The 71857-nt window shown below is 47.8% G+C and overlaps 2 protein-coding genes across 2 annotated transcripts; both read right to left on the bottom strand.

Moving 5' to 3' along the window:
• Window positions 1–23573: 23573 nt before the first annotated feature.
• On the bottom strand, window positions 23574–32864 carry LOC144480441 (small ribosomal subunit protein eS17). The gene is made up of 5 exons (XM_078199872.1): window positions 32798–32864; window positions 30698–30849; window positions 28898–29003; window positions 26584–26649; window positions 23574–23694 (listed from the first exon to the last, which is right to left on the bottom strand). The coding sequence occupies exons 1-5, from the start codon at window positions 32798–32800 to the stop codon at window positions 23620–23622; spliced, it is 402 nt and encodes a 133-aa protein (XP_078055998.1). The 5' UTR covers window positions 32801–32864; the 3' UTR covers window positions 23574–23619.
• Window positions 32865–41925: 9061 nt separating this feature from the next.
• Window positions 41926–69097, bottom strand: LOC144480585 (uncharacterized protein CFAP97D2-like). Its single transcript, XM_078200203.1, has 5 exons — window positions 68974–69097; window positions 60660–60740; window positions 54624–54742; window positions 49768–49951; window positions 41926–43411 (listed from the first exon to the last, which is right to left on the bottom strand). Exons 1-5 carry the CDS (start codon window positions 69064–69066, stop codon window positions 43355–43357), a joined length of 534 nt encoding a protein of 177 aa, XP_078056329.1. The 5' UTR covers window positions 69067–69097; the 3' UTR covers window positions 41926–43354.
• Window positions 69098–71857: the final 2760 nt, after the last annotated feature.

Raw genomic sequence — 71857 nt, 5'->3', positions numbered from 1 at the left:
CAGAAGACAGAGGGTGGTGGTGGAAGGGTCTTTTCCCGGCTGGATGCCTGTGACTAGTGGTGTTCCGCAGGGCTCTGTATTGGGACCTCTGCTGTTTGTGATTTATATAAACGATCTGGAAGAAGGTGTAACTGGGGTGATCAGTAAGTTTGCGGACGACACGAAAATGGCTGGACTTGCAGATAGTGAGGAACATTGTCAGAGGCTACAGAAGGATATAGATAGGTTGGAAATTTGGGCAAAGAAATGGCAGATGGAGTTCAATCCAGATAAATGCGAAGTGATGCATTTTGGTAGAACTAACGTAGGGGGGAGCTATACGACAAATGGCAGAACCATAAAAGGTGTAGATACGCAGAGGGACCTGGGTGTGCAAGTCCACAGATCCTTGAAAGTGACGTTACAGGTGGAGAAGGTAGTGAATAAGGCACATGGCATGCTTGCCTTTATAGGACGGGGCATAGAGTATAAAAGCTGGGGTCTGATGTTGCAGTTGTATAGATCGTTGGTTCGGCCGCATTTGGAATACTGCGCCCAGTTTTGGTCGCCACACTACCAGAAGGACATGGAGGCTTTAGAGAGAGTGCAGAGGAGGTTTACCAGGATGTTGCCTGGTATGGAGGGGCTTAGTTATGAGGAGAGATTGGGTAAACTGAGGTTGTTCTCACTGGAAAGACGGAGGATGAGGGGTGACCTAATAGAAGTGTATAAAATTATGAAAGACATAGATAGGGTGAACGGTGGGAAGCTTTTTCCCAGGTCGGTGGTGACGTTCACGAGGGGTCATAGGTTCAAGGTGAGGGGGGGGAGGTTTAACACAGATATCAGAAGGACATATTTTACACAGAGGGTGGTGGGGGCCTGGAATGCGCTGCCGGGCAAGGTGGTGGAGGCAGACACACTGGGAACGTTTAAGACTTATCTAGATAGCCACATGAACGGAGTGGGAATGGAGGGATACAAAAGAATGGTCTCGTTTGGACCAGGGAGCGGCGCGGGCTTGGAGGGCCGAAGGGCCTGTTCCTGTGCTGTATTGTTCTTTGTTCTTTGTTGTTCTTTGTTCTGTGCAGCTCAGCTAATATCCTTCAAGTTTTTTAAAATTAATTATTATTAATTAATTATTGCTTATTCAGTGCTCCAAATCTTTTTCCCTTCTGTGGCCAAATGACACTCAATAGGACAGAATCCCTGTCCAATGCTGACTCACGCAACATAGGAAGACAGATTATTATTTGAATTGCTGTAAATTGAGAGCGTTGGATACTCAGTGAGATCGTGGTGTCCACGGTCGGCACAGTGGGTTAGCACTGCAGCCTCACAGCGCCAGGGACCCAGGTTCGATTCCCGGCTTGGGTCACTGTCTGTGCGGAGTCTGCACATTCTCCCCGTGTCTGCGTGGGTTTCCTCCGGGTGCTCCGGTTTCCTCCCACAGTTCGAAAGACGTGCTGCTTAAGTGCATTGGCCGTGCTAAATCTTCCCTCAGTGTACCCGAACAGGCGCTGGAGTGTGGCGACTCGGGGATTTTCACAGTAACTTCATTGCAGTGTTAATGTAAGCTGTACTTGAGTCGGTTGGTACGTGACCTCAGACTTTTGTATCTTTTTGATAGTTATTAGGCAAAGGAGATTTATTTATAAATTTGATTTGATTTATTATTGTCACATGTATTAGTAAACAGTGAACTTCGACACGCTGGACTTGGTTCGCAACTCCAAATCATCGATGTAAATTCTAAATAATTGCGGTCTCAACACTGATCCCTGTGACATCCACCAGTCGCTGATCACAAACCAGAGAAACATCCATTTACCCCCACTCTTTGCTTTCTGTTTGTTAACCAATCCTCTATCCATGCTAATACATTACCCGTAACACCGTGCACCTTTATCTTATGCAGCAGCCTTTTGTGTGGCACCTTGTCAAATACCTTCTGGGTGCAGCACCTTGTCGAATGCCTATCCTTCTGTTCGGAAGGACCCATTCTCCCAACCCAGGAGCAGAGTTCAATTCCTCATTTGATCATAATAAGGATTATTTGCGGAACAGAAAGCTATTAATGTTGGAGTGTTAGTTCCAATATAGCGTTTTACCCAATTTTATTTATTCATTTGTCAGCATTAGTGAAAGGAATCAGGTTAGATTAAATTCTGAAGTTGTTCCCCACCTACGCTTTCTAATACCGGCAATCACGAACTGGAATATTATGTTCACTTTACGTTCGAAAGAGGCAAAAGCCTTTTACAGATCTGCTTAAAGTGTACACCTGAATCACGACTGACTAATTTCTGGTAGGCAGTGCAATGTGTGTCAGTGTTGTGATGCAACCTCTGAAAACAACAGCCAGAGGTATCAAATAAAAACTGCAATCATTGACAAGTCCAAGATGATTCTTCAGTCTTTCACATTAAACCCAACCTACATGCTAACACAAACCCACGCAGAATCGTACTTCTTCTGCCAATATAACATCCCTCATTCCTGAAGCACCACATGCTGATACAAGAAACGCAAAAAGAAAAATGTGCAGAACAGCAACTTCTTTCCACATTGGCCCGATTTTTGCCCGAGTAGATTCACACTCATCGTTATCGTGAGGTGCTTCAGGCAGCAGAGGGGGTCCACCTGCGTATAGTTGAACACAGAGATCAGGAAGTTTCTGCCTGCTACTCCACAAACTTGGTTTTTATTCATTCATGGGACACGGGCGTCACTGGCTGGGCCAGCAATTTATTGCCCATCCCTAGTTGCCCGAGGGCAGTTGAGAGTCAACCACACTGTTGTGGCTCTGGGGTCGCGCGTAGGCCAGACCGGGTAAGGACAGAGGAAGGACAGAAACCGGGTGCTCCGGTTTCCTCCCACAGTCCAAAGATGTGCAGGTTAGGTGGATTGACCATGCTAAATCGCCCCTTAGTGTCAGGGGGACCAGCTAGGGTAAATGTATGGGGTTATGGGGATAGGGCCTGGGTGGGATTGTGGTCGGTGTAGACTCAATGGGCCGAATGGCCTCCTTCTGCACTTTAGGATTCTATGATTTCCTTCCCTAAAGGACATCAGTGAACCAGATGGGTTTTTCCAACAATCGACAATGGTTTCAGGGTCATCCGTAGATTCTTAATTCCAGATTTTTAAAAATTGAATTCAAATTCCACGATCTGCCGTGGCGGGATTCGAACCTGGTTAACTTTGCCAAGTTAAAGTTAAATTTATTTATTAGTGTCACAAGTCGGCTTACATTAACACTGCAATGAAGTTACTGTGAAAATCCCCTAGTCGCCACACTCCAGCGCCTGTTCGGGTACACTGAGGGAGAATTTAGCACGGCCAATGCATCCTAACCAGCACATCTTTGGACTGTGGGAGGAAACCGGAGCACCCAGAGGAAACCCACGCAGACACGGGGAGAATGTGCAGACTCCGCACAGACAGTGACTCAAGCCGGGAATCGACCCCGGGTCCCTGGTACTACACCTCCCTCCAAGTCTTCGTCCAATGTATGGTGACTTGATTTATTATTGTCACATGTATTAGTATACAGTGAAAAATATTGTTTCTTGAGCGCTATACAGACAAAGCATACCGTTCATAGAGAAGGAAACGAGAGAGTGCAGAATGTAGTGTTACAGTCATAGCTGGGGTGTAAAGAAAGGTCAACTTAATGTGAGGCAGGTCCATTCAAAGGTCTGATGGCAACAGAGAAGAAGCTGTTCTTGAGTCGGTTGGTACGTGCTCTCAGACTTTTGTATCTTTTTCCCGACAGAAGAAGGTGGAAGAGAGAATGTCCGGGGTGCGTGGGGTCTTTAATTACGCTGGCTGCTTTTCTGAGGCAGCGGGAAGTGTAGACAAAGTCAATGGGTGGGAGGCTGGTTTGCGTGATGGACTGGGCTTTGTTCACGACCTTTTGTAGTTCCTTGCGGTCTTGGGCAGAGCAGGAGCCACACCGAGCTGTGACACAACCAGAGAGAATGCTTTCTATGGTGCATCTGTAAAAGTTGGTGAGAGTCGTAATAACATAAACCAATCACTGACCGCCCTTGTCAACAATTAGTCAATCATGAGGCTGCACACACTTCCCAGCTTGGTCAGTGCCCAATTCCTTTGTTCATTCAAACTGCTTTCTTCCAACTGGCTGCCGCGGAATGGAGAGGGGAGCTTCGAGTGGAGCAAGAACTCCAGCATGAATTGGTTGGGCTGAATGGCCTCTTTCTATGCTGTATCTCCTTTCTGTAACCATTTGTACGAAAGCTAATTTGCCAATTATACATCTACCCGCAAGTTTTAAATGTCTTTCTGTCTCCTATCGCAGTCCACCCCCAGATTTGGTGTCCGCAAATTTCAGAATTGTACCCCCACATCCACTTTTCCAGTCTGACTAATCATATCCATCAGGCTCCCATGATCCTTAGCAAGAGTCAGTGGACAATTCTTCAACAGAACGGAGCCCTCGTGTTTCCCAGCCCTCCATTGTAAGTAACTTTCTCCCATTCTCAGCACCCTGATTAAAGTTAATAAATCCCATTAGTGTTTTTTCCCCTTTCATTTCCCCTGCTTGCACATAGTCCCGATTTCCTTGTACAGGATCTGAAAATTACCTCCAATAGCTGTACACTGACAGTGAAAAGTGCACAAAAAGTCTGTGGGTAGCTGTCTGCAAAGTCTAAGCCATCACAAAATATCCTTAATCCAGTTCATAACACATTAATGAGAATGGAAATGCAAATCCCCTTTGGAGGTCGTGTGGATTCTTCTGCCTCCTGGTCAGTTACTCTTTCTGCTCCTTGTCGCCCAATTTCATGTGTTCTGACATGTGACCTCCCCCAGAGTAAAGGTCGGGGCGAGCCTGTCTCCACTTGGTCACGCAATCCCTCAGCCATTTAACACCAGCTCTCTGGTCAGCAGTGCCACCAGGAGTGGTGGCCACTGTTGGAATTGCAGGGAGAAGAGATGCCACAGACCGAAACTTTAAGTTACGTTCAGGATTCCCCCAGGGCAAGGCAGGACCCAGCGAGGAGGATGGGGGGTTGGGGGGAGGGGGGGGTGGGCAGGCAAACTCTGCCGGGGAGTGGCACAGTAGGAAGGGGGGAACACCCAGGATGAAGGGGGAAGAAAGTTGGAGTTGGGGACCTTTGTTTGGCACAGGGTGCATGAATTGGAGTAATTGACCATGCAGCTGGTAACACGATTCACCCATTATTACAACCCTCACTCCACCCACAACTCCACCTGCCAACCCCTCTTGGGGACGGGGGGGGGGGAGAGGCGAGCAGGGGGGATGGCAGGCAGGGGGGACTTAAAATCCTGACAAGGGACTAAGGTTTAAAGGCAGTTAGTCAGACTGGAAAAGTGGATGTGGGGGTACAATTCTGAAATTTGCGGACACCAAGTCTGGGGGTGTCGTTAATACGGGGGTGGACTGCGATAGGAGACAGAAAGACATCTCAAACTTACGGGTGGGTGTGTAATTGGCAAATTAGCTTTCGTACAAATGGTTACAGAAAGGAGATACAACATAGAAAGAGGCCATTCAGCCCAACCAATTCATGCTGGTGTGCTTGCTCCAGTCGAAGCTCCCCTCTCTTTTCCTTTCCTCATCTAAATCTACCATCGTAACCCTCTATTCCTTTCTCGAGCATCTATATCGCTCACTCCAAGCACATTCTCACCACCCTCTGGGTGAAGAGGTTTCTTCCTAACTCCCTACTGGGTTTCTGGGGACTTTTTTATATTGACAACCTCTTCCCCACAAGAGGAAACATCTTGTCTGTACAGGTAGGATGGGAGACGGTACATATTGGGAGGAAGAATGTGGAGGTCACATACTGTTTGGAAAATAAATGGCTAAATGGGCTTCCCCCAATAGTAAACCAACTGAACATCTGTGACGCTACTGTACCTTTAAGAAATGATTTTTTAAAATCATGTTCTCTGCGGTTTGTAAGCCAGCCTTTTGTTTTTGTTGCGGCACTTGCTGCCTGATTGGACATCCTTTTATTACTGCTTAAATAGTTTCAATGGGGGTTTATTTATTTTTACTCTGGGCCTGATGCAGTGTCCTGGATTTTTATGACCATGAATTGTTGGAGAGAGAATGATGGATAGGTCAGGTGCCTTTGGACAGTTTTTTCTTTCTCCCAAGAGTTCTTTATCATTTTCAGTTTGGGCTGTTGTTTTAGTCAGAAGGTGTTTTACTTCAGGCTGGATGCAATGTTCTGTCTCTCTCTCCCTGGTGTTTTGGGAACCTGTTCTGACTTTAAGCTTGCCTGGATGTGTGTGTGTGTCAAGAAAGCTGCAGAATCCAACAGCAACACGTGAGCATCCTTGTTTTCTGTGTTAAATCTGTGGCAGGGGTATATTTATATGGTAGTTTGTTTGGTTGGAACATTTCAGTTAGCTGTTAAGGTTGAGACAATATCATGATTGGTTTTTTTTCTTGTTTGCAATGAGTAAAGGTTATTGCTAATTTTCTTTCTATACATGTTAACTGTATTCTTTGTTTGATAAAAGCTCCCTAGTGGGTCATTTGAATCATACCTGAAGTGAAACATCTCATGCTCACCCTCACCAAATTCAAATAGCAAAACTTATGATCCAGGTGGGCTCCATAAAACCCTTTGGAGTTTCTGACCTGGATTATAAACACATCATGTGACTGGAAATATGGCCCCCTCGGAGATTGTGTGGACACTTCTGTCTCCTGTTTTGAATTACTCTCCCCGGTGTCCTGGCCAACATTCATCCCTTAACGTCAGAAAGGGACAGATTATCCAGTCATTATCCCGTCGCTGTTTTTGGCATCTTGCTGTGTGCAGATTGGCTGCAGCATTTCCCACACTATGACTGGGATTACACTTCAGTAGAACCTCATTGGCTGTTAAGCACTTTGAGACATCCTGCCGGTCTTGAGAGGTGCTGCAGCCAATTTGCACACAGCAAGATCTCAAAAACAGTGACATGATAATGGCTAGTAATCTGTTCCTTTGTGACGTTGATTGAGGGATGAATATTGGCCAGGGCATCGAGAGAGTAATTGAGAACAGGAGACAGAAGTATCCACATGATCTCCGAGGGGCCTAAATCAACGCAAGTCTTTCTTTCTCCTTCAAAAGTTGAAAAATGTCATGCCCTTAGGCCTCATTGCTGACGGGCACGCACTTTGCAAAAGATTCTCCTCCATCTACAACTCGCTCTGAGTTAAAATTGAGAAGGGGCTTGGAGCTCCGAAAGCTTGTGTGGCTTTTGCTACCAAATAAACCTGTTGGACTTTAACCTGGTGTTGTTAAACTTCTTACTGCATTAAAATTCATCCCCATACCTGCCCCCCGCACCCAGCTCCCGATCCCAGAGTTCAGCCTTCCATTGCTGAGGGAAAAACTATTTCCATTTTCAGTCTGGCTACCTGGATTAACCTAAAGTAAAGAGAGAAATCACACGAGTTGTTACAAGCGGAGTTCAAGTGTAGAAATTTCCAGATATTTTGGAGTTGGCAGCCAGAATTTAATATTCAGAAATGTTAAATGTTGCATATATGGTGCTAAAAATATAGAATGAATAAGGCGGCATGGTGGCACAGTGGTTAGCACTGCTGGCTCACAGCGCCAGGGATCTGGGTTCAATTCCCGGCCTCGGGTCACTGTCTGTGTGGAGTTTGCACATTCTCCTCGTGTCTGCGTGGGTTTCCTCCGGGTGCTCCGGTTTCCTCCCACAGTCCAAAGATGTGCGGGTTAGGGTGGATTGGCCGTGCTAAATTGCCCCTTAGTGTCAGGGGGACTAGCAGGGTAAATACGTGGGGTTACGGGAATAGGGCCTGGGTGGGATTGTGGTTAGTGCAGACTTGATGGACCGAATGGCCTCTTTCTGCACTGTAGGGATTCTATTCTATGAACATGCTGGGCCTTACCGTTGACCAGAACTGAGCTCGACCAGTCATATAAAAACTGTGGCTACAAGAGCAGGTCAGAGGCTGGGAATCCTGCAGTGAGTAACTCACCTCCTGACTCCCTAAAGCCTGTCCACCATCTACAAGGCACAAGTCAGGAGTGTGATGGAATATTCTCCATTTGCCTGAGAGAATGCTGCTCCTAATGACTCAAAAAACTCAACACAACCGATGCACAGTGGCAGCCGTGTGTATCATCTACAAGATACACTGCAGCAACTCACTAAGGCTCCTTAGACAGCACCTTCCAATCCCGCGACCTCTCGCCACACTACCAGAAGGATGTGGATGCTTTGGGGAGGATACAGAAGAGGTTTACCAGGATGTTGCCTGGTCTGGAGGGTATTAGCTATGGGGAGAGGTTGGATAAACTCGGTTTGTTCTCACTGGAATGACGGAGGTTGAGGGGCGACCTGATAGAGGTTTACAAGATTATGAGTGGCATGGACAGAGTGGATAGTCAGATGTTCTTTCCTAGGGTAGAAAAGTCAAGTACTAGAGGACATAGGTTTAAGGTGCGTGGGGAAAAGTTTAGAGGAGATGTGTGAGGCAAGTTTTATACACAGAGGGTGGTGAATGTTTGGAACGCGCTGCCTGGGGAGGTGGTGGGAGCAGGTACGATAGCGACATTTAAGATGAATGCATGAACAGGATGGGAATGGGAGGATACGGACTCTAAGTGCATACGGTTTTAGTTTGGGCAGACAGCATAATCAGCGCAGGCTTGGAGGGGCCGAAGGGCCTGTTCCTGTGCTGTACCGTTCTTTGTTCTTTGTTCTCTGCAACCTAGAAGAACAAAGGGTCGCAAATGCATTGGAACCTGCAAGTTCCCATCTTAGTCACTCACCGTCGAGAAAATAAATCACCCAGTCCTTCTTTGTTCATCATTTTACATCTGGAAAGAATACTTGTCGTATTACTGATGACTGTACAGGCTGCGGGATGTGGGGGGGAGGTAGGGGGGGTGGTTTGCAAGAGGGAGACTGGGGGTGGGGGGATGTGAGGAGAGGCTGCTGAGGGAGAGAGAGGCTGTGGTGAGGGGGGAGGCTGTGGTGAGGGGGAAGGCTGCCGGGATGGGGGAGGCAATTTGGCCACGGGACCGAGATGGGGAGAAACCCTCTTGGTTGCTTGTTTTTTTCCCCCTCTGTTTAAACGTATTTCCGTCATTAAAAATAGCAACAAAAAAAAAGGGTTTGTTGCTGGAACTCACAACCTGAATTTCCGGTCAGGGGAGTTCTGAGTCGGAAGAACATTTAGGAACATAAGGAATAGAAGCAGGAGTGGCCACCAGGCCCATCAAGCCTGCCCCGCCATTCAATACCACCGTGGCTGATCCATACCGCCATCAACTCCTTCTCTGTGCCATTTCACCATTCCTCGATCGATCAAATATTTATCCACCTCCACTTTAAATACTTCTAATTCTTTATTAATACTTCTTGGGTGGCACGGTGGCACAGTGGTTAGCACTGCTGCCTCACAGCGCCAGGGACCCAGGTTCAATTCCCGGCCTCGGGTCACTGTCTGTGTGGAGTTTGCACATTCTCCCCGTGTCTGCGTGGGTTTGCTCCGGTTTCCTCCCAGACTCCAAAGAAGTGCAGGTCAACTTGATTAGCCGTGCTCATTGTCCCTTAATAGCGGGGGATTAGCAGGGTAAATATGTGGGGTTGCGGGAATAGGGCCTGGGTGGGATTGTGGTCACTGCAGACTCGATGGGCCAAATGGCCTCCTTCTGCACTATAGGATTCTATGATTCCCGTCTTTACCTTCCCTTTTGTGAGAGGGTGGACCAGAGCAGGAAAATGCCGGAATGTTCCTCCACTCACGTCAGTGTGCTGGTCGACAACGATGCCAAGTTGGATCCCCCTCACTCGCCCCTCCCACAATGCTCAGAGCGCCAGCCCCTGACATTGCAGCAACACTGAGCTAGCTCCCTGAGGAATAAACCCACCACGTCAATGGAGTTTGGGAGAAGAAACTTTTTTTTAAAACTTGTGGCTTGGAAGGAGGCACGGTAGCACAGTGGTTAGGGGCGGCACGGTAGCACAGTGGTTAGGGGCGGCACGGTAGCACAGTGGTTAGGGGCGGCACGGTAGCACAGTGGTTAGGGGCGGCACGGTAGCACAGTGGTTAGGGGCGGCACGGTAGCACAGTGGTTAGGGGCGGCACGGTAGCACAGTGGTTAGGGGCGGCACGGTAGCACAGTGGTTAGGGGCGGCACGGTAGCACAGTGGTTAGGGGCGGCACGGTAGCACAGTGGTTAGGGGCGGCACGGTAGCACAGTGGTTAGCACTGCTGCTTCACAGTTCCAGGGTCCTGGGTTCGATTCCCGGCTTGGGTCACTGTCTGTGTGGAGTTTGCACATTCTCCTCGTGTCTGCGTGGGTTTCCTCCGGGTGCTCCAGTTTCCTCCCACAGTCCAAAGATGTGCGGGTTAGGTTGATTGGCCATGCTAAAATTGCCCCTTAGTGTCCTGAGATGCGTAGGTTAGAGGGATTAGTGGGTAAAATATGTAGGGATATGGGGGTAGGGCCTGGGTGGGATTGTGGTCGGTGCAGACTCGATGGGCCGAATGGCCTCTTTCTGTACTGTAGGGTTTCTATGATTCTATGAGGCCATTCAGCCCATTTTGTCAGTGCTGGCTGGGAAAGGTCTATCCATCCCAATCTCACTTATGGTCTGTGGTCCTGTCGTTTGCCACAAGTCAAGGGTTTATCCAAAGGTTTTTAAAATATGATGAGTGTTTCAGTCAGAGAGTGACAGACCCACTCCCCCATTGCCTTCTGGATGAAAACATTCTCCTCAACTCCCCTCTAATTGCTCTCAATCTATGGCCGCTTCTTACTGAGTTCCCTGCTAAGGGAATAAGACCTTCCTATTGACTATCTGGGTTCCTCAGAATTTTACCCACCATGGTTAAACCACCCGTCAAACCCCTCTGGAAACAACCCGAACCTGTCCAAATCTTAAGTTCATGATATATAGGAGCAGAATTAGGCCATTCGGCCCATCAAGTCTGCTCCGCCATTCGATCATGGCTGATATGCTCCTCATCCCCATTTTCCTGCCTTCTCCCCGTCACCCTTCAACCCCATTACCAATTAAAAATCTGTCTAACTCCTCCTTAAATTTACTCACTGTCCCAGCATCCACCGCACTTTGGGGCAGCGAATTCCCCAGATTCACAACCCTTTGGAAGAAGTAGTTTCTCCTCAACTCTGTTTTAAATTTGCTGCCCCTTATCCTAAGATTATGACCTCTTGTCCCAGAATGTCCCACAAGAGGAAACATCCGCTCCACATCTCATCGTTAACATCCTCCAGTCCTTCTTACAGTCCCGCTGAGGACACCCCCACCCCCACTCCCCCACCACGGTTTTCCCGGCGGAGAGGGGTGCGGCCAACAGGAAACCCTGTTCCCGTCTCCAGCGAGCAGAGCACCACCTCCCGCCACGGTGCGGGGAGGTAAATCCCACCCACTGGCTAATTCTCCGCACTGTCCCTAATACTGGGTTAATCCACAGTCCGTTTAGCTTCAGTGCGTCGGAGGGATAAAGGGTTACAAATATGAGGCCGCAGGATGGATCTCAGGACCACAAGCAGATTGGCCATGATCTTATTAAACGGTGGAGCATGCTTGAAGGGTTGAATGGCCTCCTCCTGCCCCTAAGTCTGATGTACCCATGTCCCTGTGTTTCGAATCCCCCGGTCCCCTCTGTGAAATGCCACTCAACAAAAATAATAGCATCACCTACAGTGCAAAAGGAGGCCATTCGGCCCATCGAGTCTGCACCGACCACAATCCCACCCAGGCCCTATTCCCGTAACCCCGTGTATTTACCCTGCTAATCCCCCTGACACAATTTAGCACGGCCAATGCACACCCGCACATCTTTGGACTGTGGGAGGAAACCCACGCAGACACGGGGAGAATGTGCAAACTCCACACAGACAGTGACCCGAGCCGGGAATCGAACCCGGGTCCCTGGCCCTGTGAGGCAGCAGTGCTGACCACTGTGCTACCGTGCAGCCCCAGGGTGCAAAAATGCACATTGTAAGCAGGCTGATTGACTCTCCGAGGTCCAGGCTCAGGGAAAGGGTTTGCTGGATGCTGAACGGTCTGTCCAGTTTTATTTCCATTAACTTTTTTGGTAGCAGTCCAAGGCAACAAATGTCTTGCTGAACCATTTCAGAGGGCAATTGAGAGGCAACCACATTGCTGTGGCTCTGGAGTCACATGTAGGCCAGACCAGGTAAGGACGGCAGATTTAACATAGAAACCCTACGGTGTAGAAAGAGGCCATTTGGCCCATCGAGTCTGCACCGACCACAATCCCACCCAAGCCCTACCCCCTTATCCCTACATATTTACCCGCTAATCCCTCTAACCTACGCATCTAAGGGGCAATTTTTTTAGCATGGCCAATCAACCTAACCTGCACATCTTTGGACTGTGGGAGGAAACCGGAGCACCCGGAGGAAACCCACGCAGACACGAGGAGAATGTGCAAACTCCACACAGACAGTGACCCAAGCTGAGAGTCGAACTCAGGTCCCTGGAGCTGTGAAGCAGCAGTGCTAACCACTGTGCCCCCGTGCCACCCTTCCTTCACTAAAGGACATTAGTGAAACAGATGGGTTTTTACAGGAATCCATGTTGGTTTCATGATCACCATTACTGAGACCAGTTTTCAATTCCAGATTTATTAGTTGAATTTAAGTTCCATCAGTTGCCGTGATGGGATTTGAACCCAAACCTGCAGAGGACTAGCCTGGTCCTCTGGTTGACTAGTCTGCTGATAATGCCATCACACCACCCTCTCCTCCTAAGAGGGCAGAATTGGAGGAACGCAAAGATCTCAGAAGGTTCCAGAGCCAGCGGTGGGTACCCTGCAGCCTGGGGGCCACATGCAGCCCGCCTGGGTTCTGTGTGCGGCCCCACCAGACATTTTGTTAACTGTTGCCCACGCACAGGGGAGAGTGTATTATCTACAAGATACACAGCAGGAATTCACCAAGGCTCCTTAGGCAGCACCTTCCAAACCCACGACTGCTTACTACCCAGAAGGGCAAAATCAGCAGATACCTGGGAACAGCACCACCTGCAAGTTCCCCTCTAAGTCACTCACCATCCTGACTTGGAAACATATCAGCCGTTCCTTCACTGTTGCTGGGTCAAAATCCTGGAGCTCCCTCTCTAACAGCACTGTGGGTGTACCTACACCTTAGGGACTGCAGCGGTTCAAGAAGGCAGCTCACCACCACCTTCTCAAGGGCAATTAGAGATGGGCAATAAATGCTGGCCCAGCCAGCGACACTACGTCCCATTAATTAATGTTAAAAAGTCCCTCATCCTTGGTCCCATTCTAGTAAATCTATTGTGTATACACTCCAAAAACATTGACATCTTTTCTAAAGTACAGCGTCTTCAATCATTCACAGAATCCCTACAATGCAGAGAGGGGCCATTCGGCCCATCGAGTCTGCACCAACCACAATCCTACCCAGGCCCTATCCCCGTAACCCCACATATTTACCCTAGCTAGTCCCCCTGACACTCAAGGGCAATTTAGCATGGCCAATCAACCTAACCCGCACATCATTCGGGCTGTGGGAGGAAACCGGAGCACCCGGAGGAAACCCACGCAGACACGGGGAGAATGTGCAGACTCCGCACAGACAGTGACCCGAGCCGGGAATCGAACTCAGGTCCCTGGCACTATGAGGCAGCAGTGCTAACCACTGTACCACAGTGCCACCCATTGGTTTGGGACTCTATGCCTATTTGTAAAGACGAAATGCTGTTTGCCTTTTCCTCGTCTCCCGCCACCTTTGAAGATTTGTAAAAAAAACACAGCCTCTCTGTTACTTTTTAATAATGGTAGTTTTCAATAAATATTGGACCTCTGGCCCCACCTGCTGGAGTCACTGAGTATTACTCCTGTCACGCTCTCCAAAGTGCGAACATTGCGAAACACTGCAACTCATGAACAAGGGTCAGATTACTGATTCCACAATCTCAATCAGCCAACTCCAGGTAATTACAGGCCGGTGAGCCTTACATCAGTGGTAGGGAAATTATTGGAGAGGATTCTTCGAGACAGGATTTATTCCTACTTGGAAATAAGTGGACATATTAGTGAGAGGCAACACGGTTTTGTGAAGGGGAGGTCGTGTCTCACGAACTTGATCAAGTTTTTCGAGGAAGTGGCGAGGATGATTGATGAGGGTAGGGCAGTGGATGTTGTCTACATGGACTTCAGTAAGGCCTTTGACAAGGTCCCTCATGGCAGACCGGTGGAGAAGGTGAAGTCGCATGGGATCAGAGGTGAGCTGGCAAGGTGGATACAAAACTGGCTCAGTCAATAAACCTGTTGGACTTTAACCTGGTGTTGTTAAAACTCTTACTCAGTCAAAGAAGACAGAGGGTAGCAGTGGAAGGGTGCATTTCTGAATGGAGGGCTGTGACAAGTGGCGTTCCTCAGGGATCAGTTCTGGGACCTTTGCTGTTTGTAATATATATAAATGATTTGGAGGAAAATGTAACTGGATTGATTAGTAAGTTTGCAGACGACACAAAGGTTGGTGGATTTGCGGATAGCGATGAGGACCATCAGAGGATACAGCTGGATATAGATCAGTTGGAGACTTGGGCGGAGAGACGACAGATGGAGCTTAATCCGGACAAATGTGAGGTAATGCATTTTGGAAGGTCCAATACAGATAGGAAATATACAGTAAATGGCAGAACCCTTAAAAGTACTGATAGGCAGAGGGATCTGGGTGTACAGGTACACAGGTCACTGAAAGTGGCAACGCAGGTGGAGAAGGTAGTCAAGAAGGCATACGGCATGCTTGCCTTCATCGGCCGGGGCATTGAGTTTAAAAATTGGCAAGCCATGTTGCAGTTTTATAGAACCTTAGTGAGGCCGCACTTGGAATATAGTGTTCAATTCTGGTCGCCACACTACCAGAAGGATGTGGAGGCTTTGGAGAGGGTACAGAAAAGATTTACCAGGGTGTTGCCTGGTATGGAGGGCATCAGCTCTGAGGAGAGGTTGGAGTAACTTGGTTTGTTCTCACTGGAACGATGGAGGATGAGGGGAGACCTGATAGAAGTCTACAAGATTATGAGAGGCATGGACAGAGTGGATAGTCAGAAGCTTTTCCCAGGGTGGAAGAGTCAATTACTAGGGGGCATAGGTTTAAGGTGTGAGGGGCAAGTTTTAAAAGAGATGTACGAGGCAAATTTTTTACACAGAGGTGGGTGCCTGGAACTCGTTGCCGGGGGAGATAGTGAAAGCGGATACGGTAGTGACTTTTAAGGGGCGTCTTGACAAGTACACGAATGAGATGGGAATAGAGGGATACGGTCCCCGGAAGCGTAGGGGGTTTTAGTTAAGTCGGGCAGCATGGTCGGTGCAGGCTTGGAGGGCCGAAGGGCCTGTTCCTGTGCTGTAATTTTCTTTGTTCTTTGTTCCACACTAACCACGGAGAGCTGAAGACAATGAAGACAAACCAAATCACAGAGAGAAGCAGAAAATCCACTTTGACACAGTCAAGGCCATCAGGACTTTTCTGATGCGCCTTGCTGTGCACGGTGGCACAGTGGTTGGCACTGCTGCCTCACAGCACCAGGGACCCGGGTTCAATTCCCAGCTTGGGTCACTGTCTGTGTGGAGTCTGCACATTTCCCCGTGTCTGTGTGGGTTTCCTCCGGGTGCTCCGGTTTCCTCCCACAGTCTGAAAGACGTGCTGGTTAGGGTGCATTGGCCGTGCTAAATTCTCCCTCCGTGTACCCGAACAGGCGTGTGGCGACTAGGGGATTTTCACAGTAAGTTCATTGCAGTGTTAATGTAAGCCTACTTGTGGCACTAATAAATAAACTTAAACTTCTGACGTACCTCTCTGTGCCTTACTGTGAACTACTGTGGACTGCTCTGCCCAAGACCACAAGAAACTAAACGGGTAAGCGTTCTCCAAGGCGGCCTTCAAGACACACAACGCAGAATCGCTGAGCAGAAACTGATAGACAAGTTCATGTCACACTGCCTGTAACACCCACCATTTGGCCTGGGCTTGCAAAATCCTACTAACTGTCCTGGCTTCACACCTCTTTAACCTGTGCCTCACCCTCTCCCAACTCGCATTGCCTGTACCTGTAAAGACCTGATTACCTGTTAATTCTAACCATTACCTTGCAATTGAGTCTCTGTCTATATATGCCCTGTTTGTGAAACGTATCTGATGAAGGAGCAGCGCTCCAAAAGCTTGTGATACCAAATAAACCTGTTGGACTTTAACCTGGTGTTGTGAGACTTCTTACTGTGCCCACCCCAGCCCAACGCTGGCATCTCCACATCATGGCAAGACACTACAAAAGGTCGTGAATGTAGCCCAATCCATCACGCAAACCAGCCTCCCATCCATTGACTCTGTCTACACTTCCCGCTGCCTCGGCAAAGCAGCCAGCATAATCAAGGACCCCACGCACCCCGGACATTCTCTCTTCCACCTTCGTCCATCGGGATAAAGATACAAAACTCTGAGGTCACGTACCAACCGACTCAAGAACAGCTTCTTCCCTGCTGCCGTCAGACATTTGAATGGACCTACCTTGCATTAAGTTGATCTTTCTCTACACCCTAGCTATGACTGTAACACTACATTCTGCACCCTCTCCTTTCCTTCTCTATGAACGGTATGCTTTGTCTGTATAGTGCGCAAGAAACAATACTTTTCACTGTATGTTAATACATGTGACAATAATAAATCAAATCAAATCAACTAGAAAATAAGAGTAGGGAGGTTATGATGGAGCTGTGTAAAACATTAGGCCACTGCTGGAGAACTGTGCGCACTTCTGGTCATTATACTACAGGAAGGATGTGATTGAACTAGAGAGGGTGCAGAGGAGATTCACCAGGATGCCGCCTGGGCTGGAGTGTTTCAGCTATGAAGTGAGGCTGGTTAGGCTGGGGTTGTTCTCCTTAGAGCAGAGAAGGCTGAGGATGGACCTGATTGAGGTGTACAAAACTATGAAGGACAGAGACAGGGTGGATAGAAGGGCACTGTTCCCCTGAACTGAGGGGTCAGTAACCGAGGGGGGGGGGCATAGATTTAAGGCAAGGGGCAGGAGATTTAGAGGAGATTTCAGGAGACACTTTTACACCCAGAGGGTGGTGGGAATCTGGAACTCACTGCCTGTAAGGGCAGAAGAACCGGGAACCCTCACAACATTGAAGAAGCATTTAGATGAGCATTTGAAACGCCGTAGCATTCAAGGCTATGGATCAAGCGCTGGATAATGGGATTAGAATAGGTGCTTGATAGCTGGGGCAGACACAATGGGCCGAAGGGCCTCTTTCTAATATGAACCAGTGGACAGAAAGCTACACAGGACTGGGATGAGGCCATTCCATTGCACGGAATGAACCAGGCTGTATTGGGTGCATCAATTGGCATTGTCACCCAGGGGGCAAGTGGGGGCAAGGAAAGGGCATCACAAGGATTCTAGAGCTGAACCATGATTGGCCTGACCAGCATGGTGGCACAGTGGTTAGCATTGCTGCCTCACAGTGCCAGGGACCCGGGTTCAATTTCCAGCTTGGGTCACTGTGTGGCGCCTGCGCGTTCTCCCCATGTCTGCGTGGGTTTCCTCCCACAGTCCAAAGATGTGCGGGTTAGGTGGATTGGCTATGCTAAATTGTTCCTTCGTGTCAGGGGATTAGCAGGGTAAATGCATGGGATTATGGGGTTACAGGGATAGGGCCTGGGTGAGATTGTTGTTGGTGCAGACTCGATGGGCCGAATGGCCTTCTTCTGCACTGTGGGACTCTATGAGCTCACAATTAACAATTGTTTTTGACATTTGTACAATAGTGCACTGTTTACTAGTCTGATACCCTGGATAGGGGAGTTGGCGGTGGGGGGAGGTGGTGGTATCTGATGAGAAAAAGTTAGACAAGTTGGGCTTGTATCCAATGGAGTTTAGAAGCACGAGAGGTGGTCTGAGTGAACTGTCGACCCCGAGGGGGACTTGAGGGAGTGGATACTGAAAGGATGTTTTCACCTGTGGGAGAGACTGGGACAGTTTAAGACGGAGATAAGAATTTTTCCCCCCCTCAGGAGGTTGTTAATCTTTGGAACTCTTCCCGAGAGAGCAGGAGTCAAAGCATATCAGGTAGGCAGGAGTGCGGAGTTGAGGCCACAATCGGATCTGCCACCATTGTCTTATTGTATTCCGGCCTCGGGTCACTGTCTGTGCGGAGTTTGCACATTCTCCCCGTGTCTGCGTGGGTTTCCTCCGGGTGCTCCGGTTTCCTCCCACAGTCCAAAGATGTGTGGGTTAGGTTGATTGGCTATGCTAAATTGACCCTTAGTGTCAGGAGGAATAAAAACCCATAAATATGTGGGATTACGGGGATAGGGCCTGGGTGGGATTGTAGTCAGTGCAGACTTGATGGGCCGAATGGCCTCCTGCACTGTAGGGATTCTATGATTAGGCACCAGGCTCGAGAGGCAGAATGGCCCAGTCCAAGTTATTGTTGGTGTATTCTCTAAGATAGGGGGATTGTCCTCGGAATCATAGAATCCCTACAGTGCAGGAGGCCATTTGGCCCATCAAGCTTGTACCAACATCAACCCAACACAGGCCTAAACCCCACGTATTTACCTTGCAATCCCCCTGACACTAGGGTCAATTTAGCATGGCCAATCAACCTAACCCGCACATCTTTGGAGTGTGGGAGGAAACCGGAGCACCCGGAGGAAACCCACACAGACATGGGGAGAATGTGCAGACTCCGCACAGTGACCCAAGCTGGGAATCGAACCCGGGTCCCTGGGGCTGTGAGGCAGCAGTGCTAACCACCGTGCCGCCCTCGAGATTGAGAAGACTACATTTATGTTCCCTAGAATTTAGAAAAAGTAGGTGGCCAAATGAGAGCTGTAAAATTCAAAGATGCTTCCCTGGTTGGAGAGTCCGGAAAAAAGTTGTCATTCTTAGAATAAGGGGTCAGAACATGTGGGACTGAGGTGAGAAACTGATTCAAGAGAGCTGCAGATCTACGGAATTCTCTAATCAAGGGCTGTGGACACACAGCCGATGAGTGTATCCAAGACAAGATGTGGAGATGCTGGCGTTGGATTGGGGTAAACACAGTAAGAAGTCTCACACCAGGTTAAAGTCCAACAGGTTTATTTGGTAACACAAGATTTTGGAGCGCCAGAATCACCTGATGAAGGAGCAGCGCTCCAATAGCTCGTGATACCAAATAAACCTGTTGAACTTTAACCTGGTGTTGTGAGACTTCTTACTGTGCCCAAGGCAAGATCAATAGGTTTGTGGATACCAAGTGAATTGGAGGACAGTACAAAATGGAGTGAAGTAGATCGATAATCTTATCCAATGACAGATCAGGCTTGAAGGGCTGTATGATTTACTCTTATTCTTTCCTGATGTGATTAACCTCAACATGGTTTATTTTTAAAAGCATGGCCATACCCACCCTCTCTCCAATTTTAACTTTCAGGGCAGGAGGTTAAGTGAGATGATACAGCAGATTCTTCCCATGCACTACACTATTTCCAGTTTCATAGAATCCCTACAGTGCAGAAGGTCATTCGGCCCATCGAGTCAGCACCAACCACAATCCCATCCAGGCTCTATCCCTGTAACCCCATGCCTTTATCCAAGCTAGTCCCCCTGACACTAAGAGACAAGTTAGCATGGCCAATCCACCTAACCCGCACATCTTTGGGCTGTGGGAGGAAACCCACGCAGACACAGGGAGAACGTGCAGACTCCACATTGACAGGAATCGAACCCGGGTCCCTGGCACCGTGAGGTAGCAGTGCTCACCACTGTGCCACCCAGTTTCTGTAATTCCAGTCAACGCCACAGCTGAGACATGTCAGAGAATCTCCTTCAGCTGAATACCGGTTTGGGTGGTGGATTAAATTCAGCTCCTGTCTATAAGTGATGGATAGAACTAGCAATAACCAGGGTGATTTAAACATGGAGCCAGTGAGGTGATTGTTACAGGATATATAAACACTGTTAGGTGCATTAACGATGTGGAGATGCCGGCGTTGGACTGGGGTAAACACAGTAAGAAGTTTAACAACACCAGGTTAAAGTCCAACAGGTTTATTTGGTAGCAAAAGCCACACAAGCTTTCGAGGCTCTGAGCCCCTTCTTCAGGTGAGTGGGAATTCTGTTCACAAACAGAACTTATAAGACACAGACTCAATTTACATGAATAATGGTTGGAATGCGAATACTTACAACTAATCCAGTCTTTAAGAAACAAAACAATGGGAGTGGAGAGAGCATCAAGACAGGCTAAAAAGATGTGTATTGTCTCCAGACAAGACAGCCAGTGAAACTCTGCAGGTCCACGCAACTGTGGGAGTTACAAATAGTGTGACATAAATTCTGATTCTAGGATCGCATGATAAAGACTCAGGAGGAAAAAAGCAGAAATATTTATGTGAAATAGTGTGACATAAACCCAATATCCCGGTTGAGGCCGTCCTTGTGTGTGCGGAACCTGGCTATCAGTTTCTGCTCCGCGACTCTGCGCTGTCGTGTGTCGCGAAGGCCGCCTTGGAGAACGCTTACCCGAATATCAGAGGCCGAATGCCCGTGACCGCTGAAGTGCTCCCCAACAGGAAGAGAACAGTCTTGCCTGGTGATTGTCGAGCGGTGTTCATTCATCCGTTGTCGCAGCGTCTGCATAGTTTCCCCAATGTACCATGCCTCGGGACATCCTTTCTTGCAGCGTATCAGGTAGACAACGTTGGCCGAGTTGCAAGAGTATGTACCGTGTACCTGGTGGATGGTGTTCTCACGTGAGATGATGGCATCTGTGTCGATGATCCGGCACGTCTTGCAGAGGTTGCTGTGGCAGGGTTGTGTGGTGTCTTGGTCACTGTTCTCCTGAAGGCTGGGTAGTTTGCTGCGGACAATGGTCTGTTTGAGGTTGTGCGGTTGTTTGAAGGCAAGAAGTGGGGGTGTGGGGATGGCCTTGGCGAGATGTTCGTCTTCATCAATGACATGTTGAAGGCTCCGGAGGAGATGCCGTAGCTTCTCCGCTCCGGGGAAGTACTGGACAACGAAGGGTACTCTGTCCACTGTGTCCCGTGTTTGTCTTCTGAGGAGGTCGGTGCGGTTTTTCGCTGTGGCGCGTTGGAACTGTTGATCAATGAGTCTAGCGCCATATCCTGTTCTTATGAGGGCATCTTTCAGCGTCTGGAGGTGTCTGTTGCGATCCTCCTCATCCGAGCAGATCCTGTGTATACGGAGGGCTTGTCCGTAGGGGATGGCTTCTTTAACGTGTTTAGGGTGGAAGCTGGAGAAGTGGAGCATCGTGAGGTTATCCGTGGGCTTGCGGTACAGTGAGGTGCTGAGGTGACCTCAGCACCTCACTGTACCGCAAGCCCACGGATAACCTCACGATGCTCCACTTCTCCAGCTTCCACCCTAAACACGTTAAAGAAGCCATCCCCTACGGACAAGCCCTCCGTATACACAGGATCTGCTCGGATGAGGAGGATCGCAACAGACACCTCCAGACGCTGAAAGATGCCCTCATAAGAACAGGATATGGCGCTAGACTCATTGATCAACAGTTCCAACGCGCCACAGCGAAAAACCGCACCGACCTCCTCAGAAGACAAACACGGGACACAGTGGACAGAGTACCCTTCGTTGTCCAGTACTTCCCCGGAGCGGAGAAGCTACGGCATCTCCTCCGGAGCCTTCAACATGTCATTGATGAAGACGAACATCTCGCCAAGGCCATCCCCACACCCCCACTTCTTGCCTTCAAACAACCGCACAACCTCAAACAGACCATTGTCCGCAGCAAACTACCCAGCCTTCAGGAGAACAGTGACCAAGACACCACACAACCCTGCCACAGCAACCTCTGCAAGACGTGCCGGATCATCGACACAGATGCCATCATCTCACGTGAGAACACCATCCACCAGGTACACGGTACATACTCTTGCAACTCGGCCAACGTTGTCTACCTGATACGCTGCAAGAAAGGATGTCCCGAGGCATGGTACATTGGGGAAACTATGCAGACGCTGCGACAACGGATGAATGAACACCGCTCGACAATCACCAGGCAAGACTGTTCTCTTCCTGTTGGGGAGCACTTCAGCGGTCACGGGCATTCGGCCTCTGATATTCGGGTAAGCGTTCTCCAAGGCGGCCTTCGCGACACACGACAGCGCAGAGTCGCGGAGCAGAAACTGATAGCCAGGTTCCGCACACACAAGGACGGCCTCAACCGGGATATTGGGTTTATGTCACACTATTTCACATAAATATTTCTGCTTTTTTCCTCCTGAGTCTTTATCATGCGATCCTAGAATCAGAATTTATGTCACACTATTTGTAACTCCCACAGTTGCGTGGACCTGCAGAGTTTCACTGGCTGTCTTGTCTGGAGACAATACACATCTTTTTAGCCTGTCTTGATGCTCTCTCCACTCCCATTGTTTTGTTTCTTAAAGACTGGATTAGTTGTAAGTATTCGCATTCCAACCATTATTCATGTAAATTGAGTCTGTGTCTTATAAGTTCTGTTTGTGAACAGAATTCCCACTCACCTGAAGAAGGGGCTCAGAGCCTCGAAAGCTTGTGTGGCTTTTGCTACCAAATAAACCTGTTGGACTTTAACCTGGTGTTGTTAAACTTCTTACGGTGCATTAACAGCCAATCCTATCCTGGTTCTTGCTGCATCGCTGGTCAAACCCTCCCTCATTTCCCATCCATGTCCCAACAGCTTCCACCTGGGTTAGATGTGAGCTCCCTCTAGTGGCATCCACGCCAGTTGTCATGAGGCAAACTTGTACACATGGTCACCCTTATGCCCCCCCCCCACCCGCAAGCAGTTTCCTATCACTAAACTAGCTGTACAAACCTTTCCAACTTCTGCATGCAAAACCAAGCTACCAAAGCGTCTGGCACCACAGGAAGCAACTGGTTGAGGAATCAGTCACGAGGGGGCACATTTTTAGGGTGAAGGGGCAGGAGATTCAGAGGGGATTTGAGAAAAACTTCTTTCACTCAGAGTGGTGGTGGGGATCTGGAATGCGCTGCCTGGGAAGGTAGTGGAGGCTGGAAACCTTACAACCTTTAAAATATATTTGAATGAGCACTTGAAATATCATAACATTCATGGATATGTGTACAAGTGCAGGAAAATGGGATTAGTGCGACTTTAGTGGTAGTTTTCTGTGCAGATGTTGGGCCTTTTCTCTGCTGTACGACTATGAACCCTATTTTTGTGCACCATCGAATTCAAGGGACCATATATTAAGATTCAAATCTCAATTTCCAATCTGAACTGCAGGAATCTCTGATTTAACATTCCCCCCAATAAGAATTCCTCAATAAGCAATAACCTGCCTGACGTATAAGTAAAAGGAATAACTCCCCTGTGAGAGTTATAAGATTTAGTAATCAGGATTTACAGTCACTGAGCTACCTGTGAGCAGTCAGCTATCAGCTTGCAGCATTTCATATCAAGCCCCATTCATCACTTCACAGCAATGTCCAGCGGGTCACAAGGGGGATGATCGATCAAGTGGAACGTTAATAACGACACGAACGAGCAGGGCGGTTTTGTCTTTTTTTTAATGAGAGAACGTTGTGGTACAAATAACTTTAGATTCTTGGAGTCCGGAAGGCCATTCCTACCGAAGGCTGTGTGACTTGCAGATTGGACAAGCTGCCAAAGTCCTGCAAAAGAGAGAGGGAAACACATTAAACCCCAGGCAGATAAACACAGGTTAATTCACTAACAGGTACTGCTGAACCAGTAAGGCAACCTTCAATCGAACCGGCCGTCGACAATGCTGTACGCTAGGGGGGCTTGAATTCAATTAAAAATAGACACACACTCACATCGACAATGAAGTTAAAAGAACAATTAATTCTGTCCACTCCACCAGTCCCAGAAAGCCCCCCCAAGACGTTGCTTTATTCTTTCTCAGCATGTGGGGGTCATTGACTAGACCAGCATTTATTGTCCCATCCCTAACTACCCTCAAGAAAATGGTAGCAAGCTGCCTCCTTGAACCGCTGCAGTCCATGTGGTGTAGGTACACCCACAGTGCTGTTAGGGAGGGAGTTCCAGGATTTTGATCCAGCGACAGTGAAGGAACGGTGATGTTTCCAAATCAGGATGGCGAGTGGCTTGGAGGGGAACCTGCAGGTGGAGGAGTTCCCAGGTATCTCCTGATTTTGTCCTTCTAGATGGTAGCAGTCATGGGTTTGGAAGGTGCGGCCTAAGGAACCTGTGCCTCCTGCCCTGGACTTGAGGATAGCAGTAACTTTTTATCTCAGGCTGTGCACACTGGCCAATCTTTAACCACTGCCAACCTTCCGTCTTAACACAGAAGCAATTTCAGAAAACGCAGCCTTTGACTGAAAGTAGGTCAAACAACCTGAGCTCTGAGTCCTGAATTAAATGTGATCTTAATCCAAACCTGGACGTCCTTCATGGGTAAAATTACACAATGTCGGCAATGCCTCTATTTGAGGGAGTGGGAATGAGATGGTAGGGCTTGTGGAACCGGACTGAGCTACAGTACAGAGTAAAGCAGCAGTAAGCACTGCTTTAGTCCAGACACCAACCAACAACCCCATAAACAACGCTCAAAGAAACAAGATTAACTTGACGAATTAGTCTTAATTTAAAACAGTAATGAACCTAAACTTTAAAGTTTATTAGTGTCACAAGGAGGCTTACATTAACACTGCAATGAAGTTACTGTGAAAATCCTCTAGTCGCCACTCTCCGGCATCTGTTCGGGTACACTGAGGGAGAATTTAGCAGGGCCAATGCACCCTAACCAGCACGTCTTTCGGACTGTGGGAGGAAACCGGAGCACCCGGAGGAAACCCTTGCCCTCTTTTTAGGTCAAACCAAATAAACAAACTCAGATGAAGTCAGGACAAAGTAAAAGGGGCAGCTCCCCAAAAGGAGGGGGGAACAGCCCGAACAGAAATCAAAGTACGTAGACACGGGGAAAACGCGCAGACTCTGCACAGACAGTGACCCAAGCTGGGAATCGAACCCGGGTACCTGGCGCTGTGAGGCAGCAGTGCTAACCACTGTGCCACCTCACACTATTTAAAATTAATTGAAGTCAGCACAAGTTGAAAATGGGCTAGATTCCTTGGTTTGAAAAGCAAAATTCTTCCCAATGCCTCAGCATGAAGCGAGCGGAGCGCCAGATCATATTTATACGGAGTTTATCATACACCTCAAACTGCAGTGTAGAGACCTGGAGCGCACTGGATAGACAGCAGCAATCCTGCGCATCCATACTGGGGTCAAACAGGTTTGCAACATCAAACCAATCCCTGAATCTGGAGCAAGCCTGCCCTAACTTCACTGTGTATCTGCATCCCAGACTGGACGGATACTGGACCACCTGCACTCTATGGAGCCCAGGTAACTCTCACAAACACGGCTGGTTCTGCCAATGGGTCTAATCTGAAAACTAATAAACCTTGGGCTGAATACTTGGTAATCTCAGAACAGAACATCTTCCCATCTGGAAAAGTCACGCTGTTGTAGGGAAGGAGATAGAAATTTATAACGATTACAGGAGTACACACTCCTACAACAAAATTATCTCCCAGTGTTGCCGGACTGAAGCACGATGCACTCTGCATTATCGATATAAATGTACAGTTATCTACTCAGCCTCTGTTTGAAAACTCTGAGGCACAAAGACTTTATATTCGGCATGCCCGAGATCTGTCAAATGCCAGATTGGTTCCTGGTGACCGAAGATCACATTAATATGGTCAGTGCAGTAATATGATTGGAGAAAACCACAGCTGTGTGGGCTACTCAACTCCCCCCTCACCGTGGGTGGCACAGTGGTTAGCACTGCTGCCTCACAGCGCCAGGGACCCGGGTTCGATTCCCAGCTTGGGTCACTGTGTGGACTTTGCACGTTCTCCCCGTGTCTGCGTGGGTTTCCTCCGGGTGCTCCGGTTTCCTCCCACAGTCTGAAAGACGTGCTGGTTAGGCGCATTGGCCGTGCTAAATTCTCCCTCAGTGTATCCGAACAGGCACTGGAGTGTGGCAAAGAGGGGATTTTCACAGTAACTTCATAGTAGTGTTAATGTAAGCCTACTCGTGACACGAATAAATAAATAATTGGTGAAAAGACAGGAGTCACAAATGTTCCGAGCCACTATTTCACTTGTCTACTCGAGTAGGATCTAATTAGTCACAGTGCAAAGGAGAGAGAATGTGAAGACGACAGGACATACTTCACATATTAATTCATAACATATAAAATTACATGGAGGAGAATCCCAAATCCTAATGGAAGTCAGAACAATTTTATAAGAATATTAAGTGGGCCATTTAAATGAGGATTTAGTGGCTTCATCCCTCCAACAGCAACAGGAACCCAGCCAACTTGAACCAACGCCACCAGGATGACTTTTCAATCAAGTACACTTGGCATACACGTGAATTCCCTCCACCAGAATATCGAGCGGTCTGCACAGCATCATGTTCCAACCTCTGGAGGCGTTTAGTCTCAACAAACAACAGAGGACAAATTTGGAACACGATGGAACAGCAACCTCCTTGTCACTCACCAGTAGCTTCAGCATCTCCTTGGTATCTGGGTCCACCTCAATCATCTCCTGGTCCAGAGCGGAAACCTGGAACACACGCAGGGAGACAAGAGTTCAGCACAGACCAGCCACACCACCCAACACAATCTTCACCAATGATTCACGCAGCTTGGCTCAGTGGGTGAACACACACAATCAGAGTCCAGGCCCCCACCACTGACCCAGGGCACACACAAAGTATTTGACCAAAGCCTGAAATGACAGCTCAAGCTCAGTTGGACAAAGAACAGTACAGCACAGGAACAGGCCCTTCGGCCCCTCCAAGCCTGTGCCGACCATGCTGCCTGTATAAACATGGCCTCGACGGCACTACAGAAACACAGGAGAGTTCTAGCACACATTCCCTCAACTACATCACTCGGTCACTGATTTAGAACTCAGCTGTGGGATCTTCCTGTGCACTGCAGCTGCCCCATTGACCAACCAGTAACCACAATACAAAACTCAACTGTCAATTACAGAAGCCCTTCCACTCTCTGCGTGAAACAAACTGTACAACTGCTTCCTCCTCCCAAGGGAACCTGGATTTGAAGCTGGCCAGAAATACAAAGCACTCTCCCCATCAGCGCACCCCCCCCCCCCCAGGAAAGTAACAGACACCAACCCAACCCGATTAATCCTTTAGTCACTGGTCACAGCTCAATTAAAGGACCCAAACTCAGCCAGACTTTAACCAATTATACTGACCCAGCTAGAACATAGTACAGCACAGAACAGGCCCTTCGGCCCACGATGTTGTGCCGAGCTTTATCTGAAACCAAGATCAAGCTATCCCACTCCCTATCATCCTGGTGTGCTCCATGTGCCTATCCAATAACCGCTTAAATGTTCCTAAAGTGTCTGACTCCACTATCACTGCAGGCAGTCCATTCCACACCCCAACCACTCTCTGCGTAAAGAACCTACCTCTGATATCCTTCCTATATCTCCCACCATGAACCCTATAGTTATGCCCCCTTGTAATAGCTCCATCCACCCGAGGAAATAGTCTTTGAACGTTCACTCTATCTATCCCCCTCATCATTTTATAAACCTCTATTAAGTCTCAGCTATTGAAAATCCCTGCTGGAGATGAACAACTGACACTTCCACAATTGGACAGGATCAAACAAGGCCAGGGAAGATGTAAATGCAAAACAATTTTCACTTTAAATCAATAAAGTGCAAAGCACAATGCCTGGGGATAAATTAACCAGCATGTCAGGTTCCACACGCACTGCGTGCTGTGCTGGACACATCATCATGTAAAATGGGACGGAGCTAATCGAGAGGCCAAACCTAACCTTCAGCAATCCCGCTAAAGATCTAATCAATGTTTCCCTGCTGAGCTGGTAACTGCGTAGCACGATGTGTTGCTGCTGTAGCTGGCTCCACGATAAAGCTTTGGACACCTTCTGTACACCGTCCACTGGGAAACACGGCTAAAATAAGTGAGGATGCATATCGTACAACTGTCAGAGACGAACATTAACTATTTGTGCTCGAACTCTCAGGTCATGTTGACACAGCGCCTGTACCTTATTGTGGAGATCGTAAATACTTAACGTACACTCGCTCAACCGAGGTCTGAGAGGAGAGAAACTTCAACAATCAATCGAAAAACTGGAAGATTCCAGCAGACTCGGCACTTTCTGCTCACCGACTTCCAACTGTGTTGAGTAGAGTTAGAAGTCTCACAACGCCAGGTTGAAGTCCAACAGATTTATTTGGTATCATGAGCTTTCGGAGCGCATCACTTCCTCAGGTCGCTGATGAAGGAGCAGCGCTCTGAAAGCTCGTGATTCCAAATAAACCCGTCGGACTTTAACCTGATGTTGTGAGACTTCTTACTGTGCCCACCCCAGTATTTCCACATGCATTGTGTAGGCAGCTGCAAGAGGCCACGGGACTGAAGGGATGTGTGTGTGTGTGTGAGGAGAACAGCAATATGATATTGTGCAGCCCAACATCCAAGACCCAGATGAAGGGCAGCAGACAGAATTCATTCTCCATGTTATAACCCACTTCCTTTCGACGCCACAGCGTGAGAGCTGGGCTGGTAAATCTGGAAGGGTGAGCTCCAATCGGGCTGAAGGATCTTCTAAATCCGAATCTAAATTATGGTTCAAGTTCAGAGCGATTCGCTTCATTCCAAGTGGATATAAATCTTGAAAACTACCCTGGCCAGTTCCAACCAAGTTCCAGTCTAAAGTCTTCAAAACGATTCCCAATCTTGCTATTTCAAAGCATTCAAATTAAACCCAGCAGTGAGTGAAGAGACTGAAGAGAAACCCACCTCTGGGACATAGTTATCCCTCCTCTCCCGCTCTTCTTCCTGCAGTTTGATGGAGATGCCTCGGACGGGCCCACGCTGAATACGCTTCATTAAGTGTGTCACATACCTGGGTAAATTAAACACCAGTTAATGGACATTTTCATTGCTGTACCCAGCTCTATACCCACACAAGTGGTAACAAGCTACTAAACGATTCTACGCCAGCTTCCAGCCAAGCTGGTCACTCTAATTCACAGCTACCTCGAGCTCCAACAGTAACAACTGAGCTGAGAGAGAGAACTCCTCTCCCAAGGTGCCAACCGAACTGGATATACACACAACCCTACAGTGCAGGAGGCTATTTGGCCCATCCAGCCTGCACCGCCCACAGTCCCACCCAGGCCCTATTCCCATAACCTCATACGTTTACCCTAGTTGGTCCCCTTGACACTAAGGGGCAATTTTAGCATGGCCGATCCACCTAACCCACACATCTTTGGACTGTGGGAGGAAACCGGAGCACCCGGAGGAAACCCAGGCAGACACGGGAAGGACGTGCAGACTCCACACAGACAGTGACCTGAGGCTGGAATTGAACCCGGGTCCCAGGCGCTGTGAGGCAGCAGTGCTAACCACCGTGCCAGCCCAGTATGTTTTAAATTTCAGATTTCTGCAGCTTTTGTTCTTGTTTTCTCGCTCGCTATGACTCCTATCAACGCAACCTGGCCGCCAATATGTGCACGCGGACTTGCGCTGACATCCACTGACATCACAAGTCAGAGCCGTCGACAGCAACACTGCAAAGTAAAACCAGGTACCACTGTCTTCAAAATGGCCTCCAGCAACTTCCTCCTCCTGCCCAGGGGAGCAGCATCACCTCCTGGTCTCCCTCAGATATACTGGTATAACTGGCCACATCTTTAAACGGAGGTCAGGAAACACGGACACGTCAGATCAGCTTGTGAACCAGGCCAACAAGTTCAGCAGAAATCAAGGAAATTCCGAATTTTGGTTTGATTACAAATCAAATTGAAAATAACACCCCTAAGGGACCCGGGTTCGATATCCGGCTTGGGCCAGTGTCTGTGCGGAGTCTGCACATTCTCCCCGTGTCTGCGTGGGTTTCCTCCAGGTGCTCCGGTTTCCTCCCACACTCCAAAGATTCGCGGGTTAGGTGCATTGGCCATGCTAAATTGCCCCTTAGTGTCCCGGGGTGCGTAGGTCAGAGGGATGAGCGAGGTAAATAGGTGAGATTACGGGGGTAGGACCTAGGTGGGATTGTTGGTGTAGACTAGACGGGCCGAATGGCTGCATTGTAGGGATTCTATGAATTAAACAAAAGTATTACCACTGGGGTGGGGGCGCCCAAAATGGGACGGATAGCTCTTTCAAAAAGTTAGCACAGACATGATGGGCTGAATGGTCCCCGAGTCAAAGCCCAACTAAGATTAAAAGATGATGTTCTACAATTCGCCTCAATACTTCTCTCATGCCCAGTGAAGAAGGGGGAAAGCAGCCAGGGCAGTGTAAGTTTAAAGGTTGGGCAAGAAAAAGATTAGCATCAGATTCCTTTTTCTACACTTGCCTACGCCCTCAGCACGCCCCCCCCCCTCCTCCCCCCCGGGGTATAGAAGCCATAGGTGAATGATTTTCCAGAATTCATTACATTCACACGTGAATAGCAATCACTTTATACAATTATCAGAAGCAGTGTAACAGGAACAGGAGGCAGCCATTCAGCCCCACAAGCCTATCCCATCAACTAGATCCAGTTAGTGTGAATTGGGGGGGGGGGGTTGGCGAGGAAATAAGATTTCTTACCCTGCAATTTTGTTGCGCAGTTTCTTGCTGGGGATGATGGCAATCTCCTCGCAGACCCTCTTGTTGGTGTGGAAGTCATTGCCAAGGCGGGTGTAATATTTTTCAATGATCACTCGGGCAGCTTTCTTGACCGTCTTAGTCCTGACGCGACCCTGAGTGGGAGAGAGGCAAAGTGTTATGAAAGGCCACCCTTGTTCTTCAACTCAATCCAAAAGCAGGTTGTGGAATGAGAATGGTTTGACAAATCATTCCAGCATTCGGGTTCTGGGGCCAATGGAGGCAGTTTTGCATCTCGAGGCAAGCCAAAAACACACAAATGGTTTCAGACCTGTCACAGACTGCCTTCCTGCCAATGCCCAGATTAATAGCTATTTGATGGTTACAATGCAAAGACATTGGCTTCCTCAAACAAGTTGGGCAGCAGCCAGTATAATCAAGGGCCCCACACATCCCGGACATGGTTCAGAGCTTCAGGTTCTTTGGTGCCCAGGTCACCAACAACTGTCCTGGTCCCCCCCCCATGCCAACACTATAGTTAAGAAAGCCACCAACGCCTCTACTTTCTCAGAAGACTAAGAAAATTTGTCATTTCCGCTACGACTCTCACCAACATTTACAGATGCACTATCGAAAGCATTATTTCCAGATGTATCACAGCTTGGTATGGCTCCTGCTCTGCCCAAGACCGCAAGGAACTACAAAAGGTCGTGAATGTGGCCCAATCCATCACGCAAACCAGCCTCCCATCCATTGTCTCTGTCTACACTTCCCACTGCCTCGGCAAAGCAGCCAGCATAATTAAGGACCCCATGCAACCCGGACATTCTCTCTTCCACCTTCTTCCGTCAGGAACAAGATACAAAAGTCAGCGATCAGGTACCAACCGACTCAAGAACAGCTTCTTCCCTGCTGCTCAGACTTTTGAATGGACTTACCTCCTCATAAGTAGATCTTTCTCTACACCCTAGCTATGACTGTAACACTACATTCTGCACTCTCTTCTTTCCTTCTCTATGAACATTATGCTTTGTCTGTATAGCGCGCAAGAAACAATACTTTTCACTGTATACTGATACATGTGACAATAATAAATCAAGTTTTTTTAAAAACACACTCTCTTTCACCAGGAAAAGATACAAAAGTCACATACCAACCGACTCAAGAACAGCTTCTTCCCTGCTGCTGTCAGACTTTTGAAAGGTCCGATCATATATTAAGCTGATCTTTCTCTACAAACTGCGATTAGTACACTGCATTCTGCACCCTATCCATTTCCCCTATGTACTTCACGCTTTGACTGGATAGCACACAAGAAACAATACTTTTCACTGTATACTAATACACGTGACAATAATAAATCAAACCAAACACAGCTCTGTATATAATCTTTCCATCACCTCCTGTACAATAATTTTCAAACTGAAAGCCCCTCAGATAGAAGAGACACATTTGCACTGGGAGGTTCAAACAATATCAATGCCTAACGCATTGTATAAAACATAGAATGAGGCCCTTTGGCCCATCACACTAGTGCCAGCCCTTTGACAGCCTATCTAGTTGCGCTGTCTCCTTTTCCCAAGGTTGATGCAACTCTTTTACATTTACCATCCAATCTGCCTCCATCACCCTTTTCAGGCAAACCATATCAATCCTACAGCATTTAGGTACAAGAATTACCTTTCCCTCTGGCTGTAAGTTTGGATACGAATAGTTTTGCCCCAATTTATTCCATCCAAACCTGCTCAGGGAGAATTCCAGCTTCCCCACAGAGCCGCCTGGACATTTTGCCTTAAAGCTGCTCCCAGCCTGAGTCCGAAGTGAAGCTTCCCCACCTCGGACTCAGCCGGGGAAAGCCCGAGGCCTCCCTCACAGGCCGCCCCCTGCATCTCCTGAACCCTCCCCAGTTAACCCAGGAAGGCACAGCGTCCCCTTCCCCCATCAGCCGATTCTTTAACCGCTCCCCCGCCCCAGCTAATATCGGCGAGTAAAGATGGCCGGGGGAGTTACGGATCGGCCCGCACCGCCGCTGGGAGCCGTGGCGGCCGTTCAGCGGGCGGATGGAAGCGGATTGTCCTCCCAGCCCCGCCGCAGCGAACCCACCATCTTGGTTTCCAACCCAGAGAAGAGAGCGAGGGCTGCCGGGAGCGCCTCTAATGAGGACCCCAGCGCCAGGCTGGCCAGCGCACTGCCTGATTCCAACACCCAGCCATAACCATTCCCCACTCAAAAAACAGCCCCCAAAACCCCCTTTGACCCCTGCAGAGGAGCCTCACACTTCATAAATAAGACTATTATATTTGGTTTGAGTTATTATCGTCACATGTACTGGGACACAGTGAAAAGCACTGTTTCTCGCGCGCTCGACAGACAAAAGTTTATTTATTGGTCTCACAAGTACGCTTACAACTAGATTTTCAAGTTTGCTGATGACGCCACCGCAGTGGGTTGGATCTCAAACAATGACGAGACAGAGTACAGGAAAGAGATGGAGAATCTGTCCGTGTGGAGTTTGCACGTTCTCCCCGTGTCTGTGTGGGTTTCCTCCGGGTGCTCCAGTTTCCTCCCACAGTCTGAAAGATGTGCGGGTTAGGTTGATTGGCCATGCTAAATTGACCATAGTTTCGGGGGGGATTAGCAGGATAAATATATGGGATAGGGTGGGATTGTGCAGGCTCAATGGGCCGAATGGCCTCCTTCTGTACTTTTAAGGATTCTATGAACTGGTGCGACAACAATAATCTCTCCCTCAATGTCAACAAAACGAAGGAGATTGTCATCGCCCTCAGGAAGCATAATGGAGGACATGCCCCTGTCTACATCAATGGGGACAAAGTAAAAATGGTCGAGAGCTTCACGTTTTTAGGTGTCCAGATCACCAACAACCTGTCCTGGTCCCCCCATGCCAACGCTATAGTTCAGACAGACCACCAACGCCTCTACTTTCTCAGAAGACTAAGGACATTTTTTGATTTGATTTATTATTGTCACATGTATTAACATACAGTGAAAAGTATTGTTTCTTGCGCGCTATACAGACAAAACATACCATTCATAGAGAAGGAAACGAGAGAGTGCAGAATGTAGTGTTACAGTTATAGCTTGAGTATGGAGAAAAATCAACTTAATGCGAGGTAAGTCCATTCAAAAGTCTGAAGGCAGCAGGGAAGAAGCTGTTCTTGAGTCGGTTGGTACGTGACCTCAGACTTTTGTATCTTTTCCCGACGGAAGAAGGTGGAAGAGAGAAGGTCCGGGGTCCTTAATTATGCTGGCTGCTTTGCCGAGGCAGCAGGAACTGTAGACAGAGTCAATGGATGGGAGGCTGGTTTGTGTGATGGATTGGGCTACATTCACGACCTTTTGTAGTCCCTTGCGGTCTTGGGCAGTGCAGGAGCACAGCCAAGCTGTGATACAACCAGAAAGAATGCTTTCTATGGTGCATCTGTAAAAGTTGGTGAGAGTCGTAGCTAACATGCCAAATTTTCTTAGTCTTCTGAGAAAGTAGAAGCATTGGTGGGTTTTCTTAACTATAGTGTTGGCATGGGGGGGACCAGGACAGGTTGTTGGTGATCTGGACACCTAAAAGCTTGAAGCTCTCGACCCTTCCTACTTTGTCCCCATTGATGTAGACAGGGGCATGTTCTCCTTTACGCTTCCTGAAGTCGATGACAATCTCCTTCGTTTTGTTGACATTGAGGGAGAGATTATTGTTGCTGCACCAGTTCACCAGGTTCTCTATCTCATTCCTGTACTCTATCTCGTCATTGTTTGAGATCCGACCCACTACAGTAGTGTCGTCAGCAAACTTGAAAATCGAATTGGAGGGGAATTTGGCCACACAGTCATAAGGGGGCTGAGAACACAGCCTTGTGGGGCACCAGTGTTGAAGATGATCGTAGACGAGGTGTTGTTGCCTATCCTTACTGATTGTGGTCTGTGAGTTAGGAAATTCAGGATCCAGTCACAAAGGGAGTTGCTGAGGCCCAGGCCACGGAGTTTGGAGATGAGTTTCGTGGGAATAATAGTGTTGAAGGCTGAGCTATAGTCAATAAATAGGAGTCTGACATGGGTGTCTTTGTTATCTAGGTGTTCCAGGGTTGAGTGCAGGGCCAGGGAGATGGCGTCTGCTGTGGACCTGTTGCAGCAGTAGGCAAACTAGTTGATCCAGGTAGTCCAGGGAGGCTGGATTTATTCGTGCCATAACTAGCCTTTCGAAGCACTTCACAATGATGGATGTCAGAGCCACCGGCCGATAGTCATTAAGGCACACTGCTTGGCATGAAATTTGGCATGCCACTACGACTCTCCCCAACTTTTACAGATGCACCATAGAAAGCATTCTTTCTGGTTGTATCACAGCTTGGTTGACCTTCTTTCTGTCTCGAGAAACTTAATAGTTTTAACTGATAACTTATCAGGATGTGACTTTAATACTCACTGGGTTCCAGCTAGTTCCTGTTGTCCCTAACTTCCTAATTAACTCACACCCCCCTCAAGTTCCACTAAACCAGTTGGAGAGTTTTGAGTTAACTTTTTTGCTTGCGGTTTCATTCCAAAGCAGCCCTTTGCTCAAGAATCATATTCCAAAATACCACTGAGTGGAGTGATCGAACGTTTTGGTCTCCTAGTCTGAGGAAGAACCTTCTTGTTATTGAGGGAGTCCAACGAAGGTTCACCAGACTGATTCCTGGAATGGCAGAACTGACATATGAAGAGAGACTGGATCGATTGGGCTTGTACTCCCGGGAATTTAGAAGAATGAGAAGGGATCTTGTAGAAACATATAAAATCCTGATGGGACTGGATAGGCTGGATGCAGGAAGAATGTTCCCAACGTTGGGGAAGTCCAGAACTAGGTCACAGTCTAAGAATAAGGGGTAAGCCATTCAGGACTGAGATGAGGAAAAACTTCTTCACTCAGTTGTGAACCTGTGGGATTCTCTACCACGGAGAGCTCTTGGGGCCAATTCATTAAATATGTTCAAAAGGGAGATGGACGAGGCCCTTGTGGCTAAAGGGATCACGGGGTATGGAGAGAAAGTGGGAGTGGGATACTGAAAGTGCATGATTAGCCAGGATCATACTGAATGGTGGTGCAGGCTCGAGGGGCTGAATGGCCTACTCCTATTTCTGTGTTTCTATGAATGGTAAATGTAAAAGAGAATCAGATAAAACTTGGGAAAAGGAGACATTTGCAACTCCATGCTACAAATTGGATAGTCCTTTTAAAGGGCTGGCACTAGTGTGATGGGCCAAAGGGCCTCTTTCTGTGCTGTTTTATACTATGCATTAGGTATTGATCTTGATTGGATCTCCCAGCACGATGTGTCTCTTATTCCATCCAAGGGGTGTTCAGAATGAAAATTAATGTCCAGGAGGTGATGGAAAGATTACATATTCAGGGCTCTGTTTGATTTGATTTATTATTGTCACATGTATTGGGATACAGTGAAAAATGTTGGTTTTTACGCACTATACAGGCAAAGCGTACCGTTCATAGAAAAACGAAGGAGAGGGTGCAGAATGTAGTGTTACAATCATAGCTAGGGTGTAGAGAAAGATCAGCTTAATGCGAGGTAGGCCCATTCAAAAGTCTGAAGGCAGCAGGGAAGAAGGTGTTCTTGAGTCGGTTGGTACGTGACCTCAGACTTCTGTATCTTTTTCCCGATGAAAGAAGATGAAAGAGAGTGTGTCCGGGTGCTTGGGGGCCTTAATTATGCTGGCTGCTTTTCCAAGGCAGCGGGAAGTGCAGACCGAGTCAATGGATGGGAGGCTGGTTTGAATGATGGACTGGGCTTCATTCACGATGCTCTGTAGCTTCTTGCATTAGAGAACCAGATGGTTCTTCACAATTGATGATAGTTTGACGATAGTTTTATGGTCATCATTACAAATTTTGAATTCCAGGTCCTCATGAACTTGAATTTAAATTCCACCAGGTACCAGTGGGGGCGGCGCGGTGGCACAGTGGTTAGCACTGCTGCCTCACAGCACCAGGGACCTGGGTTCGATTCCCGGCTTGGGTCACTGTCTGTGTGGAGTTTGCACATTCTCTCCGTGTCTGCATGGGTTTCCTCCGGGTGCTCCGATTTCCTCCCACAGTCCAAAGATGTGTCAATTTAGGTGGATTGGCCGTGCTAAATTGCTGCTTAGTGTCATGGGGGACTAGTGAGAGTAAATGCATGGGGATAGGGCCTGGGTAGGGTTGTGGTTGGTGCAGACTCGATGGGCCGAATGGCCTCCTTCTGCACTGCAGAATTCTATGATTCTATGACTTGGATCTGTGTCTCCGGAGCATATTAGCAGAGTCCTCTGGATTACTAAATCCAGTGACATTACCAGCACACCACTTCCTCTCTAGTTAAATGCTGCAACATAGAGGGATTCCATTCCCACCCTACAGTTGTGGCCTGGCTGCTTTCTTTATGATTTCATTAACTCATTTATAAAGTTGCTGAGGGGTTACCTCCATATCGAAGTCCCTCTCGGTTACTTCCCCTCTGCTGCAGAGGACGTAGTCTCAGAATAAAGGGGGGCTGATTTAAGACTGAGATGAGGAGGAATTTCTTCTCTGAGTTGTGAGTCTTTGGAACTCCTTGCCACAGAGAGCTGTGGGGGGCAGAGTCCTTGCGTATAATTAAGGCTGAGATAGATTTTGATCAGTAAGGGAATCAAGGGTTACGGGGAAAGGGCAGGAAAGTGGATATGAGGAATGTCGGATCAGCCATGATCCTATTGAATGGTGTAGCAGACTCAAGGGGCCGAATGGCCTACTCCTGTTCCTATTTCTTATGGTCTTGTGGAGTGGCAATTTGTTCGGTCAACTAAGGGGCATTTTCTTAAGCATCAACTACATTGATGGGTGGCTGGACTTACTGAAGATGACGGTTTAGTGGTGATGCCATTGGACTGGGACTCCAAAGGCATAATGCTCAGAAGACATGGGTTCAAATCCCAACACAGAAGTTGGTGGAATTAAAATTTCATTGATTTATTTAAAAGATCTGAGTATGAAAGCTAGTTCTGATAATGATGACCAAGAAGCTGTCGTTGATTGTCATAAAAGCCCGCCTGGTCTGCCTGGTGTCTGAGTCAATAATCATCCCAGATTCTTGCTGTGTTTCCAAAATCACAGCAATGACTGCACTTCAAAAAGTACTTTTAACACAGTGGTGTAGTAAGTGGTAATGTCACTGGACAGAGGCCTAGGTTAATGCTCTGGGTTCAAATCCCACCACAGCAAGACTCACAACCCTCAGAGAAGAAATTCTTCCTCATCTCAGTCTTAAATTGACACCCCTTTATTCTGAGACTACGCCCTCTGGTCCTAGATTCTCCCATGAGGGGAAACACCTCAGCATTTACCCTGTCGAATCCCTTAAGAATCTTGTATGGTTCAATGAGATTACCTCAATTATGAGTAGAACTCCAAGTTGTTTAAGCTTTCCTCATAAGACAATCCCTCCATACCAGGGATCATCCGAGTGAACCTTCTCTGAACTGTCTCTAATGGGGACCAAAACTGAGTGGTAACCTTTGGGCAACATGTGGAGTGAATTAATGTCAGACTTGCAAACAATCCCAAGGTTGAGTCTTTTCTTAAGAGAGATTGAATCAATTAGGATTGTCTTCGCTGGAGTTCAGACGAATGAGAGGGGATCTCATAGAAACCTATAAAACTCTAACAGGGCTAGACAGGGTAGATGCAAGAAGAGTGTTCCCGATGGTGGGGGAGTCCAGAACCAGGAGTCACAGTCTGAGGATACAGGGTAGACCATTTAGGGCCAAGATGAGGGGAAATTTCTTCATCCAGAGAGTGGTGAGCCTGTGGAATTCATTACCACAGGAGGTAGTTGAGGCCAAAACATTGTGGGTGGAATTTTCCCATCCTGCTCGCCACGGGAATTGTAGCAAGTTGGGGGGGGGGGGGGGGGGGCGGGGGGGCGGGTGGGAGGTGGGGGAAACCATACAAAGGTCCGTTGACCTCGGGTGGGATTTTCCGGTCTTGGGGCGAACGTGGCTGGAAAATCCCATCCTGTGTGTTTTCAAGATGGAGTTAGGTATAGCTCTTGAGGGAATGGGGATCAAAGGATATGGGAAGAAGGTGGGATCAGGCTACTGAGTTGGATGATCAGACATGATCACAATGAATGGCTGAGCAGGCACAAAGGGCCGAATGGCCTCCTCCTGCTCCTATTTTCTATGTAAGCCTGAGTCAGCATCCCAATGGGGGAAAAAATCGGTTGTTAAAAAGAAAGCTGAGAATTTTGAAACACAGAAAAACAATGATAGATCTTCCAGAGGATGATGTTACAAAACAGAGTCATCAAGTTTGGCAAATTCTGTTCTGGCGATTGAGTCAAGCTCCCAAAACCCGAGATACACGGCGAACAATGTTAGGGACAAAAATCAAAGCTTTGTGTTTTATTATGCAGTTTCAGCACAGAAGTAGCTGGATGTTACAAAGATTTGAGACAGACCACAGAAATGTTTGTTTTAAGTTTATTTATTTAGTGTGCCGCAATTACGGTGTAGAATCAGGCCATTCAGCCCATCATATCTGCGCTGGCCAAAGAAAAAAACTAGCCGTTGATTTTATTCCCATTTCCAGCACTTGGTCCATAGCCTGGCAGGTTCCAGCACTTCAGACGCTGATCCAGGTACCTTTGAAATAAGTTAATTTCAGCCTCAACCACAACTTAGGCAGCGGATTCCAGACACCCACCACCCTCTGAGTAAAAACGTTTCCCGTCATGTCCCCGCTAATCCTTCTACCAATCACCCTCAATCTATGCACCTTGCTAAGTGGCCCCTCAGCTGGGGAAAACTAATCTTTCCTGTCTACCCTTTCTAGAGTAAGAAGTCTCACAACACCAGGTTAAAGTCCAACAGGTTTAACACAAGCCACTAGCTTTCGGAGCGCTGCCCCTTCATCAGGTAAGTGGGAGTTCTGTCTACTCACCTGATGAAGGGGCAGCGCTCCGAAAGCTAGTGGCTTGTGCTACCAAATAAACCTGTTGGACTTTAACCTGGTGTTGTGAGACTTCTTACTTCTCCCCATATCCAACACCGGCATCTCCACATCATGGCTACCCTTTCTAGACCCTTTTGTAAATCTCCATTAGGTCACCCCTCAGCCTCTTCTGTTCCAAGGGAAACAACCCGAGCCCATCCAATCTCTCCTCATAGCTGCAAGTTCTGACAACATTCTTGTTAATCTCCTCTGCTCTCTCTCCAGAGCAATTAGGTCCTTCCTGTAATGTGGTGACCGGAACTGTACACAGAATTCCAGCTGTGGCCAAACCAGCGTTTTATACAGTTCCATTATTACATCCCTGCTTTTGTATTCAATATCTTGTTCATTATAGGAGGGCATTCATATGCTTTCTAGACCTCCTTGTCCACCTATCCTGCCACCTTCAAGAACGTGTGGACTTGCACTCCAAGGTCTCTCACTTCCTCACCCCTCTCAATATCTGCCTGTTTATTGAGTATTTATTGAGTGTTTATTGAGATCAAGAAGGCAAATGGGATGTTGGCCTATATCGCAAGGGGGATAGAATATAAAAGCAGAGATGTCTTGCTGCATCTGTACAGGGCATTGGTGAGGCCGCAGCTGGAATACTGTGTGCAGTATTGGTCCCCTTATTTGCAGAAGGATATATTGGCCTTGGAGGGTGATGCGCTATCAATAAGGCGAAAGACTACCGATATGCCAATATAAGTGTCGGCTTTTATTCACAACAGAATCAGGAGCAGATCCCAACAAGTAACCAACCTGGACTGAACAAGGGGGAGGAGACAGCCACCTTTATAGAATCCTACAGTGCAGGAAGAGGCCATTCGGCCCATCGAGTCTGCACCAACCACAATCCCACCCAGGCCATATCCACATATCCCTACATATTTTACCCACTAACCCCTCTAACCTATGCATCCCAGGACTAAGGGGCAATTTAGAATGGCCAATCAACCTAGCCCGCACATCTTTGGACTGTGGGAGGAAACCGGAGCACCCGGAGGAAACCCACGCAGACACGGGGAGAATGTGCAAACTCCACACAGACAGCGACCCGAGCCGGGAATCGAACCCAGGTCCCTGGAGCTGTGAAGCAGCAGTGCTAACCACTGTGCTACTGTGCCTCCCCTCTAGGTGCCGAGGGGAGGAACCAAACTGGAAGGGGATGTGTCCAGGTATGACAAGCACACACAACAGTGGTCCATATAGGACAAAGGCACAACTGAGGTCCACCACAGAGGGAGTGCAGAGAAGGTTCACCAGGTTGATACCAGAGATGAGGGGTGTTGATTATGAGGAGAGACTGAGCAGATTGGGTTTGTACTCGTTGGAATTTAGAAGGCTGAGGGGGGATCTTATAGAGACCTATAAGATAATGAAGGGACTGGATAGGGTAGAGGTGGAGAGATTCTTTCCACTTAGAAAGGAAACTAGAACTAGAGGGCACAGCCTCAAAATAAAGGGGGGTCAGTTTAGGACAGAGTTGAAGAGGAACTTCTTCTCTCAGAGGGTGGTGAATCTCTGGAATTCTCTGCCCACTGAAGTGGTGGAGGCTACCTCGTTGAATATGTTTAAATCACGGATAGATGGATTCCTGATCGGTAAGGGAATTAGGGGTTATAGGGATCAGGCGGGTAAGTGGAACTGATCCACTTCAGATCAGCCATGATCTTATTGAATGGCGGGGCAGGCTCGAGGGGCTAGATGGCCTACTCCTGCTCCTATTTCTTATGTTCTTATTCCTTTGCTTTGTTTACCCCCCCCAAATCCATCACCCCACACTTTACCAGATTGAATTCCATTTGTCACTTTTCCACTCGCTCAATCAAACTATAGATATCGTTCTGGAATCGACAGCGACCCTCTTCACTGTCAACTACACAGACAATTTTTGTGTCATCTGTAAATTTCCTCATCATGCCAACCACATTTAGGTCTAAACCATTAATATATACAACCAACAGCAAGGCCCCCAACACTGGGCTCTGTGGAACATCAATGGAAACCGTTGTCCATTTACAAAAACATTACCCTTTGTTTCCTGTCACTTTGGATCGAACCTGCCACCTTCTCTTGTATCCCATGAAATCTCACTTCCCTGACCAGTCTGCCATGTGGGACCTTGTCAAATGCCTTAGTGAAATTTGGAACACCTTTCAGCCCAGGTGGCACGGCGGCACAGTGGTTAGCACTGCTGCCTCACAGCGCCAGGGACCAAGGTTCAATTCCGGCCTTGGGTCACTGTCTGTGTGGAGTTTGCACATTTTCCCCACGTGTCTGTGTGAGTTTCCTCCGGGTGCTCCGGTTTCCTCCCCACTCCCAAGATTAGCGGATTAGGTTGGCCATACTAAATTGATCCTAGTATCAGGGGGATTAGCAGGGTAAATATGTGGGGTTAAAGGACTGGGTGGGATTGTGGTCAGTACAGACTCATTGGGCCGAATGGTCTCCTCCTGTACTGTAGGGATTCTATGGTTCTATGATTCTATAACGAGTCACATGTCAGCCAGACCAGAGAAGGACAACATGTAATACCTCTAGGTGATAGCCTAGTGGTATTATCACTCGACTATCAATCCAGAAACTCAGCTAACGTTCTGGGGACCCGGGTTCGAATCCCGCCACGGCAGATGGTGGAATTTGAATTCAATAAAAAATATCTGGAATTAAGAATCTACTGATGACCGTGAAACCATTGTCGGAAAACTCATCTGGTTCACTAATGTCCTTTAGGGAAGGAAATCTGCCGTCCTTACCCGGTCTGGCCTACATGTGACTCCAGAGCCACAGCAATGTGGTTGACTCTCAACTGCCCTCGGGCAACTGGGGATGGGCAATAAATGCTGGCCAGCCAGCGACACCCATGTCCCACAAATGAATAAAAAAAAGAACCAGATGGGTTTTTCCAACAATTGACAATGGTTTCACGGTCATCATTAGACTTTTAATTCCAGATTTTTATTGAATTTAAATTCACCCTCTGCCACGGTGGGGTTCAAACTCGGGTCGAACACAGGGTCTCTGGATTACTCATGCAGTGACAATACCACTGTGCCACTGCCTCCCCTTACCTGTTACCTGGATTGGAGAATTTTAGTTATGAGGGAAGATTAGTTAGGCCAGGGTTGTTTTCTTGGGAACAGAGGAGCCCTGGGGAAACCTAACTGAAGTATAAACATTGAGGGGTCTATATGGAGTGATGGTCCATTTCCCCTTGTCTTGGGGACAATAACTAGGGGGAATAGATTTAGGGAAGAGGTGGGAGGTTTGGAGGAGATACCAGGGGAAAATACTTTCACCCAGAGGGAGCTGGGTGTCTGGGACTTTCATTCCCCGAAAGGGTCATGGAAACAGAAACCCATGTAACCGTTAAGAAGTACTTGGACCTGCGCTTGAAGTACTGTACGTAACCCGTGGGACTACAGACCAAGAGTTGGAAATTGCAATTAGGCTGGAAGGTGAGTTGCTGGCGGGCCTACACACGATTCTTCCGTGAGATGAATTCCTTTGATTTCTGTGGGTGAAAGGCAGAAGTGAGGTATTTGGGTGCTGAAGGCAGTTCTTCTGTCGCCACTCTGTCTGTTGACTCCTCCCCTCACTGCTGCAGTCTCCCCTGTTCTTGGACTTGATCTGAGGTGTCATCATTCCTTTGACCTCTGACCCTTGACCTCTCTGCTGCGGACTTGCTTTTTATATTTCTGTGGAAAATAGCAGAGATTGATCTTTTTCATTCAAATTCGCCTCAGTTATATTTGCAAATATATTGTATTCCGGGTGGTTTGTTACTGGAGCGGTTATAGAATTTAATTAAATTATAGAAGTATATTGCACTGAAGGAGGTCACCTTGCTTGTGCTGGCTCTTTGTAAGAGTTAACCAGTCAATCCCACTGCCCCTTTCCCCATAGCCTTGCAAATATATGATTAGACCATAAGATATAGGAGCAGAAGTAGGCCATTCGGCCCATCGAGTCTGCTCCACCATTCAATGAGACCATGGCTGATCTGATATGACAATCCTCAACTCCATTTTCCCACCTTATCCCCATAACCCTCGATTCCCTTACTGATTAAAAATCTGTCTACCTCAGCCTTGAACATACTTAACGCCCCGGCCTCGACAGCCCTCTGCGGTAAAGAATTCCACAGATTCACTCCCCTCTGAGAGAAGAAATTCCTCCTCATCTCTGTCTGAAATGGGCGACCGCTTGCTCTGAGATGATGCCCTCTGGTCCTAGACTTTCCCATTAATTAAAGGACGTGGGACTGGGGGTAATATATTGGCATGGATTGAGAATTGGAGACAGGCAACAGAGGCACGGTGGCACAGTGGTTAGATCTGGGTGTCCTCGTTCATGAGTCACAGAAAACTAGCATGCAGGTACAACAGATAATAAAGAAAGCAAATGGAATATTGGCATTTATAGCTAAAGGAATAGAATATAAAGGTTAGGAAGTATTGCTGCAACTATACAAAACATTGGCGAGGCCGCACCTGGAGTATTGTGCACAGTTTTGGTTCCCTTATTTGAGGATAGATGTAGTGGCATTGGAGGCAGTTCAGAGGGGATTCACTAGATTGATTCCAGAGATGAGGGGTTTGTCGTATGAAGAGAGATTGAACAGTTTAGGCCGACACTCTCTGGAATTTAGAAGAATGAGGGGAGATCAAATTGAGGTACACAAGATGATAAAAGGTATGGATAAAGTAGACGTGGAGCGGATGCTTCCTCTTGTGGGGCATTCTAGGACGAGAGGTCATAGTCTTAGGATAAGGGGCAGCAAATTTAAAACAGAGTTGAGGAGAAACTACTTCTCACAAAGGGTTGTGAATCTGGGGAATTCGCTGCCCCAAAGTGCGGTGGATGCTGGGATAGAGTAAATTTAAGGAGGAGTTAGACAGATTTTTAATTGGTAATGGGTTGAAGGGTTATGCGGAGAAGGCAGGAAAATGGGGATGAGGAGCATATCAGCCATGATCGAATGGCGGAGCGGACTCGATGGGCCGAATGGCCTAATTCTGCTCCTATATCTGATGAACTTATAAACTTAAAGGCATCAAGGAGAGAGTGTAGGAGTGTGTCATTAAGATAGAGGATCAGTCATGATCATACTGAATGGCAGAGCAAGCTTGAAGGGCAAAATGACCTGCTCCATCTGCGCCATTTTCTATGTTTCTATGGCAAAACATGAAGTATTGGATATGGTTTTGCTCTCTTTACTCAAGAAAAGATATACTTACCTCAGAAAGAGTAACGAAAGGTTCAGTAGATTGGAATGAGAGGATCATTCTATGAGAAGAGGTTGAGTAGACTTTTATTTTTATTTATTCTTCCATGGGATGTGGATGTCCCTGACTAGGTCAGCATTTGTTGTCCATACCTGATTGCCCTTGAGAAGGTGATGATGAGCCGCCTTTTTAAACTGTTGCAGTCCAAATGGTGTAGGTACACCCACAGTGCTGTTAGGGAGGGAGTTGCAAGATTTTTAGAGGCATGGACAGGATGGATAGGGAGCAGCTGTTCCCCTGATTTGAAGGGTCAGTTACGAGGGGAAACAAGTTGAAAGTGAGGGATGGGAGGTTTAGGAGGGACTTGAGGGAAAACTTTCTTAACCCAGAGGGTGGTGAGGGTCTGGAATGCGCTGCCGGGGAGGGTGGTGGAGGTGGGATGCCTCACATCCTTTAAAAAGTACCTGGATGAGTACTTGGCACGTCATAACATTCAGGGCTATGGGCCAAGTGCTGGCAAGTGGGATTAGGTGGGCAGGTCAGCGCCTTTCATGCGTCAGTGCAGACTTGATGGGCCAAAGGGTCTCTTCTGCACTGTAGTATTTTGTGATTCCGTGATTTTGGCCCAGTGACAGTGAAGGAAAGGCGGTATATTTCCAAGTCAGGATGGTGAGTGGCTTCAAGGGAAACCAATATGTCTGCTGCCAATTCCCTTCTAAGTGTTGGAGGTCATGGGTTTGGAAGGTGCTGTTGAAGGATCTCGTAGATGGTACACACAGCTGCCACTGTGCATCGGTGGTGGAGGGAGTGAATGCTTAAGGTGGTGGATGGGTTGCTAATCGAACGGGCTGCTTTGTCCAGGTTGGTGTTGAGCTTCTTAAGTGTTACTGGAGCTGCACTCATCCAGGCAAGTGGTAAGTATTCTATTAATCTCTTGACCTGTGCCTTGTAGCTGGTGGACAGACTTCGGGGAGTCAAGACGTGAGTTACCCACAGCAGAATTCCCAACTCTGACCGGGTCTTGTAGCTGCAGTATTTATATGGCTTGTCCAGTTCAGTTCCTGGTCAATGGTAACCCCCAGGCAATTGACACTGACTCTCACTGTGTGATCCAGCTTCCTTCCCCCACCCACTTGAACATTCGTCAGGCAGGCGGGGGGGGTGGGGGGGGAGGAGGAGGGGCGTGGGTGGGGGAGAAGGAGGTGGGGGAGGGGGGGAGGGGCTGACCCCCCCCCCCCCACCCCCAACCCGGCCCCCCCTTCCCTAGTCAGCCTAACCTTCCCCTTTCACACTGACCGCCCAGTCTCAATGCGTTATTGCCTCCTCTTCCCATGGAAGTAAAGCAGCGCCTTGTCCAAATCCATCAGGAAGACCACCCACCTTTAACCACCTGTTAATCTGAAGGAACATGTTTCTCTTTTTTATTCATTCATGGGACATGGGCGTCACTGGCTGGCCAGCATTTATTGCCCATCCATAGTTACCCTTGAACTGGATGACTTGCTGGAGCAGTTGTGAGTCAGCCACATTGCTGTGGCTCTGGAGTCACATGTAGGCCAGACCGGGTAAAGGACGGCAGATTTCCTCCCCTAAAGAGAACCAGATGGGTTTTTCCGACAATCGGCAATGGTTTCATGGTCATCGGTGCATTTTCAATTCCAGATTTTTTAAATTGAATTCAAATTCCGCCAGCTGCCATGATGGGATTCGAACCCGGGTCCCCAGAACATTTTGTGGGGTTTCTGTGTTAATAGACTCGCGATAGTACGACTAAGCCATCGCCTCCCCGTTTTCTGCATGCAGACACAATTTAATCTGGCGAAGGTGTGTTTTAATGAGCTTGTATGACATTGCAGAATAAATAGCCTGGGGATTACCATTGACCAGAAACTGAACTGGACCAGCCATATAAATACTGCAGCTACAAGACTCGGTCAGAGTTGGGAATTCTGGGTGGGATTATGGTCGCTGCAGACTCGATGGGCCAAATGGCCTCCTTCTGCATTGTAGGATTCTATGATTTGGCGCCAAATTCTCCGTTCTCGCTGGCAGTGGGATGTGTGCAAGGCCTGAAAATTCCGGTTGACATCAAAGATTCAGAAGGCAAGAATCTCTCATGCTCTTAACGTGGGTAAGGAGTGTAATTCCCTCTTCAGAGTTACAAGCAACAAGAATCTCACTCTCTGTGCTGGATATTTTGCAGTATCTTGTCTTGTTCTGTCTAAACCTGTTATGGACTGTCTGAGAGTGTGGTGGAGGGAGATTAGCTCAGGAGTTTTAAAAAAAAAGGCGGCATGGACAAGTTGGGCCGAAGGGCCTGTTTCCATACTGTAAACCTCTATGACTCTATGTATCATTAAAGAGAGAATTGGATCAATATCTGAAGAGGAAGTTGTGCGGGGAGATGGGAAAAAGGGTGGGGTGTGGCACTCAGTGTGTTGCTCTTATGGAGAGACAGCACAGACACAATGGGCCAAATGGCCTCCTTCAGTGACTCTACGATTCTCTGTGTGAATCTTAGCTCAGTAAGAAGTCTCACAACACCAGGTTAAAGTCCAACAGGTTTATTTGGTAGCAAATACCATAAGCTTTCGGAGCAATGCTCCTTCGTCAGATGGAGTGGTCTCTGTTCTCAAACAGGGCACAGACACAGAAATCAAATTACAGAATACTGATTAGAATGCAAATCTCTACAGCCAGCCAGGTCTTAAATGCACAGACAATGTGGGTGGAGGGAGCATTCAACACAGGTTAAAGAGATGTGTATTGTCTCCAGACAGTACAGCTTGTGAAATTGTGCAAGTCCAGGAGTCAAGCTGTGGGGGTTACTGATAATGTGACATTAATCCAACATCCCGGTTTAGACCGTCCTCATGTGTGCGGAACTTGGCTATCAGTTTCTGCTCAGTGACTCTGCGCTGTCGTGTGTCGTGAAGGCCGCCTTGGAGAACGCTTACCTGAAGATCCAAGGCTGAATGCCCGTGACTGCTGAAGTGCTCCCCCACAGGAAGAGGACAGTCTTGCCTGGTGATTGTCGAGCGGTGTTCATTCATCCGTTGTTGTAGCGTCTGCATGGTTTCCCCAATGTACCATGCCTCGGGACATCCTTTCTTGCAGCGTATCAGGTAGACAACGTTGGCCGAGTTGCAAGAGTAGGTACCATGTACCTGGTAGATGGTGTTCTCACGTGAGATGATGGCATCCGTGTTGATGATCCGGCACAATTTGCAGAGGTTGCTGTGGCAGGGTTGTGTGGTGTCGTGGTCACTGTTCTCCTGAAGGCTGGGTAGTTTGCTGCGGACAATGGTCTGTTTGAGGTTGCGTGGTTGTTTGAAGGCAAGAAGTGGGGGTGTGGGGATGGCCTTGGCGAGATGTTCGTCTTCATCAATGACATGTTGAAGGCTCCGGAGGAGATGCCGTAGCTTCTCCGCTCCGGGGAAGTACTGGACGACGAAGGGTACTCTGTCCACCGTGTCCCGTGTTTGTCTTCTGAGGAGGTCGGTGCGGTTTTTCGCTGTGGCACGTCGGAACTGTTGATCGATGAGTCGAGCGCCATATCCTGTTCTTATGAGGGCATCTTTCAGCGTTTGGAGGTGTCTGTTGCGATCCTCCTCATCCGAGCAGATCCTGTGTATACGGAGGGCTTGTCCGTAGGGGATGGCTTCTTTAACGTGTTTAGGGTGGAAGCTGGAGAAGTGGAGCATCATGAGGTTATCCGTGGGCTTGCGGTACAGTGAGGTGCTGAGGTGACCTTCCTTAATGGAGATGCGTGTGTCCAAGAATGCAACCGATTCCGGAGAGTAGTCTATGGTGAGTCTGATGGTGGGATGGAACTTGTTGATGTCATCATAGAGTTGTTTCAGTGATTGCTCACCATGACTCCAAAGGAAGAAAATGTCATCGATGTATCTAGTGTATAGCATCGGTTGAAGGTCCTGTGCGGTGAAGAAGTCTTGTTCGAACCTGTGCATGAAGATGTTGGCATATTGAGGTGCGAATTTTGTCCCCATGGCTGTTCCGTGTGTCTGGATGAAGAACTGGTTGTTGAAGGTGAAGATATTGTGATCCAGGATGAAGCGGATGAGTTGTAAAATTGCATCTGGAAACTGGCAGTTGACGGCATTGAGTACTGAGGCCGTTGCAGCAATGCCATCATCGTGGGGGATGCTGGTGTAGAGTGCCGAGACATCCATTGTGACGAGGAGTGGTTCTGGTTCAACTGCTCCATGTGTGTTGAGTTTCTGTAGGAAGTCCGTAGTGTCACGACAAAAGCTGGGGGTTCTTTGTACAATGGGTTTCAAGATGCCCTCGACATAGCCGGAGAGGTTCTCGCACAGGGTTCCGTTTCCTGAAACGATGGGACGGCCGGGTGTGTTTGCCTTGTGTATTTTTGGGAGGCAGTAGAGATCTCCAACGCGTGGAGTACGTGAGATGAGAGCACGGAGGGTGCTCTGAAGGTCCGGATCAAAGGTTTTGATCAGAGTGTTGAGTTGACGGGTGTGTTCTTTGGTCGGATCTGTGGGTAACTGTCTGTAGTGTTCCTCGTTGTTCATGAATCTTAGCTCTCAGGGTCTCACGCTTTCCCCTCTATTAGCCTTCCATGGGATCTCAGGCTCACATTTTAAGTAGAATTTGCAGGCAATGCAGCCTAACTGGTCAACACTCCACATGAACCTCCATCCACCCTCCTGCAACAATCCCTGCCAGCAGATTTCCATCGCTCCCTCCCTCGCGTACTCATCAAGCCTCCCCTTTAATACACCGACTCGCACACCCCCCCACTCCTCCCACGCTTCTTCCACACTCTGAGCCAGCGTGTTTCTTACCTGCTGAGTGTTCAGCTCACGGGGGTAACATGCAATATCCCTTTGCACTCTCTCCACTTTCTCCCAATCCTGTCTCAGTCTGCTGCGGCTGTATTCCGATTCGCAATGCACGATGCGATGCAGAATGCCCTGGTTGGCCTGCGCTATCTGCACCAGTTCCCTGTGACGTTTCTCTGCATTCAGACTGTGTGGGAGGACACTGGAAGATCTCAGTTAAGGGACAACAAGTAAAGTTTTAAAACATTCATTCAAGGGATGCTGGCTGAGTCAGCATTTATTGCCCATCCCTATTTGCCCTTGAGGGTCTGGAGTCACATGTAGGCCAGACTGGGTAAGGATAGCAGATTTCCTTCCCTAAAGAGCATTAGTGAACCAGATGGGTTTTCCAACAATGGTTTCATGGTCATCATTAGACTTTTAATTCCAGATTTTTATTAGAACATAGATAACATAGAACAGTACAGCACAGAACAGGCCCTTCGGCCCACGATGTTGTGCCGAGCTTTGTCTGAAACCCAGATCAAGCTATTTCCTCCCTATCATCCCGAAGTACTCCATGTGCCTATCCAATAGCTTCTTAAATGTTCCTAAAGTTTCTGACTCCACTATCCCTGCAGACAGTCCATTCCACACCCCAACCACTCTCTGAGTAAAAAGCCTACCTGGGACATCCTTCCTATATCTCCCACCATGAACCCTATAGTTATGCCCCCTAGTTACCGCTCCATTCACCCGAGGAAATAGTCTTTGAACGTTCACTCTATCTATCCCCCTCATCATCTTATAAACCTCTATCAAGTCTCCTCTCAACTTCCTCCGCTCCAAAGAGAAAAGCCCAAGTTCCCTCAACCTTTCCTCATAAGACCTATCCTCCAAACCAGGCAGCATCCTGGTAAATCTCCACTGCACTCTTTCCAGTGTCTCCACATCCTTCTTATAGTGAGGTGACCAGAACTGCATACAATATTCCAAATGTGGTCTCACCAAGGTCCTGCACAGTTGTATTGAATTCAAATTTCACCATCTACGATGGGGCATGGGTCCCCAGAGCACTACCCTGGGTCAATAGTGCAGTGACAATACCACTTCTTCCCCAGTGCTTTGGGATGACTCAAGGTTGTGTAAAGTACTATATAAAGGCAAGTGTCTTTTTAAAAGAATGACTATGGACTGTCGGTGAACATCACTCAAAGCCAACATGCGGGCAAAAACTTTCTCTCTGCCTTGATAAGGCATACAACTTGCAAATTGCATTTACATAGCATCTTTAATGCAATAATTTTTAAATTAAGGTGTTGCTTAACAGAACACCATTGTAAGTGAGAGAGGATAGGGCTGATAGGGGACGGGATGACTACGAGTTAAGATATGATAACAGAGTTTTGGATGATCTCAAGTTTACAGAGGGCAGATTGTGGGAAAGGGGAGGTCCTGAGGCTCAGTGGGTAGTACCCCTACCTCTGGGCCAGAAGCTCCAGGTTCAAGTGCCATTTCAGGACTTGACGGTCACAGAAGGGGAGTTCATAATGTGGCTAAACAGGTCGATTAGTAAATCCTTCCGAAATGCCTGATGGAAGGCGGTAGAAGTGGTCAACCATAATCATAGACTGATCCAATGGAAGTCCATGATCACCACAGCCTTTGTGAGCACGGTACCTTAAGGAGAAGGATATGGGAGGCCAAATGAACTGGAATCATCAAAGAACAAAGAACAAAGAACAGCGCAACACAGGAACAGGCCCTTCAGCCCTCCAAGCGTGAGCCGATCACGTTGTCCTATCTAGACCAACCGCCTGTATCCCTCTAATCCTCAACTGTTCATGTGTCTATCCAGATAATTCTTAAATGTGGCTAACATGTCTGCCTCAACCATCTCACGTGGCAGTGCATTCCAAGCTCCCACCACTCTCTGTGTAAAAAACTCCCCCCGCACATCTCCACTGAACCTTTCCCCCCTCACCTTGAACTTGTGCCCTCTTGTAATTGTCATTTCTGCCCTGGGAAAAGGCTTCCAACTCTTCACCCTATCGATACACCTCATAATCTTATGAACTTTTATCAGGTTGCCCCTCAGCCTCTGTCTTTCCAGGGAGAACAATCCCAGTTTATTCAATCTCCCCTCAAAGCTAATACCTTCCATACAAGGCAACATCCTGGTAAACCTTTTCTGTACTCTCTCCAAAGCCTCCACGTCCTTCTGGTAGTGTGGTGACCAGAATTGGATGCAGTATTCCAAATGTGGCCTAACCAATGTTTTATACAACTGTAACATAATTTGCCAACTTTTATACTCGATGCCCCATCCGTACAGGAAGGTTCTTTGGAACAATATGTTGATAGTCCAACTAGAGAGGGGGCTATACTGGACCTAGTACTGGGGAATGAGCCCGGTCAGGTCATCAAAGTTGCAGTGGGGGAACATGTGGCAAATACTGACCACAATTCTGTAAACTTTAGGATAGTCATGGAAAAAGATGGGTGTTGGCCTATGGGTAAGGTACTGAATTGGGGAAAGGCTAACTACAGCCGGATTAGGCAGGATTTGGTGGCTGTTGATTGGGAGAGGCTGTTCGAAGGTAAATCCACATCTGGCATGTGGGAGCCTTTTAAGGAACAGTTGATAGGACTGCAGGACAGGCATGTGCCTGTAAAGAGGAAGGATAGGAAAGGTAGGATTTGAGAGCCATGGATAACCAGTGAAATTGTGGGTCTAATCAAAAAGAAAAAAGAGGCATACATGAGGTCCAGGCAGCTAAAAACAGATGGAGCACTGGAGGAATACAGAGAAAGTAGAAAAGAACTCAAACAGGGACTTAGAAGGGCAAAAAGGGGTCACGAAATGTCCTTGGCAGACAGGATTAAGGAGAATCCTAAGGCATTTTATACATACGTTAGGAACAAGAGGGTTGTTAGGGAAAGAATAGGACCTCTCAGGGACAAAGGAGGGGAATTATACTTAGAACCAAAGGAAGTAGGTGAGATCCTAAACGAATACTTTGCATCAGTATTCACAAAGGAGAGGGACATGTTGATTGGTAGTGTCTCAGAGAGATGTGTTGACCCGTTAGAAAAAATCTCAATTACAAGGGAGGAAGTGTTAGGTTTTTTAGGAAACATTAAGACAGACAAATCCCCAGGGCCGGATGGCATCTATCCTAGACTCCTCAGGGAGGCGAGAGATGCAATTGCTGGGCCTCTAACAGAAATCTTTGTCTCTTCACTGGACACAGGTGAGGTCCCAAAGGATTGGAGGATAGCAAATGTGGTCCCGTTATTTAAGAAGGGTAGCAAGGATAACCCGGGCAATTATAGACCGGTGAGCTTGACGTCCGTGGTAGGGATGTTGCTGGAGAAGATTCTTAGAGATAGGATATATGCGCATTTAGAACTGAATAATCTCATTAGCGATAGACAGCATGGTTTTGTACGAGGGAGGTCATGCCTCACAAATTTGGTTGAGTTTTTTGAGGAGGTGACAAAAACAATTGACGAGGGAAGGGCCGTGGATGTCGTTTATATGGATTTTAGTAAAGGGTTTGACAAGGTCCCTCATTGCAGGCTGGTGCAAAAGGCTAAATCTAATGGGATAAAAGGTGAGCTAGCTAGATGGGTGGAGAACTGGCTTAGCCATAGAAGACAGAGGGTAGCAGTGGAGGGGTCTTTTTCCAGTTGGAGGTCTGTGACTAGTGGTGTTCCGCAGGGCTCTGTACTGGGACCTCTGCTGTTTGTGATATATATAAATGATTTGGAGGAAGATGTAACTGGTGTGATCAGTAAGTTTGCGGACGACACGAAGATTGCTGGAATTGCGGATAGTGATGAACATTGTCAGAGAATACAGCAGGATATAGATAGGCTGGAACATTGGGTGGAGAAATGGCAGATGGAATTTAATCCAGATAAATGCGAAGTGATGCATTTCGGTAGATCTAATGTAAGGGGGAGCTATACAATAAATGGCAGAACCATCAGGAGTGTAGACACACAGAGGGACCTGGGTGTACAAGTCCACAGATCCTTAAAGGTGGCAGCACAGGTGGAGAGGGTGGTCAAGAAGGCATATGGCATGCTTGCCTTTATTGGACGGGGCATAGAATATAAAAGTTGGGATATGATGTTGCAGCTGTATAGAACGATGGTTAGGCCACATTTGGAATACTGCGTCCAGTTCTGGTCGCCACACTACCAGAAGGACGTGGAGGCTTTGGAGAGAGTACAGAGAAGGTTTACCAGGATGTTGCCTAGTATGGAGGGTCTTAGCTATGAGGAGAGATTGGGTAAACTGGGGTTGTTCTCCCTGGAAAGACGGAGGATGAGGGGCGACCTAAAAGAGGTGTATAAAATTATGAAGGGCTTAGATAGGGTGAGCAGTGGGAAGCTTTTTCCCAGGTCGGAGGTGACGAACACAAGGGGTCACGGGTTCAAGGTGAGGGGGCAAGGTTCAACACAGATGTCAGGAAAATGTATTTTACGTAGAAGGGTGGTGGGGGCCTGGAATGCACTGCCAAGCAAGGTGATTGCGGCGGACACGCTGGGATCGTTTAAGACTTATCTAGATAGCCACATGAACAGACTGGGAATAGAGGGATACAAACGAATGGTCTAGTTGGGCACATGAGCGGCGCAGGCTTGGAGGGCCAAAGGGCCTGTTCCTGTGCTGTATTGTTCTTTGTTCTTTAATGAAGGCAAGCATGCCATATGCAAGTCTAGGTGTAACAAGGGCATGGATAAGGGTTCCCGGAACAGATGAACTGAGACAGAGGCAATATTGTGGAGATGGAAATTGGGCAGACGTGCTCGGAAACTTATATCAGGCAACATCAAGCACCCAAATCTGCCCCTCCTAATCTGTATACCTTTTAGAGGTGTAATCATTCCAATTTTCCACTCTCCCGTTGGATCTCGTGATGTCAGCCAGTTTGGAGGAAAGGATCTGATTGTCCCTCGTGATAAGAGCCAAGCGTTCTTCCTGCAGCTGAACAAAGAAGAGTCAGTCATCAGCAATCAGCCCATCTGCATTCTCTGGAAACCTTGGGGGCTGATTAATGTTAAGCTTGCCAACAGCATCTAATCGTCAATCTGCAACACTAACTCGATGAGACTTTGCTTCTGTGTTCGGAACTTCTTCCCTCCACACCCCCCCCAACCCGCTCCCCCCCCCCCCCCCCACCTCCCCCCCCCACCCTGCTCCCCCCCCCCCCCCCAATTCTCGTCTCTCAACTATTGACCACTTTTTAAAATTCAAGAAGGCGGCTTATCACCACCTTCCCAAGGGCGGTTAGAGATGGGCAATAAACTTATCCAGCAGGGCTCACGTCCTGTGAAAGAATATTAAAGAAACATTCTTTCATTGAATCGTAGAATCCCTACAGTGCAGAAGGAGGCCATTTGGCCCACTGATTTTGCGCCGACTCTGACAGAGTATCTTACCCAAGCACTTTTCCCCATCCTATCCCCACACATTTACCATGGCCAATTCCCCCTAACCGACACATCCTTGGACACTAAAGGGCACTTAATTGAAACTTACAGAATACGGAGAGGCCTGGATAGAGTGGATGTGGAGAGGATGTTTCCACTAGTGGGAGAGACCAGAACGCAAGGGCACAACCTCAGGGTGGAGGGACGCTCCTTTGAAACTGAGATGGGAAGGAATTTCTTCAGCCAGAAGGTGGTGAATCTGTGGAACTCCTTGCCACAGAGGGCTATGGAGGTCAGGTCATTGAGTGTCTTTAAGACAGAGATAGATAGGTTCTTGATCAACAAGGGGATCAAGGGTTACAGGGAGAAGGCAGGAGAATGAGAATCATATCAGCCATGATTGAATGGCAGAGCAGACTCAATGGGCTGAATAGCCTAATTCTGCTCCTATATCTTATGGTCTTAATGACAATTGATGGTTGATTCAAGGTCAGTGAGGCTGGGGGTGGTTAGAATGATGCCAATGGCACAAGGGTTCAAGCCCCATACTAGGCTTGTATCCTTGTAATGCCCAACACTAGTGATGTGCCTCAAACTATAAATAATCCATTGTCTCGCTCTAATGGGATTCCTATAGTCCTTTCCGATTATTACTGGGAGCGGAGTTGCAATTCCAGCTTGTTTTATGAATTGATTTGGAATTCCACCAGCTTCCGTGGTGGGATTCGAACTGCTGTCCCCAGAACATTTGCCAGGGCTTCTGAAATTACCACGACACCACCATCGTCCCCTTGAGATCAACGGAACAGACATACCGCCAGTGCCTGGCTTCCCTTTACTGGGCGCATGGGTGCTGTGGATGTGCTCTGACGAGTGTCAGTGCAGTGGTTCACTCTCCTGTATATATTGGACGTGCCTAGACCTTGATTCCATCAACCACATTATTCGGAACCACAACCTCAGGAAGAGATCTGCCAGAGTAACCGCCTAGCCCACTCTGCGCGGCAACACAGAAACTTAAAAGATCGCCCGATCACTTTTCTGAATTGAAATGTCATAGAAACCTGACAGTGCAGAAGGAGGCCATTCGGCCCATCGAGCCTGCACCAACCACAATCCCATCCCAGGCCCTATCCCCACAACCACACACATTTACCCACACACAATCCCTCCAACCTACACATCCCGGGACACTAAGGGGCAATTTAGTATGGCCAATCAATCTAACCCACACATCTTCGGACTGTGGGAGGAAACCGGAGCACCCAGAGGAAACCCACGCAGACACGGGGAGAATATGCAAACTCCACACAGACAGTGACCCAAGCCAGGAATCAAACCTGGGACCCTGGCGCTGTAAGACATCAGTGTTAACCACTGTGCCACCTGTGCCGCCCTAGAATTGAATTGGTTTTTTATTGTCACATGTACTGGGATACAGTGAGAAGTATTGTTTCTTGTGAGCTGGTATATACCGTTCATAGAGTACGTAGGGGGAGAAGGAAAGGATAGTCCAGAGATGTGCAGGTTAGGTGGATTGGCCATGCTAAATTGCCCCATATTGTCAGGGTGACTGGCTATGATAAATGCATGGAGTTATGGGGATAGGGCCTGGGTGGGATTGTTGTTGGTACAGACTCGATGGGTTGAATGGCCTCCTTCTGCACTGTAGGATTCTATGATTGGGTTCAGAACATAATGTTACAGTTACTGATAGGGTGAAGAGAAAAATCAGCTTAATGTGTGATAGGAGGATTGACAAATCTGCAAGAGATTTAAAAAGAGCATTATTGGGAAGTTTAAAAGAGTTAGAGTCCAGTTTTAAGAGCTTAGAACGAGAGTAGTGGGTGGCACGGTGGCACAGTGGTTAGCACTGCTGCCTCACAGCGCCAGGGACCCGGGTTCAATTCCGGCCTCGGGTCACTGTCTGTGTGGAGTTTGCACATTCTCCTCGTGTCTGCATGGGTTTCCTCCTGGTGCTCCAGTTTCCTCCCATAGTCCAAAGATGTGTAGATTAGGTTGATTGGCCATGCTAAATTGACCCTAGTGTCAGGGGATTAACAGGGTAAATATGTGGGGTTATGGGGATAGGGTCTGGGTAGGATTGTGGTCGGTGCAGACTCGATGGGCCGAATGACCTCCTTCTGCACTGTAGGCTACTATGATTCTCTAAAAGTGCTTCCGAAATCTGTCCCTTAGCTTAGAATCATAGAATCCCTACAGCACAGAAGGAGGCCATTCGATCCCCCAAGTCTGTATGGGCAGCATGGTGGCACAGCGGTTAGCACCGCTGCCTCACAGCTTCAGGGACCCGGGTTCGATTCCGGGCTTGGGTCACTGTCTGTGTGGAGTTTGAACATTCTCTCTGTGTCTGCGTGGGTTTCCTCCAGGTGCTCCGGTTTCCTCCCACTGTCCAAAGATGTGCGGGTTAGGTTGATTGGCCATGCTAAATTGACCCTAGTGTCAGGAGGATTAGGAGGGTAAATATGTGGGGTTACGGGAATTGGGCCTGGGTGGGATTGTGGTTGGTGCAGACATGATGGGCCGAATGGCCTCCTTCTGTACTATAGAGATTCTATGATTCTATGAAATAGTCGATAGGAGATGAGAGAAATCTGCCATCAGTGTGAAACTCCACTTGATGGCAGCACAGATTATAAACTGGACCCTGTGAGGTTACAGCCCATATCCAAACTGGGAGCGTTCCTCTCACTGCTCTACACTAAGAGCAACGACTCTCAAAAAAAACGAATGGACCTATGATCTGTGACATTTGCAAATTGTGCTGGAGATGGGATGTGGTATTCATAGAATAGAATCCTTTCAGTGCAGAAGGAAGCCATTTGTCCCATCAAGTCCTTACTCAGGCTCGTCGATGCCCCCCACAACCCCGCCCCCCTCCAGATCTCCGTAACCCCAGACATTTATAATGCATAGGGTTACATTATGTGGGGTTATGGGAATAGGGCCTGGGTAGGATTGTGGTCTGTACAGACTTGATGGGCCGAACAGCCTCCTTCTGTACTGTAGCGATTCTATGATTCTATGGCCAATCCTCCTAACCTACACGTCTTGGGACACTAAGGGACAATTTAGCATGGCCAATCCACCTAACCCGTACATCTTTTGGATTGTGGGAGGAAACCAGAGGATCCGGAGGAAACCCACGCAGACACAGGGAGAATGTGCAGACTCTGCATAGACAGTGATCCAAGGCCGCTGGTGCTGTGAGGCAGCAGTGTTAACCACTGCGCCACCGTGCTGCCCCTAATGTAGGGATTATATTACTGGGCTAGTGATGCAGAGAATATGGGCAAATCTTTACAATACCCCACAAGCTGATTTGACAGTGAGAGGTTGGAGGGGGGAAGTCAGGTTTGTAAAATGCAATGCTTGGCCTTTCCAGCTCTTCCTACCTGCCCCATTTCATGGGGGCTGGGTGGGTGGTGACCACAATCCCTTGGACCTGTTGGTGCAACCCGTGTATCATGGTGATGGAGTTAGCTTGCCTTTGGCCGACAGCAGGAATCCTCTGCTCCTGTTGTTGTCAACGGGCTTTCCTGCTGAATGTACCCCTCGCCACCAGGAAACCCGCAGCGGGGGGTGCGCCATCGGCAGGACCAGATCATCCTGCCAACCTGAAAATTCCGGCCATCGAGTCTCTTAAGTAGGGCCTCAATGCCCTCCACCACTAATCTACCCACTGCCAAGGGAAGGAGGGCATGCCAGATGGGTAACGTGGCAGCTATTACTGGGCATGCCGGTGCCTGTCAGAGGCAACCCCTCCCCCACAACCCCAAAATAAAAAAAACAATGAAACTTGGGAAATAATTGCTACTGGAGTTCCATTTTGAGGATATAAGACCAGTTCAGACCAATAGCAGCCATTTCCCAAGTTTTACATTTGGTTTCTGGAAAGGTCACACCACCCTTTAACTCTCCACTCTGGCCTCTCAAACTCAGCACCTTCCACCACCCTTCTCACCTCCCTCGCTGAGGCCTTCCAGCCAGGCCCTGCCAGTGCCCCAGACTTCCCTGGAGTTTGGCTTCCATTAGCACCTCATTTTCAGGGACTAGTCGTAGCCTCAGCAGTGGCCACCCGCTCAAACCCTGGTACAACAGCACTGCTGGACAATCGGTTTGGCTGGCAGCTCTCTGATCATAGAAGGAGGCCATTCGGCCCATCGGGTTTGCACCGACTCCGACAGAACATCTTACCCAGGCCCACCCCCTGCCCTATCCCCGTAACCCCACACATTTATCCCGCTAATCCCCCCAATTTACACATCTTTGGACAGTAAGCGACAATTCAGCATGGCCTATTACCTAACCTGCACATCCTTGGAGTGTGGGAGGAAACCAGGGCATGTGGAGGAAACCCACGCAGACACGGGGAGAACGTGCAAACTCCACACAGATAGTGACCCGAGGTCGGAATTGAACCCGGGTCCGGAATTGAATCTGGGTCCCTGGCGCTATGAGGCAGCAGTGCTAACCACTGTGCCACCGTGCCGCCCCAGATGGGTGCGGAAGTTTTACCCTTAGCCAATTACCATCCTGTCAAGTATCAAATGGCTGAAGGACAGCTGGAAATGGTGGGGATGAGTTCCACGTCGAAGCTCCAGCTGCCCAACGAGTTAAAGTCCTAGTCCAAAGATGTGCGGGTTAGGTTGATTGGCCATGCTAAATTGCCCCTTAGTGTCAGGGGGACTGTGGTGAACCATAGTTGGTTACCACTGTGAGTGCTGAGCCATGGATGGTCAGCACTATGGGTGTTTGTAAATATGTTACTGTAGTTACTGTTGGTGTTAGGGTTGGGCTGTTCTACCTGTTGATATTATTCTGTGGTACACTCCAGTTGGCTCCGCCTACCAGGGGAAGTATAAAGGTCACTGCACTGCCTGGTGACCCTTTAGTCTGGGATTGTATTGTATATAGTGTGCTCCATTCTTGTCAGTAATAAAAGTCTTTATTTCCCGTGTACAATCTAGCCTCCCGAGTGATTTAATCGTGCATCAGGGACTAACAGGGTAAATATGTGGGGTTACAGCGATAGGGCCTGGGCGGGATTTTTGTCAGTGCAAGCTGGATGGGCCGAATGGCCTCCTTCTGCACTGTAGGCATTGTATGATTCTATTCTATGATTCTACTTTGGCAGTAAGAATTTGAATTTAATCTATAAAAGATCAACCCGGAGAAGATTTCAAAAAGCTGGGTTCAGCAAAAGTGACCATTAGACTCTCGGATTATGGCAAAAATCCCAGCTGTTTGATTGAGGAATAAACCTGCCGTCCCCACCTGTCCTGGGACTATGACTCACTTCAAGGCCTACATGGCTGACTACTATCTACCCTCAGAAAGTAGCCTAATGAGTCACTGAATCGTGCTCAAAGCTCAGATGGGCCAAGAAAGGGTCACTGGCTAGTGACGCTCACAACCTAAAACAGAATTCTAAAAAGACATTTTTGTACCTGTAGTTTTTTCAGCTTGACTTGTAGGTGTGCAGGAATTGGAGGTCCCCTTGTATCCACAACTGCAGTGGCCTTTTGCACCTATGGATGGATAATCAAACACCTCAGAAAGAAGGAAGCTTCGTGTTGCGAGGCGAGTATGATGTTTTCCTTGTTGTTGTAGTTGAAACTATCGTTCCCTCAAGTAGCCAGACAAAGTCACGGAGTGATTTCAGGTGATTTATTACTGTAGCTATAGGACCCTAACCAAATCTTTAAGACCAGTCAGAGTACAGAATTCAGAAATACTGTAATAAGTCTTTGGAGGCTCAACACTATTCACCAAAATTCCTTTATTTACAATTCCAACAGCAGTACACAGAGTGCGATCAGTCAGCAGTCTACCTTCGGGAGTGCCAGAGGAACCGACACTCCCGGTTAAATACAAGGAAAAGACTCCCTGATTAGCCCATCAATTGACTCCTTCATCAGGGAGTTCATATTCCAATAGGCCTATCTTAATGGCCTGATTGAAGTCATTACAACTACACAAGCAATTATAATTTCAAATTCAATTACAAGTAATTAGCACATATCGATCAAAAATTTACATTTGCACAGAAGTTATATCTATATCCACTCACAACTATCAATTAGGTTTACATCATGCATACATAAGGGTATAGTTGTCCAATTATAACTTTTTCATGTCTTCCTAATTATTATATCATCAAGCAATGATAGCTATATCTCTCGTATATCAACCGCCCTTTCTATTGTTCCTTGTTCTAATGGGCAAACATGAGCTGTAGCTGCACGTCATTCAATTGAATGGTCCTTGACTCTTATCTGGGTCTGCTTTAATCAAGACCTATGGTTTTCACATAGCTTTCCCTGTATGACTGAGATACAGCTTGTAGCTTATGTGATTTTTTAACTTGTATGATTATTAACCCTTTCACTTCACATACAGCCTTGGTACAAATTTGCTATGAGTTCAGACACAGCACTTGTATGAATGGAAGGTTACACTGCCCCTCTTCCAACACCAGAGGGGTTAACCCTTTACCGTTCTCCAAAATTGGAGATCCGCTGTCTCCTTCAAGCATTTTGAGATTGCAACTTGAAGGACAGGCATTGTTCTGGCTCAGAGGAGCAACAAGAAACCCTGTGATGACTAACGGTAACAACAGTGAACAAAGAATTTTCCACTTGACTTGCTGTTTGAGCAACTGTGGCCTGAGATCACAGCCTGTAGATGCCAGCAACAATGGGTGTTTGTTTAAATTGTCATTTGGTAGTACAGCACTTGAGTATTGCTGAGAAAGGACACCTTGTCGAAGTTTTTCATCTTGCACTCATCAGGACAGTTTTCAAGACTACCAACAGTAAAGCGAACAACAATTTACATTACATGAGAAGAGAGCGCTGATTGGTTGGCAAGTGGGCTTTGATTGGTAGAGGCATTGCCATGGAGAATGCAGCCAGGAATAGTTAAGTGCCAAGATTTTGTTCAAATTCAAACAAAGCAGTGAACTCTGATTGGTCAAGGCATCAGCATGAGGAATGAACCAGGGAATTTCAGTATGTAGTCTGTACAACCCATCAACTGGCAATGGACTGTATCAAACAGCATGTCCCTTTGGCTGTTTGTAACAGGCAAAGTACTGACTATTCTCAACCAGCCTTGCAAAACAATCCTAATTCTGCTAAGAACTGGAAACCAATTTAAGATTATCAGTTGGGATCGTGGTGTGTCTCATGTACACATGCTAGAAGCCACATTTATTCACACAGAGAGCCCCGTTCTTTGCAGACAGAAGGAGCATGTCTATGCATTTTTCAACCAACCAACCAAAATCTTGGGGCACAGCCATTACCTGGTTCATTCCCCATGACAAAGCCTTAACCATGATGTGGAGATGCCGGCGTTGGACTGGGGTAAACACAGTAAGGAGTCCAACAACACCAGGTTAAAGTCCAACGGGTTTATTTGGTAGCAAACGCCACTAGCCTTCAGAGCGCTGCTCCTTCGTCAGGTGAGTGGAAGATCAAGTAAACCTGTTGGACTTTAACCTGGTGTTGTTAGACTCCTTACAATGCCTTAACCAACCAAGAGTTTATTTGCTTGGTTTGAATTTGATCACAAGCTAGTCAGTTGCTGTTCTCTGCTTCATTGGCACAGTGGTTAGCACTGCTGCCTCACAACGCCAGGGACCCGGGTTCAATTCCAGCCTCTGGTGACTGTGTGTGGAGTTTGCACGTTCTCCCCGTGTCTGCGTGGGTTTCCTCCCACTCTCCAAAGATGTGCTGGTTAGGTTGATTGGCCATACTAAATTGCTCCTTAGTGTTAGGGGGACTAGCTAGGGTAAATACATGGGGTTATGGGGATAGGATCTGGGTGGAATTGTGGTCGGTGCAGACTCGATGGGCCAAAAGGCCTCCTTCTGCACTGTATGATTCTATGATTCTCATGGTGACGCCTCTACCAATCAGAGTCCACTTGCCAATCAATCAGCACTATCTTCTCATGCAGTACAAACTGTTGTTCCCTTTAATGTTGACAATCTTTGGTATTTGTTTGTGAGTTTTTCCATACTGATATATCAGTATGAATCTACTTTCTAACTCAAGTCTCCATCTCTGTGTGTGACTGTTCTATCTGTCTCTCATTAATGGAGTATTGATTCTTTAGCATGAGTGCAGTATTTTTCCTGTTGATGGTGATATGTTACAGCTCGCTCAGGGAGTCCGAGTCGCTATGGCAACATATATTTTGATAGAGCATTCAACCGTGTCCGACCCATCTCCCGCACCTCCACCCTCACCCCTTCCCCTCCCTCCCAGAACCTCTTGGCCACCTCTAAACACATCTTCCCCTCCCCTCACCAGTCAACATTCCCTCTGTGATGTCCTGGTCCATTCCTCCATTGCCCCAGATCCTTCATCCCATTCCCAAGGCACCTCTCCCTGCAATCGCAGAGGGTGCAACGTCTGCCCCTTTACCTCCCCCCTCCTCACTGTCCAAAGCCTCAAACGTTCCTTTCAGGTGAAGCAGAGTTTCACTTACACCTCCTCCAATCTGGTCGACTGCATTCGCTGCTCACAGTGCGGCCTCCTCTACATTGGAGAGACCAAACGCAGACTGGGTGACCGCTTTGTGGAACATATGAGCTCAGTCCACAAACAGGACCCCCAACCTCTCAGTCGCTCACCATATTAGCACCTCATGCCCACATGTCCAACCTTGGTCTGCTGCAATGTTCCAACGCCAACTGGCAGAACAACACCTCATCTTCTGATTAGATACTTTGCAGCCTTCTGGAGTCAACATTGAGTTCAACAATTTTAGATAGCAAACACCCCGTCCATCTTAACCTCACCTCTAATAATTTGTTCCCTGTTGTTTTTCAGCACCCTGACCTACCCTGGGTCTTCTATTCTGCCCCACCTCCTCCGCTCTCTTTTCAATGATATAATTCTGGACATTTCTACCTTTCTTCTGTTCTGCGGAAGGATCATTTAGATCTGAAATGTTTACTCTGTTTTGTCTCTCTCCCAGATGCTGACAGACCTGCTGAGTTCATATCATCATCATAAAATCCCTGCAGTGCAGAAACAAGCCATTTGACCCATTAAGTCTGCACTGACTCAGCATCTCTCTCAGGCCCATCCCTGCCCTTTCACCTAACCCCATGTATTTACCCCACTGGTCCGCCTAACCTGCACATTGGGGCCACTAAGGGGTAATTTAGCATGGCCAATCCCCCTAACCTGCACATCCTTGGACATTAAGGGGTAATTTAGCATGGCCAATCCCCCTAACCTGCACATCTTGGCCACTAAGGAGTAATTTAACATGGCCAATCCCCCTAACCTGCACATCTTTGGACACTAAGAGGCAATTTAGCATGGCCAATCCACCTAACCTGCACATCTTTGGACACTAAGGGTTAATTTAGCATGGCCAATCCCCCTAACCTGCACATCTTTGGACACTAAGAGGCAATTTAGCATGGCCAATCCCCCTAACCTGCACATCTTTGGACACTAAGGGTTAATTTAGCATGGCCAATCCCCCTAACCTGCACATCTTTGGACACTAAGAGGCAATTTAGCATGGCCAATCCACCTAACCTGCACATCTTGGCCACTAAGGGATAATTTAGCATGGCCAATCCCCCTAACCTGCACATCTTTGGACACTAAGGGACAATTTAGCATGGCCAATCCACCTAACCTACACATCTTGGCCACTAAGGGATAATTTAGCATGGCCAATCCCCCTAACCTGCACATCTTTGGACACTAAGAGGCAATTTAGCATGGCCAATCCCCCTAACCTGCACATCTTTGGACACTAAGAGGCAATTTAGCATGGCCAATCCCCCTAACCTGCACATCTTGGCCACTAAGGGATAATTTAGCATGGCCAATCCCCCTAACCTGCACATCTTGGCCACTAAGGGATAATTTAGCATGGCCAATCCACCTAACCTGCACATCTTTGGATACTAAGTGGCAATTTAGCATGGCCAATCCCCCTAACCTGCACATCTTTGGACACTAAGAGGCAATTTAGCATGGCCAATCCACCTCACCTGCACATCCCACATTTTCTGTTTTTATACACTTTCACATGTGTGTTGTAGTCTGGAGCTGTGGAGAGTGAGGGTAGTGATCCCAATGTTCTTTCCATCGCATGGCTGACCAGGAGTCCCTCCCACCCTTACCGCCTGCATTGTTGGAAAGGTTTACAAGTTGAAACTCAACCTATTTGACCGCATTATGAACGCACCTTCCTTAGCTGTCAAATCCTGGGGTGGGAACCTGGAGCTACTGCTCCGAGGCAGGGATGTTACGCACTGCGTCACAAGACCTCCTATTTCCCTGTAACTGTGTGTACCCCGCCCTGGGTATATGTGTGAGTGCTTTTCTGCCCATATGTGTACATCACTGTGTGAGTATTCATGTTGCTCTGTTTCAATGTGCATCAAACTTTAATAAGAATCCATTCAGAACAAGAACAAAGAACAGTACATGATGTGGAGATGCCGGTGTTGGACTGGGGAGGGCGCAGTAAGGAGTCTCACAACATCAGGCTAAATCCAACAGGTTTATTTGGAATCACGAGTTTTCATCAGGTGAGTGGAGAGGTAGGTTTTACAAACACGGCATGTATAGGCAGAGACTCAATCGCAAGATAATGGTGTAATTGGTGCAAATGATGCACAATTATCTTAATAATTACCTAATAGAGGTGTATAAGATGTTGAGAGGCATAGATCGGGTGGACTCTCAGAGGCTTTTTCCCAGGGTGGAAATGTCTGCTACGAGAGGACACAGGTTTAGGGTGCTGGGGGGGTAGGTACAGGGGAGATGTTCGGGGTAAGTTTTTCACACAGAGGGTGGTGGGCGAGTGGAATCGGCTGCCGTCAGTGGTGGTGGAGGCGAACTCAATAGGGTCTTTTAAGAGACTCCTGGATGAGTACATGGAGCTTAATAGGATGGAGGGTTATAGGTAGGTCTAGAAGGTAGGGATGTGTTCGGCACAACTTGTGAGCCGAAGGGCCTGTTTGTGCTGTAGTTTTTCTATGTTTCTATGTTTCTATCTTGCAATTGTGTCTTTGCCTAAGTATGCCTTTTGTGGAACCTACCTCTCCACTCATCTGACAAAGGAGCAGCGCTCTGAAAGCTCGTGATTCCAAATAAACCTGTCGGACTTTAACCTGGTGTTGTGAGACTTCTTAAAGAACAGTACAGCACAGGAACAGGCCCTACGGCCCACCAAATCTGTGCCAACACATGACGCCTTTCTAAACTAAAGCCCTTTTGCCTCTTCCTGGTTCGTATTTAAATACTTTTTTCTATTACGCACCTTTTGTAGAGAACACACTGCGATAAACTTTATTTCCTACAATATACCGGCAAGAAGCAAATGGAGGAATGTAACAACAATCACTTGCATTTATACAGCACCTTTAATATAGTAAAACATCCCAAGGTGCCACACAGCAGCGTGATCATGCAATATTTGACACTGGACCACCTAAGGATGATCAAAAGTTTGGTCAAAGAGGTAGATTTTAAGCAGTGTCTTAAAGGAGGAGAGAGATGTGGAGAGGTTAAGGGAGAGAATTCCTGGTTAAAATTGGGGATGTGTGGAAGAATATGGAGTTGGAGAAAACAGAAATCTCAGGAGTGGGCGCGGAAGGGATTATGCGAATGATACCAGGGATGGGCACCGGAGTTAGTGGCAAGGCTGGGCTGGTTTTCCTCACAGCGGAGAAGGTTAAGAGGAAACCTGACTGAGGTACTTTCTCATGACGGAGAGCTTTGATCCAAGGAGAAACTTTCCATTGGCAGTAAGGGAACCAGTGGGACATACGTATAGGGTTAGTTGCAAAAGAAGAAGGCATTTTTCACGGAGTAAGTCATTGGCCCAGATCATTTTGCAATCTGGAATGCGTATCTGAAATGGCGGCGGAAGCAGATTCACTCGGAACTTTCAAAAAAGACTTGGATAAATACTGTACTGGAATATTTCAGTCATGAGGAAGGAGCAGGGGAAGAGTAGGATTAATTAGATAGCTCTTCCAAGCAGCGCAAACAGGCAGGAGAGGCTAAATGTGCTATATCATACTCTGATCTCTGAGGCTTGGAGGAATACAGTAAGAGTTTTAACAACACCAGGTTAAAGTCCAACAGGTTTATTTGGTAGCAAATACCATTAGCTTTCGGAGCGCTGCTCCTTCGTCAGATTTCCATTCCATCTGACAAAGGAGCAGCGCTCCGAAAGCTAATGGTGTTTGCTACCAAATAAACCTGTTGGACTTTAACCTGGTGTTGTTAAAACTCTTACTGTGTTCTCCCCAGTCCAACGCCGGCATCTCCACATCTTGGAGGAATACTCAGGTAAAAGAGCTGGGATTATAGGTGACAAAGGGTTAGGGAGAGATGATTGCAACACATCAGAGACTGATTGAAGAAAGTTACAGGGTGGCACAGTGGTCAGCACTGCTGCTTCACAGCTCCAGGGACCCGGGTTCGATTCCCGGCTTGGGTCACCGTCTGTGTGGAGTTTGCACGTTCTCCCCGTGTCTGCGTGGGTTTCCTCCGGGTACTCCGGTTTCCTCCCACACTCCAAAAATGTGTGGGTTAGGTGCATTGGCCATGCTAAATTGCCCCTTAGGGTCAGGGGATGCATAGGTTAGAGGGATTAGCGGGGTAAATATGTGGGGTTATGGGGATAGGGCCTGGGTGGGATTGTTGTCAATGCAGACTCAATGGGATGAATGGTCTCCTTCTGCACTGTAGGGATTCTATGACAGAAGCTGGATTAACAGTTAAATGCATGACAAAGCCTGTCCACAAGTTACAAATCAGGAGTGTGATGGAATACTCTCCACTTGCCTGTATGAGGGCAACTCCAACAACACTCAAGAAGCTCGACACCATCCAGGACAAAGCAGCCATTTGAGTGGCATCCCATACAACAATTTAAACATTCACTCCCTCCACTACTGACCCACAACAACAGTAGTGGGTACAATTACAAGATTCACTGCAACAACTCACCAAGCCTCCTTCGACAGCATCTTCCAAATCCACAATCTCTACCATCTAGAAGGACAAAGGCAGCAGAAACATGGGAACAGCACCACCTGCAATGTCCCCTCCAAGACACCTACTATCCTGACTTGGAAATATATCAGTTGTACCTGCACTGTCGTTGGGTCAAAGTCCTCGAGTTCCCTCCCTATCAGCACTGTGGGTGTACCTACACCACAGGGACAGCAGCGGTTCAAGAAGGTGGCTCACCACCATCTTTTCCAAGGACAATTCATAGAATCCCTACAGTGCAGAAAGAGGCCATTCGGCCCATCGAGCCTGCACCAACCACAATCCCACCCAGGCCCTATTCCCCTAACCCTACATATTTACCCTGCTAATCCTCTGACACTAGGGTCAATTTGGCATGGCTAATCAACCTAACCTGCCCATCTTTGGACCGTGGGAGGAAACCAGAGCACCCGGAGGAAACCCACGCAGACACGGGGAGAACGTGCAAACTCCACACAGACAGTGGCCCGAGGCCAGAATTGAACTTGGGTCCCTGGTGCTGTGAGGCAGCAGTGCTAACCACTGTGCTACCCCGCATTCAACACATGCTAGCCTAGCCAGTGATGGTCACCACCCCAAATGGATAGGAGAATGCAAGAACATTGACAGATTTCAGACACACAGCGGGAACAAGATATTAACAAAATGTAAAGCTGAAATGTACTTTTAATACGACATTGATTATTTTCTACCATATTGAACACCACCTGACCTTTGCCCTATGCCTCTGGTAATCATTCTTGTCCCATTTCTGCTGCAGGTACTTGTTGCTGGTTGCCACAACGGGTTGATATGCTCGATGCATCTCCCAATATCCTAAAGACGCGAGTGTGATCTTGGAGTATTGAGTTACTAAATAGACCAGAATGGATGTGCTGTCCAGTGAGTCAGAACATTACCACACACAGAGCTACTTCTCCGGGGTCCTAGTGCCTCCCTGTGTCCAATTTAATATGCGGGAGCATAACAAGTTCAGGCACCAATATTGTGCATAGAATCTGGCACTCGATGCAGGGGGTCTTCCCAAAAGACAAGGGGCTCTCGCCGGCTCTCTAGTTAGCCACTGAAACCTAAGTCACCTTCACTAAATTCTGCCAAGGTTTAAGTTTTTAAGTTCATTTATCAGTGTCACAAGTAGGCTTACTGCAATGAAGTTACTGTGAAAATCCCCTAGTCGCCACACTGGCGATTTGTGGGAGTCAGTGGATGTTGGAGCAATCCCATTGATTGAAAACAAAGTTAACATAATGTACATTATAAGACAAGTCTTTTTTTATTCCTTCATGAGACATGGGCATCGCTGGCAAGGTTGGCATTTGTTGCCCATCCCTTGTTGCTCTTGAATCGGGTATTTTGCTCGGCCATTTCAGAGGGCAGTTCAGAATCAACCACATTGCTGTGGCTCTGGAGTCACATGTAGGCCAGACCAGGTAAGGACGGCAGATTTCCTTCCCTAAAGGGCATTAATGAACCAGATGGGTTTTTACAACAATCAATGATCGTTGTCTTGGTCACTGTTACTGAGACTAGCTTTATATTCCACATTCAATATAAATATAAATGCGAAGTGATGCATTTTGGTAGAACTAACGTAGGGGGGAGCTATACAATAAATGGCAGAACCATAAAGGGTGTAGATACGCAGAGGGACCTGGGTGTGCAAGTCCACAGATCCTTGAAGGTGACATCACAGGTGGAGAAGGTAGTGAATAAGGCATATGGCATGCTTGCCTTTATAGGATGGGGCATAGAGGATAAAAGTTGGGGTCTGATGTTGCAGTTGTGTAGAACGTTGGTTCGGCCGCATTTGGAATACTGCGCCCAGTTCTGGTTGCCACACTACCAGAAGGACATGGAGACTTTAGAGAGAGTGCAGAGGAGGTTTACCAGGATGTTGCCTGGTTTGGAAGGGCTTAGTTATGAGGAGTGATTGGGTAAACTGGGGTTGTTCTCACTGGAACGACGGAGGATGAGGGGGTGACCTAATAGAGGTGTATAAAATTATGAAAGGCATAGATAGGATGAACGGTGGGAAGCTTTTTCCCAGATCGGTGGTGACGTTCACGAGGGGTCATAGGTTCAAGGTGAGGGGGGGGGAGGTTGAACACGGATATCAGAAGGACGTATTTTACACAGAGGGTGGTGGGGGCCTGGAATGCGCTGCCGGGCAAGGTGGTGGAGGCGGACACACTGGGAATGTTTAAGACTTATCTAGGTAGCCACATGAACGGAGTGGGAATGGAGGGATACAAAAGAATGATCTAGTTTGGACCAGGGAGCGGCATGGGCTTGGAGGGCCGAAGGGCCTGTTCCTGTGCTGTATTGTTCTTTGATCTACATCAGTACCAGTGAAAACAGTGGATCAGATTAGCAGAGTTAAGGATGTGGAAGCGCTGGAAGGAGTGCAGAGGAGATTTACCAGGATGCTGCCTGGTTTGGAGGGTAGGTCATATGAGGAAAGGTTGAGGGAGCTAGGGCTGTTCTCTCTGGAGCGGAGGAGGCTGAGGGGAGACTTAATAGAGGTGTATAAAATGATGAAGGGGATAGATAGAGTGAACGTTCAAAGACTATTTCCTCGGGTGGATGGAGCTATTACAAGGGGGCATAACTATAGGGTTCGTGGTGGGAGATACAGGACGGATATCAGAGGTAGGTTCTTTATGCAGAGAGTGGTTGGGGTGTGGAATGGACTGCCTGCAGTGATAGTGGAGTCAGACACTTTAGAAACATTTAAGCGGTTATTGGATAGGCACATGGAGCACACCAGGATGATAGGGAGTGGGATAGCTTAATCTTGGTTTCAGATAAAGCTCGGCACAACATCGTGGGCCGAAGGGCCTGTTCTGTGCTGTACTGTTCTATGTTCTATGTTCTATGTTTCCTGTGTGATCCTAGTAAATAGTCGTCAACGCACGTTTAAAAGGAAGAGATAACCGATATAATTGATTTTTTCTAAAGTGTGGAGGTTTATTAATGTGGCATACCATCAGGCCTTTGACAAGGTTCCACAAAATGGCCTGCTTTGGGCTAATACGGAAAATAAATGAAAAGCTGCATTTATATAGCACCTCTCATGACCTTGGAGTGTACCGAAATGCTTCACAGACAACTGAGTACTTTGAACATGCATGCTGGGGTTTTCCAGCTGCGCTGGCCCCAAGTCCAGAAAATCCCACCCGAGGCCAACAGATCTTTGCATGGTCCGCGTCCCACCCCAATATGATTGGGCGGGATGGGAAAATTCCACTCGCAGGGGCAAATCTATGCACAGCAAGCTCCCACAAACAGTAATAGAACATAGAACAGTACAGCACAGAACAGGCCCTTCGGCCCACGATGTTGTGCCGAGCTTTATCTGAAACCAAGATCAAGCTATCCCACTCCCTATCATCCTGGTGTGCTCCATGTGCCTATCCAATAACCGCTTAAATGTTCCTAAAGTGTCTGACTCCACTATCACTGCAGGCAGTCCATTCCACACCCCAATCACTCTCTGCATTCTAGAACATAGAACAGAATAGGATGATCTGTTTTAGGGGAGGCGATGGCCTAATGATATTATCGCGAGACTATTAATCCAGAAACTCAGCTAATGT

The sequence above is a fragment of the Mustelus asterias genome, chromosome 29 (genome assembly GCF_964213995.1).
Source record: "Mustelus asterias chromosome 29, sMusAst1.hap1.1, whole genome shotgun sequence".
In the NCBI taxonomy this organism is placed as follows: Eukaryota; Metazoa; Chordata; class Chondrichthyes; order Carcharhiniformes; family Triakidae; genus Mustelus; species Mustelus asterias.
Note: the sequence above shows the minus strand (reverse complement) of the source record. Positions and strands in the feature narration are given on the sequence as shown.

Excerpts from the sequence above, each read along its gene's own strand:
- LOC144480441 (XM_078199872.1), bottom strand. Across the intron at positions 26,650-28,897 it reads GGGATAACTATGTCCCAGAG|GTTTCCGCTCTGGACCAGGA; the intron begins GTGGGTTTCTCT and ends CGTGTGTTCCAG. Across the intron at positions 23,695-26,583 it reads AGGAGATGCTGAAGCTACTG|GACTTTGGCAGCTTGTCCAA; the intron begins GTGAGTGACAAG and ends TCTCTTTTGCAG.
- LOC144480585 (XM_078200203.1), bottom strand. The coding sequence starts at position 69,066 with ATGCATCGAGCATATCAACCCGTTGTGGCAACCAGCAACAAGTACCTG. Across the intron at positions 54,743-60,659 it reads TCAAGCTGAAAAAACTACAG|CTGCAGGAAGAACGCTTGGC; the intron begins GTACAAAAATGT and ends TTCTTTGTTCAG. Across the intron at positions 43,412-49,767 it reads GTGAGCTGAACACTCAGCAG|AAATATAAAAAGCAAGTCCG; the intron begins GTAAGAAACACG and ends TATTTTCCACAG.